Here is a 71,537-nt window from a genome sequence, read left to right on the forward strand (position 1 = left end):
GGGATTTCTGTCAGCTGCCTGGAGGCCATGGATCTACAGCTCCTGGGTGGTTTCTCAAGGCTTGTGTGGTTCATGCACCTTGAAGGAAGTTGTCAAAATGCAGAGGCCTGTGGCCTGGAGATCTGCGAGCCCGAGGGAGGAAGGTGGCCCGTGAGGCTTTCCCAGGGCAGCCCCCTGGGGCTTCCCAGGACCTAGGCCCTCAGCCTTGCTGGCGTGAGCAGCCGTCCGGCACCAGGCTCTCCCTTCCTGTTACTCTAGTTCAGAGGCCAGACGTTTCAGGAAGGCCTGTGGTTCCTGATGAAGTGACTCCTGCAGACCAAGGACAAGTGAAGAGCAGCCCAGGATGAGGCCCTGCAGAGGGGAGGGGCGGGAGGAGAGGGGGGATGGGAGGGAAGGAAGGGAGGGGGAGGGGAGGGCTGCAGGGAGGAGGTGCAGCAAGGCAGGGGGGAGCTGGGCTACACAGATAGAGGACAGCGTGTCCAGGGACAAGGCAGAGTGACGGACACTCCAGCTGTCCCGCTGCACTGGCGTGAAGAGGGACCGACAAGACAGGCCAAGGTCAGGGGCCAAGGTCAGCAAGTCAGCCCTCCTGGCACCTGGAGAGGAGAGAGCAGACAGGATGAGCGGCAGCACGGAGGGGCGCAGACCCAGGCGACCCCTCTCCTTCACCAGCCTCCTCCGGCCCTGTGATGCCTGGCTTCCTGCTGACTTTGTGCTCACCTGCCTGCCATTCCCTCTGGTCTCTCCCACTGTCTTCATCTGAGCGTAATCTGGGGACATCTTGCTGTCTCCCAGATACTGTATTTCCTGCTCTCAGTGAGAGGCTGGGGTCCCAGGGGTCCCACGTGGATCCGAGCCTGGGAAGGGAAACCCCAGCTCAAGCAGCGCTGGTCCGCAGCAGGACCTCAGAGTAAAGAGAAGCACAGAGGTGGCAAGCTAGGGTACGAGGGCTACCAGGGCAGTCAGGAAGGTCAGTGGAAGCCCAGGCAGGCTTGAGGCTGAATTGCTTAGGGTCAAGGTGACCCTGCACTCCTGACCCATGTGACCCTGCCAGGAAGCCTATGAAACACAGCCCAGCTTGATTTTGGCCTTCAGCCAGGAAGTCACAGCAGACAGGTGGGCCTGCCTGTGGTCACCTCCTCAGAGGTGTGGTCACCACCAGCCTGGGCCACGCAGGGGGCCTGGCTGACACACAGGGGGCCCCTCTCACCTTCACCCCTCGTCCTGTGAGCACACCCACAGACGCACCTCCATACAGCCTCAAGTAGACTGCACAGACCATCCATCGTTGTGCATGTAGGGGGAGATACACCCCTAAGTACCCACTGCTCAGGAGGGTCAGTGAGTAGCCAGTGTAAAGCACGGTTCCCGGGCCATGGACTCAGCGGAAAGCAGAGTCTATGCAGGATGAAGAGCCTGGGCTGCATTCCAAGCCCCTGACCCCGGAGTGTCAGCTCCAAATCCCTGGGCCACCTCTGTCCCCGCTGGTGGAACACACAGGGAGCCCAGAGCCTGGGTCTCCAGAGTCCACCTGAAACATCCCCACCATGCATCACAGGAGCTGGCCCCTGGGAGCCTTGACTGGCCAGCAGCCTGGCCCCCATCGCTGCCTTGTGGAAGCCACGCCCAGACGGCGCCCACCATTCCGCCTCCAGGGCCTGCCCTGCACACCGGCTCCCCCCGCAGTGGCTTGGTCTGCCTGGGCATCTGGCACCCATGACCGGTCCACCCCCCTGTGGCCATGGCCCAGGGTCCCAGCTCTGATTCTCACTAGTAACAGACCCAGAGCTCTTTCTTGGCTCCCACTCCTGTGCACTGCTCCCACTTCTGCAAGGGTGAGGAGGACGGGTTCTCCACTGCCCCCCGGGAGGGGATGGGCGAGGCCACAGCTGAGCTCTCACCTCCTCATTGCCACCGCTGCTGGCCGGCCCTGTGGGCCCCGTCGGCAGGATGGAGCGGGGCAGGCGCCAGTTTGGTGTGGGTGAAGATGGTGCCCTGGGATCCTCCCCTGCACGCCGTGGACTCGGGAAGCGTGGTTAGCAAGGCATTTCCTCTTTTCACTGAGTGGAAGCTGCACGAGGACTCTGCTTGTTGACTGTCTCCTCGCCGTTGCTCCCGGGAGCGGACAGTGTGGCTCGCACATGTCCCGGGTCCCCCAGGGTGTGGAGAGTCAGCCCCAGGCCCCTCTGCCTCCAGGGTGGCAGCTGGCGGTGACGATAAGAGGTGTGAGCAGAGCCAGTGCTTCAGAGTCACACGGCCCGGCTCATCCGAGGCCGGCGAGCGTCCAGTGCAAACACAGACTGCCGGCTATCGGAGAGTCCAGATGGGCTCTCGGGAAGCAAGCACGGGTCCTCCCGCTCCCCACCCCACCGCCCAGCCTCTGTGCATGCCATGCCGTCCTTCTTTGTAGCCCGACAGGAAAGCAAGCTTCTCATCCACCACGTTTGGTGATCAAAGGAGATTTTTTCTCCTGACAGCCTGGTGCATCCCACGGGCAAGGACTGACCAGGGGAAGCCCAGTCAGAGCCAAGGACCTGGTCAGGACACAGAGGGTGCCCAGCGGTGGTGAGATGGAATTCCTCCCCACAGACACACGTGCCAGGGGCAAGTACAGAAAAATGTGCTCTGGACGGAAGGAGGGCCGGGAGGGGGAGGAGGGGCAGCGCCTACCCTGTGAGCCCGGGCAGGAGAGGCAGGCGGGGCAGGCAAGTATCAGGGGTAGACGCCTCTGCCTCCTGCTCTGTAAACGACGTGAGGACAAAGTAAAGCAGTGGGCATGGAAACAGAACCAGTAGACAACGTCATGGCTCGCACACAGCAGCTACCTGGGGGAGAGACAGACAGACAGACAGACTGCGATCGTGTCTCCGTAATGCCGCCCTGCCCAGGCCACAGGGAGCCTCTCCAGATGTGCCCGGCCCGTCATGCCCTGCACTGCCTCCCCTCCCCAAAGCCACACTATAACCAGCAGCATTGCAGCCAAGGATACCTCGTCCTACGACGGCGCCCTACAGCTGAGATGAGACAGGCGACAGGACAGCGTCCATCAAAATGCCCATCTGGCTCATGTCTGGTGGATAGCAGGCCCTCTGTTCGCTGCTCAGCCTTCGGGAATCCGGTGGCCAGGGCCCTTTGTTGCCATTTTAACACATCTGGGTTCGCAGGCCCACTAACTGACCAGGAGATCCAGGGGCTCAGATGTTGGTGAAGCGGTCCCCGCCCTGAGTGTCCTTCCTGGCAGGGTGTGAGGCACTCGAGGACGACGTGCCACCTGCCTCCCTGTAGGGTTGCCTGTTCCGTCTGCACATGCTAGCGACTCTCACGGGGACGTGAGGAGGAATTTGGAGTGTAGACACTCCCGATGGAGGCCCCACCCCAGCTCCTGGACGGTTTGTAGAAGGGGCTGAGTGTCCCCATGTTTCTCACAGGAACAAAAGCTCAGGATCCCCTGTCAGTGAACAACTGCCTGCACCCACGCACCCAGCCAGAGTCTGCACATGGTCTGTCCTCCGCCTCTCCCGTGTCCAGTCTGTGGCAGAGCAGGATCTGCAGGGGTCAGACCAGAGGGAAGGGAAGACCACAGCTACGGGGATGTCCGAATGGCTGCGGGGCCCCAGGTGAATACAGCTGACCCCACTCCTGAGTCCCGGCCTTCATCAGCTGCGCTCCACCATGTGAAGCCTGACTTCTACCTGCACTGTTGTTTTATGTTGCTCTGGTTCCCTGTCCTTGTCCTCCTGGCTCTCCTCGACTCCCTGTGTTTGGCCCTGCCCTGGCTGCAGAGCTCAGGACTCAAGCCTTGAGAGGCAGAGAGAAAAGCAAGAGTTGTGGGGAGCTGGTGTGGCCGGCACGGGAGGCGAGCTGTGGGGATGGAGAGCCTTCCAGGCAGCGTCCACAGCGTGGAGGCAGGGCTATGACCCCGGAGCCTGCGGTGTCGATGGAGGCCCCAGGCCCTTGGGGAACGGCAGGCTTGGGTGGGGGGAGGCTCGAGGAGGAGCTGGAGGCAGAGCTCTGAGCCATCCGTCCTGCCCGAGGAGTGGCTGCAGCTTGAGCTCTTCCTCCTGACTTAAAAGAAGTCACTTTAAATAGGCTTAGAGATATTTTCCCCAGTCACACGGCTGCTCAGTCAAGGCCGCCTCTGAACTTGGAGTCCCGGATTCTGGTCCAGGCTCTGCTCGGTGCCAGGAAGGGCTCAGAAGAGCCATGGACGAGAGATGTGGGCAGGTGCTCAGCAGGTGCAGTTGTCAGGGGCCGGGGCTCAGCAGGGCGTGCAGGGCGTGGCACAGCAGAGACCCCAGGGCAAGAGCTCAACTCGAGATGGGGAAGGAGCCGCTGGGCCAGGCTGCATGAGCTTCAGTCACTGTGCCTCCAGAGAGGCCTGGCCTGGCTCCCTCCCAGGCATGGAGCTGGCTTCTCCGGCTGCGGAGTGGACCTGCGGGGGGCTTTCCAGACCTGCTCTCTCCTCTACCTCTGCCTGGGGCTGGAGGCAGCCTTAGCCTCCTGTCTGGATGATAATCTCTCATCTGAGGCTGCTGGGCTTCAGGCAGTGGGAAGCCACGGCTGTGGTGAGCAGAGCCTAGGGGAGAGGCATCCAAGCAGAGCAGAGGATTCTGCGGGGCTGCTGGTCTGGCCCAGTGGTCCGGGGATGAGGGCCACACTGGGCTCAGGCCTGGGGAGGAGAGAAGCGTTGGGTCATTCTCCATAGTGATGGATCTGCATCCACCAAGGATCGCTCTGGCGCCCGTGGACCACGGACTCAGAAGAGAGGCTTGGCGTGGGCCCAGGAGAGTCCCCCCGTCACTTCACCATGAGCAGGGTCAGCACAGCTTCAGACAGCACAGCCAGCCACAATCGCCGCCTCTACCTCGCGTCTTCGTGATGGTAACAGTAGAAGTAAACCAGAATGGGGACCCAGCTCAGTGTCCACCGCATCAGACGCCGCCCTCTCTGTCCCCCTTCTTCTGCAGTTCCCATCGCGCCAGCTCTGTGCGCTGCTGCCACAGCCGCCCTCGCTGGATCTTGAACGCCGTCTTGCACCATCTTCCCAGCGTGCGTCTGCAGCTTCTACGGAATACGTCTTCTAGAAGCCTCTGGACGCCGTCATTTTGAAACAGAAACTCCAGCATCTCGGCGGGTGGGTCAGGAGGCAGAGTGCTGGCATTCCAGCTGGCTCCAAAGAAGTCAGGGGAGCTTGCAGATTTCCTTCTGATGGGCGTAGAGGACTCACCCCCTCCGTCATGCCCACTCCATGCCCGGTTAGACCGGTTTCCTTTATCATTGACGAAAACAGCAGAATGAAGACAAGTGGGGATGGCGTCTCTCCTGAACCTCACAGCGGCAGCCCTTCTGCTTCACTCTGCCGGGCTCTGCAGCCCACGAGGATCACAGCCCGTGGCTCGGTTTTGTGGCTGAGTGAATTTCAGTGTGGGCTTCTTGGGAGCCATCAAGGTGAGAGAAATCCAAGAGTAAAGGCTCTGAGTTGGACACAGTGGAGGCCTGAGAGTGGATATATAAGCGGGGCACTGGGGTAAAGCGGCCCAGCAGGGGTTCACAGGTGGCTCCATCTGTAGGGGTGCCCTCCACGGACGCCCACCACCTCTGAGAGCCCCGCGCCGGCTCTCCTGCCCCACGAGCAGCCACGGGCGCCCACACAAGCAGGAGGCAGGCGCCTGTGCGCCAGCCACAGAGATGCTTCCCCGAGAAAGACCTCGTGCCAAGACGCTGGCTCACTGAGCTCTCCAGTTCCAGAGAAACAGACAACACGTTGTTTCCGATGCAGTAATGATGGTTTGTCTAACTAAACGGATTCTTACTGTCCTCTAATTCACTTCTTTTCGTGTTTTCTTCTCATGGTTGCTGTTTTTGCGTTCTGCACCTTTCGTCTTCTTTTGAGTTGATCTGTGTGTGGGCAGAGGGCACAGAAATGAGGGACCAAGGCTGAACGATGCAGCAGTGGTGCTCACGGCACAGTACGGGGAAAATGAACCGTACAACCTGTGGGTAGAAACGGGAGGGAAAACCTGGGAGAGAGGGAGGGAGGGAGGTGACAATGTGTGAGAAGGAATGTACTCCTTACCCCACTAATGTACCCATAACCCTCCATCGCCTTATTAATAAACAAATATATAATATACAATATAAATAACAAAGTATATGTAGTATATTTTATATGATAAATAGTAGAAATAAATAAAATGCCTCGTTAATAATTTTTCACATTAATTTCTGAAGTGCAAAACAAGACGAGTCATCCTGTTTCTTCTTTTATTCTCACCCCCATTCTCCAGGCTGGTTGGGGTTTCCAGCATTTTCCCAAGGTCTCCTGTGGGAAGAGTATTTATTAATACAGCTTCGGTTTTCAGACGGAGGCATTCCTCCAGGTCCACCTTCGGCCAGCGATCTCATCTGGTCCGTCTGTCTGTCGGTGGTCAGGACTGATGCTCTCTTATCTACAGACGACTGACGTGAGTCCCTGACCTCTTGCCTGAGGCGCCCGCTGCAGCCGTGCCCGGGGCACCATGGCGGTGTGCCTCTGACTCGGTTGAGAAACTCTCGGTGTATTTGGCCAGTGCGGTGGCACATTTGCACTTGGGTAGTTTGCTATGGGACCCGGGCTGGAGAAGCTTCCCGTGCTGGCGGGGGCTCGGGTTGGTTTCTCGGCCAGGTAAAGAATTAAGAGGCCGAGAAATAGTGATACATAAGAAAGCAGCGAGTTCACTGAGAGCCAAGGTGGATGACAGGCTCTCATGAGGAGGGGAAGCAGAGCCGGAGTCCCACGGAGGCCATGCAGGAGGGCGTCACTGCAGGAGGGCATCACTGCAGTTCTCGAAGCCGGGTAGTAGAGTGTCGTGCTCCCTATCTCCTCCCAGGCTCTGGGCTGCTGGCGGCCCAGGCTGTCTTGACGGCGGAGTGGGTGCCCAGGGCGTTGTGGGGAAAAGTGCCATGACGGGCCCACGTGACCTGTCACGTGTGATCTGTCACGCATTATCTGTCACGCGTGATCTGCCATGCCTTATCTGTCACGGGCTATGTCCTCCGTCTTCCATCCCTGTCTACTGACAGAGGAGGCCTGAGTCTTCCTCGAGTCCACGAGCCTCTCTCGTGGTGCTCAGTGCATGCTCTCTGGCTCTAAGGTGTGCACTTACCCACGTGTGTGCTTCTTAATCTGTGTGTGTGTTCACATGTTTGTCTGCACGGTGCAGTTACACGTGTGCTGTGCCACCATCGCTGCAGGGCCCTGCCCAGCGCCCCTCCCCAGCCAGGAGCTTTGCCTAACACTCATTTACCTGTGATTTTCCAAGTGTTGTTGGATATTTTATGATGTGCTGTATACATTTTCTTTTGTAAAGTCCTGCGTCTGTCTTTGTCAGTGTTGAACCGTCCTTACTTCCCTCGGTACGGCTTTGCTCTGTCTTTACTGTGTCTTGCACTCATATTGCTGTGACATACGTCCTGCATCTCAACAGCGGCCCTGCCCTGCCTTCCCCAGACTCTGCCCGCCTCCTGCTAGAGCTCCAGGCCCCGGGGACTTCCTGTCCCCCAGAGTTCAGTCTGGACTGGATTCTTGCTCCTGTGGGAGGGACACTACGGCTGCCTCCCGGGACCTGTGTGGCCCTGAGCGCTAGTGACATCCCTGGCTCACAGCACCCTCCTCTCTGCCACCTCTCGCACACCCTGCCCAGCTGGTGTCCGTGCATGGAGGACACACGGGTTCCCGGACACACGGGTTCCCAGGCTCCCGGTCTGTTTGCTCCGAGCTTGACACCGAGCACGCCTCAGACTCCATCAGCCTCACCTCTTACAACACAGGCGGGACGTCTGTGGGCAGAGGAGAGGAAGCCAGAAGCCATAGCTGGCCTCACCAGGCGGCCTCCCCGGGTGCCCCAGGGCGCCTCTTCTACTGGCTGCCTGCTCTTGCTGGAAGCCCGGGATGTCACCACCACAGCAGTGCCAGCCTTGTCGTGTTGTCATATCCACTGGGTGCCACCACTCTGTGGTGCCACGTCCAGGGGTGCCACGTCCACAGAGACGCCACCCCTGCTGTGGTGCCAGGGACTGTGGATCCTGGCCATGAGGGTCCATGCAACCCGGCTCCTCGAGTTGCAGAGAAGGAGCGGTTTAATCCAAGATGAAAAATCATCTGTGCTGCAGGTTGTCGCTGAGGTAGAATTTAATGAGTGTCATTCCGTGGGGAAGGAGCCAGGGTTCCCTGAGGAGGAGCTGAGGTCCCCGGCCCCGGGGGCTGTGCTTCCTGCCGAGGCCTTGCGCTCCTGGCAGGTGGAACCCCCCAGGGTGATCCAGACCCCCACACCACACACACAGCATGGTCCACAGGTCCAGCCCGCCTTCCTGCCTCTGCATCTCACAGGAACCTGACCAGTCTTTATCAGACTCACACAGCGGCCCCTGCATCCGCAATCTTGGCAGCACATCCAGGGCCATGGTCAGTTCTTCCAGCTGGCCCCGCAGGAGATGGGCGCTGGACCTCACGAGGCCCCGGCTGGCATTGATCAAGTGAGCAGGTCCCCACCCAGCCCGCCTCGGACACGGGCTGTGCTTCGGAAAGTCCCTGTGGAAACGCCCGGAATGCTCACAGCGCCACAACCATCACTCCACCACCCTTCCTGATGGCAGTGGGCCTGCCAGAGCACACGCCTGCCCCGCCCAGATGTCCCTTCCTCCAGGTCAGCAGGGGCCAAAGGCTCTGCACACAGAATCCAGAAGCTCCTCCTTCCCTGGCCTGGGTGCTGGGCGACCTGGCCCACACAGCTTCCCTTCGCCGGGACTCAATTTCCTCAGCCGCTCAAGGAAGGGCTTGGGCTGGGTGACCCGAAGGCTGGGCTGGCTCCGCGTCTTGCTGTCTGAATGGTGTGGTGCTGACCACGTGGAGGCTGGTCATGTCCACACTGCGGGCCCCGCCATGGCCTCAGATCGATCCACACAACACCGCGGACATCACTACCTCACTCCACGTGCACATGGAGCTCGAGGGCTCCAGACAGGCCGCGGGGCGTGGTGCAAAGAGATCTGAATTGTGCGGTCATATGTGGTGATGTCCTGACACCTTAGAAGACATGAAGAGGCTTCCAGCCCTGCCCAAAAGGGCCCCAAACCCCTGCTCACACACCACCTCTACGGCCCATCATGCACACAGCAGCCTCACCTCCACACAGAGGCCTCCACACAGCGGCCTCCACACAAAGGCCTCCACACAGCAGCCTCCACACAGAGATCTCCACAAGGCAGCCTCCACACAGAGGTCTCCACACAGAGACCTCCACACAGAGGCCTCCACACAGAGACCTCCACACAGAGACCTCCACAAGGCAGCCTCCACACAGGGACCTCCACACAGAGGCCTCCACACAGAGATCTCCACACAGAGACCTCCACACAGAGACCTCCACAAGGCAGCCTCCACACAGAGGCCCCCACACAGCGGCCTCCACACAGCAGCCTCCACAGTGGCCTCCTGAAGAAGAGCTGAGCAGTTCACTCAGGAGTGAGTCCTATGCTTCCAGGTTGTTTCCTTGAGATGTTGTTAAAGGGAACACAAGTCGGGCAAGCAGTTTGAGAGCATGAACATAGGAGAGCACAGGAATATGAAATCATGGGAGTATGGAAGTGTGGCAGTGTGAAAGAGTGGGAGTATGAGTGTGGAAGCATGGAAGTGTGGAAGTGTAGAAGTGTGGAAGTGTGGAAGTACAGAAGTGTGGAAGTGTGGAAGTGCAGAAGTGTGGAAGTGTGGAAGTGTGGAAGTGTAGAAGTGTGGAAGTGTAGAAGTGTGGAAGTGTAGAAGTGTAGAAGTGTAGAAGTGTAGAAGTGTGGAAGTGTGGAAATGTAGAAGTGTAGAAGTGTAGAAGTGTAGAAGTGTGGAAGTGTGGAAGTGTAGAAGGGTGGAAGTGTAGAAGTGTAGAAGTGTAGAAGTGTGGAAGTGTGGAAGTGTAGAAGTGCGGAAGTGTAGAAGTGTGGAAGTGTGGAAGTGTAGAAGTGTGGAAGTGTGGAAGTGTAGAAGTGTAGAAGTGTAGAAGTGTGGAAGTGTGGAAGTGTAGAAGTGTGGAAGTGTAGAAGTGTAGAAGTGTGGAAGTGTACAAGTGTAGAAGTGTGGAAGTGTAGAAGTGTAGAAGTGTAGAAGTGTAGACGTGTGGAAGTGTGGAAGTGTGGAAATGCAGCACTGTATTCAACCAAGCTTTGATGAGAAGACAGTGCTTAGCTCAGCCTCCCTGCAACATCCAGAATCGTGTGAACCACACTCGTGTCCCCGTGATTCTCCCCATGTGATCCACACCCGTGTCCCCGTGATTCTCCACATGTGAACCACACCCGTGTCCCCGTGATTCTCCCCATGTGAGCCACACCCGTGTCCCCGTGATTCTCCTCATGTGAACCACACCCGTGTCCCCGTGATTCTCCCCATGTGATCCACACCCGTGTCCCCGTGATTCTCCCCATGTGAACCACACCCGTGTCCCCGTGATTCTCCCCATGTGAGCCACACCCGTGTCCCCGTGATTCTCCTCATGTGAGCCACACCCGTGTCCCCGTGATTCTCCCCATGTGAACCACACCCGTGTCCCCGTGATTCTCCCCATGTGAACCACACTCGTGTCCCCGTGATTCTCCCCATGTGATCCACACCCGTGTCCCCGTGATTCTCCACATGTGAACCACACCCGTGTCCCCGTGATTCTCCCCATGTGAACCACACCCGTGTCCCCGTGATTCTCCCCATGTGAACCACACCCGTGTCCCCGTGATTCTCCCCATGTGAACCACACCCGTGTCCCCGTGATTCTCCACATGTGAACCACACTCGTGTCCCCGTGATTCTCCACATGTGAACCACACTCGTGTCCCCGTGATTCTCCCCATGTGAGCCACACCCGTGTCCCCGTGATTCTCCCCATGTGAGCCACACCCGTGTCCCCGTGATTCTCCCCATGTGAACCACACCCGTGTCCCCGTGATTCTCCCCATGTGAACCACACCCGTGTCCCCGTGATTCTCCCCATGTGATCCACACCCGTGTCCCCGTGATTCTCCACATGTGAACCACACCCGTGTCCCCGTGATTCTCCCCATGTGAACCACACCCGTGTCCCCGTGATTCTCCCCATGTGAACCACACCCGTGTCCCCGTGATTCTCCCCATGTGAACCACACCCGTGTCCCCGTGATTCTCCACATGTGAACCACACTCGTGTCCCCGTGATTCTCCACATGTGAACCACACTCGTGTCCCCGTGATTCTCCACATGTGAACCACACCCGTGTCCCCGTGATTCTCCCCATGTGAGCCACACCCGTGTCCCCGTGATTCTCCACATGTGAACCACACCCGTGTCCCCGTGATTCTCCACATGTGAACCACACTCGTGTCCCCGTGATTCTCCACATGTGAACCACACTCGTGTCCCCGTGATTCTCCACATGTGAACCACACCCGTGTCCCCGTGATTCTCCACATGTGAACCACAGTCGTGTACCCGTGATTCTCCACATGTGAGCCACAGTAGTGTCTCCGTGATTCTCCTCATGTGAACCACACCCGTGTCCCCGTGATTCTCCACATGTGAACCACACTCGTGTCCCCGTGATTCTCCACGTGATCCACACTCGTGTCCCCGTGATTCTCCTCATGTGAACCACACCCGTGTCCCCGTGATTCTCCCCATGTGAGCCACACCCGTGTCCCCGTGATTCTCCACATGTGAACCACACTCGTGTCCCCGTGATTCTCCCCATGTGAACCACACCCGTGTCCCCGTGATTCTCCACATGTGAACCACACTCGTGTCCCCGTGATTCTCCACATGTGAACCACACTCGTGTCCCTGTGATTCTCCACATGTGAACCACACCCGTGTCCCCGTGATTCTCCTCATGTGAACCACACCCGTGTCCCCGTGATTCTCCCCATGTGAACCACACCCGTGTCCCCGTGATTCTCCACATGTGAACCACACTCGTGTCCCCGTGATTCTCCACATGTGAACCACACTCGTGTCCCCGTGATTCTCCACATGTGAACCACACCCGTGTCCCCGTGATTCTCCCCATGTGAACCACACCCGTGTCCCCGTGATTCTCCACATGTGAGCCACACCCGTGTCCCCGTGATTCTCCACATGTGAACCACACTCGTGTCCCCGTGATTCTCCACATGTGAACCACACCCGTGTCCCCGTGATTCTCCACATGTGAACCACAGTCGTGTACCCGTGATTCTCCACATGTGAGCCACAGTAGTGTCTCCGTGATTCTCCTCATGTGAACCACACCCGTGTCCCCGTGATTCTCCACATGTGAACCACACTCGTGTCCCCGTGATTCTCCACATGTGAACCACACTCGTGTCCCTGTGATTCTCCACATGTGAACCACACCCGTGTCCCCGTGATTCTCCACACGTGATCCACACTCGTGTCCCCATGATTCTCCTCATCGTAACCCCTGAGCCTGAGTCGAGGCCACACTGATTGGAAAAAGGATCTGTGTAACTGTCATCAAGTTAACTACTTAGAAGTGAGTTCGCCTTTGACCACTGAGCGGGCTGGAAATCCTTGTGAGAGGACGGGGAGAGAGAGCTCTGAGACACAGGGAGTAGAGGCGTGGAGTTAGGCCAGGAGGGTGCGGCCGTAGTCAAGAGAGCCTGGAGCCCCGGGTGCTGGGGGAGCAGGAAGGACCCTCCCCAGGCAAAAGGGCCCAGCACGGAGAATGACCTTAGGCTCTGGCCTCCACTCTGTGTGTGTGCGTGCGTGTGTGTGTGTGTGTGTACATCACTTGAGTCATGGCTCCACTTCTAACCGTATGTGTGTCTATGTGCATAGCAGGGAGTGAGGAGTGGTTAATTGGACTTTCTTGCCTTCAAACATGATTCCCAGATCCCAGGGACAGGAGAGAGACCTCAGGAGGGACAGGCCTGCATCCCGCCTGACCTTGGTCTCCGAGGTGGGCACTGCATGCCTGTGGGATTAGTTTTGGAACCTGGGGACACCACAGCATCCGGGGGTGGCCGGGTTTTCCCGCATGACTGTGAGCCCCGCGGCCACGGGGCTTCTGCTGAGCTGAATCTGCTTCAACTTGTGATGTCAAATGTCGCCCATTTGTCACAGGACACCTCCAGCTTCAGTGAGGCTGGGCACCCTTGTGGTGGAAATGGGGGCAAACCCCGAGTCACACACACACCAGCCCTCAGGAGCACTGGCCTGCCTCTGCCTCCTCCTTCCCAACTCCTTCCTTGTGCCTCTTGGGATTGAGACCCTGCGCTCTGAGGACCCATCGTCCCTTCTCCCTCCCCCATCCTCGCTGCCATTCCTCCACACAGAGCTACCCAGGCAGCTCCCGGACTAGTTCTCCTCAAGGAAATGAGCACAGGCCACTGTCTTAAAGTTGAGCTGGAAGGGGCTTATTTCAACCCACAGCCACCTTCTCCACGTGTTGCCTCTGCTGAGTTGGTGGAGCGTCTCTGAGGGTCTGGTGCCTTCTGCGTCCTCCACCCGCCCATCCTCTCCCCAGAAAGAATTCATCACACGCCCTCGTGGGATTCCCGAGGGCAAGGCCTGGGCGCCAGCAGCTGTAAACAGTGGAAGGTGTTCCCAGAATCGCCGAGCACACTCGGTGACACGGGGACAGGGTCCTGCTGAGCCCGAGAAAAGCTCTGTCTGTCACGGAGCCGTGTGTGCCCCACTCCAGCAAGCATCTGCTCGTCATCCTCAGGCCACGCCAACTCAAGCTCTGTGGACCTGGCACACACACCTTTGAGGGACAGGCGCAGAGGGTGTGCCATGTAGTGGGAAGGTAGCTGCATGGCAGAACGCCCGCCAGGCACTGCCCACCCCAGACAGAGAGCCCGCCCAGGCTGCACCCCACCCGGGCTGCATTCCCGCTCACAGTCCAGGCAGGCCAGGTTTGCACCTCTGGAAGCTGTCAGGAAAGAACACCCCATCCCCAGAGCTGGGGTCCCCGCTGCTCCCAGGAGGTGGTGCTTCTAGTCAGTAACCCCATCAGCACCACCAAGAGCTGGTGCTGGGAAGAGAAGGGGCGAAACAGACGGTCCCGTGAGGAAGTGAAAGCAGACAGACCACCCTGGATCCCCAGCATCCCAGCCACTGATCTCAACCCCAGCCCGCGTGGCACGAGGCTCTCGAGGGGCCGCTGGCAGCCATGGACTCGAGGGCTTCCCACGCCAGCCAGCTTCTCCTGTGCAGAGTCTCGGGGGCCCTGCCTAACTCGCGGTCCCTGAGTCTCGTGCAAAGCTGCTCTTCGGAGTCCTCAGCATGCGGGGAGGAGGGAGCGCTGCCGAGCCGCTGATAAATTCATCCTGGCTGGTGTTGTGCTTGTGGATTATGAAAAATCAGTTGCCTGGTTACCAAAACAGTCTCTCAGCTCCCAAGCTCCACGGCTGCAGAGCCTGAGCGGGAGGGCTCTCCGGAGCCACCGCTGAGCTGTTAGGCAGGCCAGGAAGATGGAAGCTTGGGAGGCCAAGTGCTTCCGGCCTCCACCGAGGCTGGCGCTCCCAGCAGAAGCGCCAGGCCGAGCCTGGGGCTGCGGGTGTGCCATGGGCTCTGGGCAGGCCAGAATGGACCTCGCTGTGCATGGAGCCCAGAGGACAACGCTGCCCTCCAGCACCCTCACAGAGCCTCCGTCTGCCTCCATCCCACTGGGCCTCGTTCCCCAAACCCACGCCCTGGAAGCAGGCCCTTCCCCCAGCCATCCTCTAGGCCTGGTCCCTCCGAGGAGAGCATCATCCAGTCCCCGGGGCCCGTGTCACGGAGGGTGGTGGCTGACGTCTGGAACTGTGGTCAGGAGAAAGAGGTGAAGAGCCATGCTGACCCTGCTCCTGCTCCAGGTCTCCAGGATTAATAACCCAGCCCTGCCTTTCTGCCGTCCCTCTCACCTGAGCCCCTGGGCAGTCCCCAGGGCCCCGGGATTCCTCTTATCCCTCCTCCATGTCTCGTTCCCCACTGCGAAGATGCCATCAGCTGAGAGAGGCACCATGTGTGTCCCTTCAGACCCCCAGAACAGCGCAGGCAGGGCCTGATCCAACTCAGAAAGAACTCTTGTGAGCCAAATGTCATCAAAACTGCACCAGAACTTCATCGAGTGCTTGAACACTAGCACACGGGGCTCACACCTGCAATCCTCGCTACTCAAGAGGCTGAAGTCAGAGGAGAAGAGTTCCCAGGCAGGAAAGTCCATGACTTTTCTGATTAACCACCAAAAACCTAGACATGGAACTGTTGCTCAAACGGTAGAGGTAACCAGGAGAGTCATATGGCCTCAGCAAATTATGCTCAGGGACAACACCCAGGCCCCAGCTTCAAGCCCTCAGACCAGCACAGAAAGGTAACACACACATCTCAAACTTTTCCTCACTAGTTCCCAGTTATGTCATCCTTATACATTTTTGTAGCAAGCAACTCATATAAAGCCAAGTTTTATAAAATAAAGCCAGGTGAATAAATTAAAATGCCATGGAGGGATGTTTACCAAAATGAACCTCTGTGAAGTGGCAGATATCATTTGCCTCTGAGGTTTGTGGTAAGAGTTGATAAGGTAAAGATTGTGACCGGGACGGGAGCTCTTCTCTTCCCTGCACTGGCTCACCTGCAGCCTTTACACCAGAGCAGCACCGCACGGGCTGCAGCAGGGACCATCTGAGGTCTGGAGACGGTGTGACACAGACAGGTGAGGCGCTGGAGACGGTATGACACGGACACGTGAGGCACTGGAGACGGTGTGACATGGACACGTGAGGCTCTGGAGACTGTGTAACAGGGAAACATGAGGTGCTGGAAATGGTGTGACGCAGACACGTGAGGGGCTGGAGACTGTGTAACAGAGAAACATGAGATGCTGGAGACAGTGTGACACGGACACGTGAGGCGCTGGAGACAGTGTGACATGTTAATGTGAGGCACTGGAGACAGTGTGACACAGAAACATGAGGCGCTGGAGATGGTGTGACACAGGAACAAGACAGAGGAAGACATGTGTAGAAGAACATGTGTACATGGTTCTGGAGGGTAGAGCTTTGCTGGTCCATATTTCATGCATGCATCATCCACCCATCCATTCACCCCCCATCCACCTCTCCACTCACTCACCTTTCCATCCATCTGCCTATCCATCTCTCTCACCTGTCTGTCCACCTGTTTACTCAGTTATCTTTCCATCCATCCTTTCCATCCACCATCCGCCCACCCGCCCATTCATCCACTTACCATCTATCCATCCACCTCCCATCCACCCATCTGTTCATCCACCCATCTCTATGCAGCTGTCCAGCGAGCCAGCCATCCTCCATCTACCCACGTGGGCGATGGTGTCCGCATCCTTGGTGCTATATCCCCACCCTTCCAAGCCTCCTCTTGCCCCGCCGCCCTCCAGGCTGACAAGGAGCACATCCCACGGCTCCTCCCCTCCAGTCAATGCTGGGTTAGCGTAAGATTGTTACGATGATTGCACGGATGGATGGCTGCACACAAACCCCTGCAAATCCATGCTTGCGTCACTGAGGATGGTTTTGGTTCCGATCCTGGAAGGCAGGCTGAGCGGCTGGGCCCTCGGAGGCCCTGTGAAGTTTTCTCTCTGGGGTTCTGTGTTCTTCTCCACAGCGTTTTGCTCCCTTTGTGAGTCTATCGAGACTCGACGGTCCCCACACTGAGGTGTGTGTCCCAGCAGGCCGGGGGCCTGGCGCTCTGCACCGCCGCTCAGGACAGCAGCCCACTCAGGACAGCATACACTGGGAATCCTGGGTACATCGTCTCTCTACAAGACTCTACTCCTAAGACGGCGTTCTGGGGAGGCTTGGGTCCCCTGCTCTCCATTGTGCTTTACAATCTAGAAAATCGTCTTGCTTCTTCTTGGGCATAATTTTCTCTCCATTTTTAAAAAGCTTTCTTATAAACTTTGGAATGAAATAAATGCGTGTCTTGGAGGAAGCACCAGGGCAGAAAAGATGCCAGCACGGGCTATGTGATCTCATTAATAAATTACTAGAATATGGCAGCATCTTTCGTGTTCATCCACTCCCGACATTTGAAAACACCTGAGCCTGCCGACCACCCTCTCCTTGCCCACAGGGGCTCTCAACACCCCTCAACAAGGCATCCGGGCTCCCTACCTTGTGGAAAGATAATGTGCTGCCTTTTACTTGATCCCTTTATTCTAGTCAGTGATGTATTTTCAATTCATGTTTTCCTTCTTAGAATAAATAAGAAGGCAGAGAAATTCAAGGTATTTTTCTATGGGGCAATTAAAATTTGACATCTTCATGAAAAATAATAATATATGTTAATGTAATAGAGTGGTTTTCTGTGTGCTTTTGAGCTGAGATGACTTATCTTTATCCTTTGGGAAAAGTCCTCAAGATAAACCCAGGCACCTCGCCTCTGATGGGGTTTCTGTCACCATGAACCTTTGCTGCCAGAATGAAACTTTCTGCTCCCTCCGTCCAGGTGGCCCTGAGTGTGGGGCCTGCCCCATGGCAGATGGCATTGAATACGGAGCCAGAATAAAGTCAATTTGGACTCCACTGACATCAGCCAAGCTTAAGTTCTAGTTAAGTTGGGTTCCGGGGGAAATCATACCATGTCTCCACAGAAAAACAGAGACTTTGATATGACCATCGCATGCAGTGAAACCAGGGGAATGCCTGCGGTCTTGTGCTTTTCCCGGCTCCTCTCTGACCTCTGCACCCCTCACAGGGCTGCCACCCACACGTGCGTGTGTAGCAGAGCTGGCTCCGGTCCTGGATCCACACACCTGTGTGTAACAGGCCAAGGTCCAGTCACAGGAAGCCCCCATCGCGTCCTCTGGCTCTCATCTGTCCACAGCTGAGATGTCCACAGGGCCCCTTCCCAAGCTCAGCAGGATCACCCAGCCCTCCTTTCCACTTCCTGGTCATCTCATGGTCCCAGGTGTGGTCTCGGTCATCGGGACTGTCCATCAGGCCCTGAGCCCCCCGCGGGGGACCTCCTTCGGCCCCTTCCCCAGGGGATGTGGGAATCTGGGGCTTTCCAGTGGTAAAGCACATCCTTGACTTCTAGACGCCTGCAGTCCTTCAGAGCAGGCTCGGGAGAGGTATGGCAGCACAGCCACGAGCCCGGGCTCCTTCTGATGTCCACGTGGCACCAAGCAGGGAAGGCAGCTCCTCCGGGCAGCTGGGAGATCCAAAGGTGTCACCCCCTCTTGAGGTTGCGGGGGCAGCAGGCCTGAGTGTGTAGACCCTCACCCCTGCTCCATCCTCCCCGTCCTTCGCAGCCTGATTCTTCTATTTCTTCTTCCCTGGCTGCTGCCTGACTCTTTGATTCCCACACAGGAGCCTGGCACTCCGCTCCCGAGGAGAATGAGCAGCTCGCTTGGCTTTGAGCGAGGACTTGGCTGCCGCTGTTTTGTAGGCACTGGCTTCCCAGCCAGGCAGGGAAGCTTCCTGGCACTTAGTCTGTGACAGGAGCTGCAGCGATCTCCTGGCTTCCCAAGCCTCAGCGCTGCCCGGAAGCCTGCTAATTCCCACAGCAATGCTGTAGGCAGCAAGAACAGACCGGATTGAGCTTCTAGCCATCCAGAACCTTCTCTCCAATTCTTCCTTAATTTCAGGAGCCCTTGGGTTCTGGATTTGTTGGGCTTTTTTTAGGCTCTGTCTTCTTCTTCTCTGTTTTTTTCCCCCCATTCCCATCAGCAACGCTTGGCTTTATTTATTAATCATGAGAAGGGTGTAGGAAAATAATTCAGGGGTGTGCGGAAGAACAAATGAGGAGCCCCCAAATCTATTCCCAATCAAAACCAGTGGAGATTAAATTTCAAAGCAACCAAAGTCTTTGAAAGTTGTTCTCCAAGCATTAAGCAAGTGAAGATGCATTTATTCATAGCATCTGCTCTGTGTGGGGAGGAACAGTGAGATCCCGTGGCCCTGGGGAGATCTCAGCCCTGTCTCTCTTCCAAGATTGGCTTGACAGCAGCTCCACTTCTGGAATCTGTGGCCCACAAGTTGGATTTGGCCCCAACCCCCACACTCTAATGAAGCAGTGCAGGATGCCCACCTTTCTATGGTCTCCTGCCCACAACTTACAGTGGCTAAATTCTTGACACACATATAACCATGCCTATAATCCTAGCTACTCAGGAGGCTGAGATCTGAGGATCTCGATTCAAAGCCAGCCCAGGCACTAAAGACCCAGACACTCTTATCTCCAATTAACCACTAGAAAATGGGAAGTGGCGCTGTGGCTTCCAGGGTAGGATGGAAGCCTTGAGCTAAAGAGCTCAGGATCAGTGCCTAGGGCCAGAGTTCAAGCCCCATGACCCACCAAAAAACCTCCAGTGACACTTATGAAATCTCTCACAAATATCCCTAGCAAACAACCTTCACAGAAGCCTCACAGCCCGATTAGGCCCCCAGTGAACAGAATGTCACTTCAACACAAGACTGGATCTCCCCACAAGCTCAAGATCACTAATATAACACACGATACAGCATATGGGTAGGATTAATAATACATAAGGAAAAAGAAAAATCTGTGACACTGCCTCTTGATAAAGGAAAAGGTATCTCAAATATTATGTCAAACTAAGACTAAAGGAAACTTCTCCAGCCCAATAAACAGAAGCAAAAATAAACACAACTGAAATAACACTTAATGCTAAAGGATTATGTTTCCTCTAAGATCAGGAACAAGACAAGATTAAATTTTCTATTTTCCTACATTATGACCTTGTATGCAAACATTCCTCAAAAACCTCCAGCAACTATTCAGACTGACAAGAGAATTAAAAAAATATCCTGGAATTAAAGTCAATATAAAAGCGATTGTGTTTCTATGCAACTATATTGAAAAAAAATCCCACATTTATTTTTTTAAATTTTATACACAGTAGCATCAAAAAGAATAAAATACTTAGAATTAGACTTAACAAGTGAAATTCAAATTTTACTGTGAAAATTGTTAAATGCTGTTGAAAACTGAAAGTCAACCACAACAAATGTAAGTTATTCTCATGTTCATGTATCATCAAAGTTAATACTGTTAACATGAAAGTAACCCCTAATTCATATGAAGATTCCAGGTGATACTTAGTAACAACCCCACCTGGCTCTTTGTAGTAACACATGATCAAATCCTAGAATTCAAAGGGAAACCTAAGGGATCTAGAATGGTCAACCCAATGCTGAAAAAGAGGAACAAGAAAACTCATTCTGTTCACTTTAAACAACACACCTTAAGCATAGCAGGGTGGCAGCCGCCAGGTCTTGACTCTGTGGGGAGGCCTCGTGGTCCTGACTCCGTGGGAAGGCCGTGTGGTTCTGACTCTGTGGGGAGGCCTCGTGGTTCTGACTCCGTGGGGAGGCCTCGTGGTTCTGACTCTGTGGGGAGGCCTCGTGGACCTGACTCCGTGGGGAGGCCTCATGGTTCTGACTCTGTGGGGAGGCCTCGTGGTTCTGACTCAGTGGGAAGGCCGTGTGGTTCTGACTCTGTGGGGAGGCCTCGTGGACCTGACTCTGTGGGGAGGCCTCGTGGTCCTGACTCTGTGGGGAGGCCGTGTGGTTCTGACTCTGTAGGGAGGCCTCGTGGTTCTGACTCCGTGGGGAGGCCTCGTGGTCCTGACTCCGTGGGAAGGCCTCGTGGTCCTGACTCCGTGGGGAGGCTTCCTGGTCCTGACTCCGTGGGGAGGCCATGTGGTTCTGACTCCGTGGGAAGGCCTCGTGGTTCTGACTCCGTGGGGAGGCCTCGTGGTCCTGACTCCGTGGGAAGGCCTCGTGGTCCTGACTCCGTGGGGAGGCCTCGTGGTCCTGACTCCGTGGGAAGGCCTCGTGGTCCTGACTCCGTGGGGAGGCCTTGTGGTCCTGACTCCGTGGGGAGGCCGTGTGGTTCTGACTCTGTGGGGAGGCCGTGTGGTTCTGACTCCGTGGGAAGGCCTCGTGGTTCTGACTCCGTGGGGAGGCCTCGTGGTCCTGACTCCGTGGGAAGGCCTTGTGGTCCTGACTCCGTGGGGAGGCCTCGTGGTCCTGACTCCGTGGGGAGGCCGTGTGGTTCTGACTCCGTGGGAAGGCCGTGTGGTTCTGACTCCGTGGGAAGGCCTCGTGGTTCTGACTCCGTGGGGAGGCCTCGTGGTTCTGACTCCGTGGGGAGGCCTCGTGGTCCTGACTCCGTGGGGAGGCCTCGTGGTCCTGACTCCGTGGGGAGGCCTCGTGGTCCTGACTCCGTGGGGAGGCCTCATGGTTCTGACTCTGTGGGAAGGCCGTGTGGTTCTGACTCTGTGGGGAGGCCTCGTGGTTCTGACTCAGTGGGAAGGCCGTGTGGTTCTGACTGTGGGGAGGCCTCATGGTCCTGACTCTGTGAGGAGGCCTCAGCACCAGTGTGGTTTGCTCTGTGCAGGATCACCCCATGGCTCTGCCCACTGGGGCTCTGTGATCCCGGGACATGCTCCCTCCAGCTGTCACATGGAAGTTCATGGCACAGCTCCTCTGACCCACAGCTGACACAGGACCTACTCAAAGTGGAAAACACCAACAGAACAAGGCATCCATTTTCACAATGTGAGCTAGGTTGTTCTTCACTGTAGCACCAGTGCACAAATAATCGCAAGACACTGGAGCAGACCGAGTTGACATCTCCAGAATTAACACTCACACATCAGAAAATGCCGCCCAGAAAAGGCAATCTACAGAACACAGGGTTCAGAGTGGTGTTGAAAAAAATTACTTATCTAATAAGGGACTGATATTGTTAAAAGAACTCTAGAAAAAATATGTTAAGTGACATTAACTCAGGCTCAGGGAGACAAAGGGTTCATGGTTTCTCTCTTATGTGCAACTTAGATCTAAATTATAAACACACGTAAGGCCGCACACACGCGCGCGTGCACACACACACACACACACACACACACCAATGCTTTAAGTCCTTTGAACAGCTAACTTACAGTTTAGCAAACTGAATGCCAAAAAGCTGAAACATACTTTGTCTGAGGGGTTGGGCCAGGGAATGTGGTCGGGGCGGGGGATGAAGAGAGAAGGGACGGGGGGTGCATGCAGTCACAATATTTGATGGGCATGTGTGCAGGTGGAGCCAGGTGTTATTGTGGAGACGGGCCGGGTTGGAGAGATGGAAGGGTGCGGGAAGGGGTTGCATGAATCACCATGTGCTGTACTCATACACTGACAGGTTGAATTGAAACCCCTTTGCAAACGACTTAAAGATAATTTAAAAATGGAAAAAAAGAGCTTCTATACCTCCAGACTATGGCTGCCCAACTTAAAAATGCACAGTATGGGCAAATGTTTCTCTGTAGAAGAAATACAAGTGCCCAGAAAACATGAAGGTGTGAAGGGCAGGAATTGCTCACACCCTGAAGCATCCGGAAAGCAGCGCTGTGGCCTGTGGCCGCCTCGTAGCTCTGATGGCTGGGAAAGGAGACAGAGCAGAGCGATTGCTGGTGAAGAGGCCGAGATGCTGGGATCCTCGAGTGCTGCTGGCGAGGATGGGAAATGCTGCGGGACTCCGGAGAGCCCTCTGGCCGTTCCTCAGGTGGTGCAGCTGAGGGATGCAGTGTGGCTCCACCCTTTTGTCCCCGTGTCATCAGGAGAAATGGAAACTGTCCAGGAGTGCTCCTACCCGCTTTATTCCAGAAACAGCAAAAGAAGAAACGGCCCAAACGGGCGCAAATTGAAAAATGGATAAATAAAATATGCTTTCCTTATGCAATGGACTATTCTAACGTCGTCAGCTATCAATGAAACAACGCTCTGTAGAGGCGTGAAATGTGGCTCTACCTGCGAACATTACCCTTAGTGACACAAGCCAGTCGAGAGAGATTGTCAGTGCCATGAGCTCTGTTCACATGAAATGTCTGGACTTGACTGCATGAAGCGTTTTGGTATAAATTGGCAGTGGTAATGATTTCCTGCCTGTGCGACTGCACTGAACACCTCTGAACGTTATGGTTTCCGTGGTACACGGCATGGTCTGTGAGTCAATAAAGCTATTATTTAAAGGATTGTAAGATGAATATTTGTCTCCCCTTAGAACTATTCGTTTTCTAAGAGAGGCGGAGTAGGACGGGAGGTGTGTGTCAGCCTGCATTTCCAGGATGCAAGTTGCAAACTCAAGGAGTGCTGTTTGGGCCCAGGCCACCTTGGCACGGAAAGAAATGCATCATCACCTTTGAAACGTTCCCGGGCACAGGTGGACAGCTGGCTGGCTCCGGGGAAAGCTGGGTTTGTGCACTGCCCACCATTGCCTGTGGAGTCCACCCTTGTGGTGGCCTTAGAGCCCTGGCCCTGGGTCCTGACCCCATCTCCTGTCCAGTGTAATTAGGCAGATCCTCTTTGTCTGGATGTCTGAAAAGACAGTCTTCCTCTCCTCCCTGTCCTCTCCCCCTGCCTTCCCTCATCCTTTCCTTCTTTCTTTCATCCCGCCCATCTGTCTTCCTTCTGCCTTTATTCCCTCTTTCTCTCCCTCCTTTCCTCTCCCTCCCCCCTCCCTCCTTCCCTTTCCTTCCTTTTGTCTTTCACACAAAGCCATGCGTCATTCAAGTGCAGCCCGGTGAGTTTGGATCAGGCATCAATGCCTCCTAGCTCCCCTGAGACCAAAGTAGGAAAACGGCCCAGAGAGGCACCCTGAGACTGAGGAGCTGCCAGCTCCAGGAAGAGGAGCACCTGCCCAGCCATGGAGCAGGAGGAGCCCAGGCCGCAGGCCTCTGGATCCCACAGAGGCAGGCATGGCCTTGCGGAAACCGGGCTCTCGCCGTTGCTTACACAGCAGGCAGCCTGGAGGACCGGCCGGGGAAAGAGGGCTCTGGCCCTTCAGATCCCCACCCAGGCATCTGCACCTTGGCGAATCTGCACCAGAGAGGGAACTGCGGCACTGGGGTGGCACTGCAGCTGCAGGCTGAATGGCCAGGCCGGGAGGTGTGTGGGGAATTTCCCTGGAGCCCAGAGCCCGCCCAGGTCTCCTCAGAACCACAGCCCATAATGACCGAAGCCTGACTGACCAGCTCAGCCAGGAGAAGAGCCGTGTCCGGTGAGGATGAGGGGTGGCCAGAGCCGAGATTGCGGTCCCCACCCTGGGACAGCGTGGCAGGGTCGCGGGAGGGGCCACAGGCAGGAGGCAGAGGTGAGTTCAGCACTGGGCTGTGGACAGCTCCCTGCCGGCGGGGGGCTGAAAGCTGCCTCCCCAGGGAAGAGGGGCCGGGCCCAGTCACCCCTGTCCTGACCCCCAGCCAGGAAGGGCCTCTCCCCACACGCTCCCGCTCTGCCCTGCCCTGGACCTTTTTTAAATAGTGCTCATTTCCACCACCGTGGGCTAACTGGTTTCATTTGAAGCCCCGATTTCCATGCTAAAACGAAGCGTAATAAGTAGCAATAAAATCAGCTCATCCTGCATTTGTTTTTCCCCAGCAAGCAGCAATCAATTACCTGAGCGGTGCCTGCGTTGCTGCGGCTAAACGGTGACCCAGCAAGGTGCAATTGGCGAAGTGTCACTTTTATTCATGGCCTCCAGTCCGAGAATGGGCCTGTCTGCATTTTAATTATCGGAAAGCATTTACCGTCCTCCCTTTAATGAATTGTATAAAACTTAAACACGTGCAATTATACGTTTTATAAATAAAAAGCAGCGGGCATGGTTTGAGGAAGCAGTGCTCACCGGCAGAGCTGTGTATTTTGTCATACCTGTGTGTGTGTGTGCATGCACAAACTCGCACACACACACACACACACACACACACACACACACACACACACACACACACAGAGTCCCCCTGGAGTTCCTCCTGTTTTCCTGGCTTTGCTCCCCTCTCTCCTTTGCAGTGTCCACATTGAATGACCAGGGTTGTGGGGGTGGGGCTCAGGCCTTCCTCTGCCAGAGTCCTGAGCACTGTGGACTCTGGTTTGGGGACACAGTGTGGCTCACAGCCCAGCCCAGCCCATACTGCTGTGAGGGGCTGCCATGCCCAGCCAGGGTGGCTAGAGCCCCCCAGGACTCTCTTCACGTGTTGGGCTCCTTTGGGGGCGCCTGGGGGCAGGGGCCCCCACACAGTCCTGCTGCTCTGTGGGGCTGGGAGCCCCTGTGGCCCCAAGGCGTCACACCACATGGCTAGGCTGACAGATTACATGAATCTCCATGTTATCCACCAACACAGAATGGCGTTCCTGTCCAAATCTGAGGTTGCCTCAATCCTGCTTCCCATTCAAGCACAGGTCTGGCCTTCAAGTGGTCAGAGCAGGCTCCTCCACGGGTCAAGAGCAGAGCCAGCCCCCACTTAGAGGCTCGTGCTGGAGGGAACGTCCCTGGCCTGCCCCAGGGAGGCCCCTTCCTGTTGAAGAGGAAGCCAACAGCCCTGGGGCCCCTGCTCAGGGGCCCAGGCCCCTCAATCCCAGTGTCCAGTGGGGTTGCACGGGGCATGGGATGTGGGGGGCTGGGAGGGACAAAGACCTGAGCCCTGTAGAGCCAGTCCCTCCGTGATCTCTGTCCAGTCGCAGAGTCCTGGCCTCGATAGAAGGAGGTGAGGACAGAGCAGCAGGTCAGTGCCGCAGGGCCTCCCTCTGGAAATGGCCAGGGGCATTCAGTGTGTTGAGTCAATAGCCCCCAGCCATGCCCGATTCACCACAGTGGGCAGCTGGCCCCTGTGGCACTCCCAACTGTGGGCGAGTGGGCAATGGTCCACTCGAGAAGGCCCCCAGCTTCCAGTCCCCATCTGTGCAGGCCCCGCTCGTCCACTGCCACTGCCAGTGAAGGCCGGTCCTCAAGATCATGTTAAATAAAAGGTGAAACAATGCTTAAGTCAGAGCGGTTAATTGTCTCTGTCTAACAAGTGGCTCACCTCAGAGCTTGGCTGCTCTGGGAACTCATTACCTGCCTCAGTTTTGACAGCACCGCTGGGGACAGCACTGCCCTGTGAAAGGCCATCTGGACCCAAAGCCTGACAAGCAGGGCCCAGCCCCTTCTCCTCTCTAGAGGCTGGGGAGAGGGAGGGAGGGAGGGAGGGAGGGAGGAAGAGAAGGAGGGAGGAGGGCTTGCAGCCAGGGAAGCAGGAGGCATGAAGGAGACTTGGGGGAGAAGGGACAGTGGCGTGGCATGGGGTGGGTGCCCGGGCCCTGCTCTTGATGAAAGCCAGTGACAGCTGCCAGCTGTCACTCTCTCCTAGGCAAGCAGAGCCAATAAGGAGTCTGCCGGCTTCTGCCAGGAAGGGTGTCTACAGTAGGGCTGGGGTCCCTTTCCGGGAGCAGCACTCTCAGACTGCGCCCCGGGGAACCCCTGCTGAGCTCCTGGTGGGGCCCTGAGCACTGGGGCTTTGCCCCTGGCCAGCCTGGCACCCCACTGACTGGCATCCCCGACAGTGAGCAGTGAGGGCTGGGAAGGGAATGGGGCAGAGGATCCTGGAGCTGCTGCTGGGGCTCACCACACCAGGAATAGACGGTCCTGTCCACATGGGGTCGATTCTGCCAGGACCCCAAGACCAGGCTGCGGAGCCTCTGGAGTGCAAAAGCCAGGCCCCAGGGGCCCGGCCAGTGGGGCCCTGGACCCTCCCGCTCACCCCTGCTGGGGAATTCGCTGATGAGCGATGGGCTGGACTTAGGAGAGGGCTGCACTAAGCAAAGTGGACTCCAGCAACCCCAGCTGCAGGAGGTGACCATGGAGCCCACAGGGAGAGGAGCCAGAGGGGCCCAGTGCCAGGGGCGTGCCCAGGGCTGGGGGCTGGCATGTCCCTCTGTGGTGGTCTAACGGGAGTCCGTGGCATCCCGTCTCTCCACAGCGCCAGCCAGGTACCCAGCGAAGCCATTTGGCATCAAGCTTCGATGTCCAATGTTGGCTTTGTTTTTCCTGTTTTGTGGCAATACTAATGGCACACTTGGAGAACGACCCCATCGCCTCCACTAGCCCTGAAGTCGAGACTGCGTGCCTGGCTCCTCCCAGGTGAAGATGCGCTGTGATGGGAGGTGCAGAGAACTGGAGCTGTCGGTGAGGAGAGGCAGGGGCAAGGCCAGGGTGCCAGGCCCAGGTGTCCTCCCCCCAGCCCCTCCCCCCTCCCCCTGAGACACAGCTGGAAAGCCTGCCAGGGCCAAAGGCCCCAAGACCCAGAGGGCGAGGAGCTGCCCACACCATCCCTCCTCAATCCTCCCCACAAACGACAGCCCCGGGGGAGAGGAGGGCCCCCTCTCCTGCCATCCAATTTGCTAAATGCAACATCAGCTCCTTGCTGCGCCCTACGGTGTGGCGGCCAAGATGCGCTGTAGTCACCTCACGTTGGACCATTAGAGGCCCCTTCTCCTCGTACGCAAGGGTGGCTCATCAGTTATTAATATGAAGCCAAGCGGAATAAAGTGATATTACAGCAAGGTCCGAGCTTTCTGCACTCCACTGGTAGGCCCTCGGTGACCAGCCTCTCTCATTAAGCATTGCGAGGCCTGGGTACCACAGTGGCACCTTTTATGCCAAGGCTTCACGCTTTCCTGTGGCCCACGAGCCGCCTGCATCTCCTGGCCTGGGGTCTATTAAATCCTTAGCAAACACTTACTCTTTGGAACTCCCTGGGCCATCTAGTGGGGAGGACAGACATCTTCAAAGCTGGGCCAGGTGGGGAGAGCAGGGCACTCAGATGGGGCCAGCCTGGGCTCGGGAGCCAGGCAATGGCCTCTGCCATCTGAAAACACAAGGCAGGGCCTGCGTTGGGTGTCAAATGTGCCAGGAGGGAGATAGGAAAGGAGATGGCTAAGGGGGAGAATGGCAAGAGCAGAGTGACCTGGAAGACGCAGCACCCACAAGAGACGTGGACTCCCGAGCTGAGCACGTCACAGCACCCGCAGGAGACGTGGGCTCCCGAGCTGACCACCGTCACAAAACCCACAGGAGACGTGGACTCCCGAGCTGACCACCGTCACAAAACCCACAGGAGACGTGGGCTCCCGAGCTGACCACGTCACAGCACCCGCAGGAGACGTGGGCTCCCAAGCTGACCACCGTCACAAAACCCACAGGAGACGTGGGCTCCCGAGCTGACCACCATCACAGCATCCACAGGAGACGTGGACTCCCGAGCTGACCACCATCACAAAACCCACAGGAGACGTGGGCTCCGAGCTGACCACCATCACAGAACCCACAGGAGACGTGGACTCCCGAGCTGACCACGTCACAGCACCCGCAGGAGACGTGGGCTCCCGAGCTGACCACCGTCACAGAACCCGCAGGAGACATGGGCTCCCGAGCTGACCACCGTCACAGCATCCACAGGAGACGTGGACTCCCGAGCTGAGCACGTCACAGCACCCACAGGAGACGTGGACTCCCGAGCTGAGCACGTCACAGCACCCGCAGGAGACGTGGGCTCCCGAGCTGACCACCATCACAGCACCCGCAGGAGACGTGGACTCCCGAGCTGACCACCATCACAGCACAATGCCTGAGGCGTGTCACTCACGCCGAGGAGGAGATTTTGCTTCCAGTTCCTGTGACTCCAGTCCGTGGCCGTCTGGCCCTATAGGAACACCATGGCAGAAGCAAAGAAAACCCCCTGCACCTTCAGCCCGGGAGCAGCAGCGCAAGGAGGCGGCCGTAGCCCCACAGCCCCCTTCCAGGGCCACTTGAAGAGAACCAGAACTCTCCACCAGAATCCGGCACTCGGATTCCAAGCCCTGCCTCCCGGCCTGGCCCTCCAGGCTGCCCTCCCAGCTGCTCCCGGCCCCCACCCCACCTCCCCCGGGGTGGGGGGCGAGGTAGGAAGGAAGGCCCTGGCCTGCTCAGCCTCCACTGCCTGTCCCTCCAGTGAACACCTTCCCTTCGAGCATCTCCCAGGGCCAGGCTCCTGGTGTGGAGAAGTCCCGGGCCATTTCACAAGCTGCGCAAATGCCCGATCTGTACACAACCGGAAATGAAAGGCTCTCCACCTTTAGTGTGCGTGTGACGGCTTGGGAGGGAGCTGGGAGGACGCCTTCCTCGCAGCTCCTGACCTTGTGCTTTCCACATCCGGTTCCCAGTGTGACGCAGCCTGCTGTGCTGGACCTCTGCGTTCTACTCTTTCCCAGAGAACCACTGCGCAGCACAGACTCTGGGCCTGACCAGGAGGCAAAGCCACGGTGCTCTGTGGGGCACAGAGTGGGCCTCACAGCCTGTGTTCAGAAGGTTGGAGATGGTCAAGGCATTGTGAGTTCTGACTGGTTGATTGGGATAAAAGTGATGGGGGGCAGCCACGGAGGGGCTGTGAGGAGGGCACACCTGCGGCCAGGGCTGCCAGATGCCCATCAAGAGTGGCAAGTTGAAGAGACACCTAGGGGATGCAGGACAGGCTCCATGGAAGCCCAGCTCGTGGGTGATGGCGCCCTGTGTGTGCTCCTAGCCTGGGCAGCTATGGGCAAACCATCCTTGCACATGCAATAAACATCACTACATGTTGTACACCAAAGGCCCATGGTCTACACACCCAGTGAGAGGCCCAAGCACTTCAGTGAGCAAAACCCGTCCTCAAATCTTCTGTTCCTGCGCAGGGTCCGGTGGCGTTGCCTGCCGTTAACCTGGGAGAGCCACACATCAGCGAGTCGTCTGACTGTTCCCTGGCATTTCCCAGGGCTTCAGTATTCCCTGCAGGGTGCGATTCTTCGTAAACACTTCCATTTACTGCATCAGCAGGCGTGAGTGTGTGCAACCTGAAACCAGAAATGGGTCCAACACCGGACACGCCAAGAGCCACGCCAGTTCCAGCAGCAGCAAGGCGCAGAGTGCTCGGAAGAAAGGGCCTGTGGACTGAGAGGGATGTGAGCCTCACGGGTGGGGACGGTGTCAGCTGCCCCTCCCTCCCCACAGCCTGCCTAGTGGTTACCTGCCCCTCCAGAGGATCCAGGAGCCCTCAGCCCTCCTCTCACCTCCTCACCCCAGCTGAGCGCTCATTCCATGAGAACTGTGGTCCAGGCCTGGAGATGATGGCCTCACCTCACCCTGGTGGTCTTGGAGCCCACGGCTGTGGCCCAAGCCCCACCCTGATGTCCACTCCTGCTGGGCCAGAGGCCACAATCCTATCTAGTCTCCAGGAGGCTGTGTTGTACCCTCTCTGGTCCCTGGACACTGCTGCCTGCCCTTATGGCAGCTCCCCCCCCCCATGCAGTGTCTCCCAGGCAGCCACACAGAGCAGCAAGCCTGCACCTGCAGAGAGGCTGGACCCACCCGAGTCACACACAAGGACAGACAGGCCAGGTGGGTGTGTGAAGAAGTGAGGACACAGGACAGCAGCCCCCTCCCTCTGACTGCGCACCCCATCCAGCTGGCCCCACTCCCTCCGCCCAGCTGGCTCCCCCCTCCTCACCCAGTCCAGCTGCCTCCCTCCCCATCCTGAAGACCCCAGCTCCCACAAGGGGCAATGCAGTTGCACTTTAACTTCCCTAGGGAGAGGAAAGCGTGGACCAGCGTGCACCCTGCCAGCTTCCAAGGCTAATTATCAGAGGCTCAGGGGCTGAAACACAAAACGTGCTCAGGGTCTGGCAGGTGCCCCCAGGTGGGCTCTCAGGTCTCTCTGGAGGGCTGTCCTGTGCTGGCTGCTCCTCCACTCACTGCTCCTCCCACTCACTGCTCCTGAAGGTGGTGGGGGTCTTGTCACATGACCCTCCTCTCCCCAGGTGAGGGGAGCACACCTTCACCGGTGACCTCCTCTTCTGACTCTGGGAAAGCCCTCCACTGTGGAAGGACTCTTGCTTGTCAAGGGATTGCAGGGGCCTTTTAGGACTCCATAGAATGCAAGTCAGAGAGGAAAGGGCACAGGAGACCTCTGAAGCCTTTCCAGACCCTGAGGTCATGTCCACTTGACTGGGCTAGGAGGTGCCCAGATGCAGGGTCAGTATCAGCCTGTGCCCCCTTTCTAGAGAGAAGGTTGAGTCTCTGGGCTGAGTGATGCTGCCGTCCCCATGCACCCTCAATTCCAGGCTAGAAACGTCCATTTTCTTCCCGGGAAAAGCCCTGAGACACCGCAGCATCTCACAGCTGCAGTCCCGGGTTTATGGACTCCTATTTCATAACTGTAAGGGCCACTGGGTACAGGCCAGGCGGAGAGTGCTGAAGGCAGGCCATTTCTTAGAAATTAATTAAGTTCTCTGGGTGTTTTTCAGGCCCTCGACGTTGTGATTCAGTCTCTGTAATTGGCACCATTCAGTATTTTATAATGGAGAACTCTGAGGGTTTTACTGCGCACGAGATTAGTTCAGCCAGGAGAAATTCCAGCAGGAATTCCAAGACATATTCAGATACTTCCAGACAAAAGAACTTCCTCTTTTTTCCTTGGGCTGAAACTTTACAGGTTAATTAAAGGGCCGTGCTTTAAATGCGGGCATCTTCACGTGAATGGAGGAGCCCACACGTCTCGTCTCTGTGTGAGGTACTGAGCTGGTTTGTACAAGAAGTTTCCTCCTGCTTACCCCCCCATGCCTGACCCAGACCCAGGCTGTGACAGCCAACAATCTGTCTCTCTCCGGTGGTCACCAGGTTCTGACTGTCAGCGGAAGGGTCTCCATGCCTTCCCTGGGCTCCCAGACCCCCGGAGAGCTGGTCTACCAGCCGGCTGCAGGTAGATAGACAGCCCGAGGAAAGGCAGACGCCTCGCCAGGCCGGGTGTGGCCGTGCTGTCCTGGCCAGCCTGCAGCGGCCCCAGACCACATCCCCAAATGAGCCAATTTTTTACAAAGATGATAATGGACATGGAGGGTGTGGGACACATTGAGGCCTCCGCTTCGGTCACTTCTGCGTTGGTCCCAAAATAGCTGCCCACTGGTCACTGCTTCTGCATTAACGTTCCCATCTCGATTCAATTACATCGCAGCGTATTTCTGGGCTGCTGGTTTAGCATGGGAGACGATCATTTTAAAATGATCCACACCTCACATTCCATATTTAGGACAGAAATCAAGTAAGAAGTAATGAATGCCACCCATTTCTCCATAACCACTGCGTGCAAGGCATTTGGTCTTTTAAATTCTTTATTGAGGACAGACAGATAAGGCCGAGGGGAGAGGGGGTGCTGGCAAATTACCAGGCAAACCCAGCCCCTTGTGCTGGCGCTGTGCAGAATGGCGCTCCTGCCTCTGCCGAGGCACCAGCACTTTAAATGCATCTGCAGCTTCAGATGTCTTTTAAAGCACCTCACACATTTGTAGACAACTGTAAATCAGCGCATTAAATTAATCACGTAATGAAGATGGTGTAGCTCATTTTTGTGAGGTGGGTGAGTTTATTTCCCTTTATTTGTGTGTGGCAAGCAGAACCTGTGCTTTTGAAATGAATAAGAAGTCTGTATTTGAAACACAGAGGCTCCAAACCAGATGGCAACAACCTGTCTCGCATAACTCATGTCTGCACACCCTCCAGCGCTTGGTGGGGACCGCAGCCACGAGGCGTCCTCTGGACTGATCTCGGAAAGCAAATCCTGGGAGGCGGGGCCAGTGGCCAGCGCCAGGGCCGAGGTCACAGAGGTGTCCAAGGCCAGCAGGGGGACACAGCAGGTAACTGGACCGGGCCTCCGAGGGCCCTGGTGGTAACGGGACCAGGGCCTCCCAGGGCCTGGTGGGCAGCAGGCTGGACCAGTGCACAAGGCTGGACCCAAGTCACATGTGAATGTCCTTACTCTCCCAGGCTAGGAGCTTCTTGGAAATCCCAGGAAAGCGTCACACTCCATCCATGTCCACACTCCCCAGCCTTTCCTTTCCACGTCCTCCCAGCTCCCAGCCGCCGTGGGAACAGGCTGTGGGCCAGCCCAGCCCGCATAGCCAACAGCCCAGCAAAGCACCCTCCTGGTGTCCCAGCCCCTCTCCTGGGCCTGAGAGTCCTGGTGACAATCTAGGCGTTCTTGGGGCTGGGAGCCCAGCCAGGCCTGACCAGGGGCCCTGGCTCTGTTCAAGGCTTCTCACTCTCAGCACATCAAGGAGTGGTTGACCATGAACTCAAGTCTTCAGGGAATTTGGTCTTCAAACAAGATAGGAGGAAGAGAAGGAGGAGCTGCTCTTGCCAGCGGGGCTCCCTATCTTAGGGCCCGTGCCCTGAGCACATGCCATGGACCAAGGCACTAAGTCCCCTCTCAGACACTAAGAGACTCAGCAGATGGCAGCCAGCCAAGGCCAAAGGGGACCGAGGAGACTGAGGCTGAAGGGACTGAGGCTGAGGAGACTGAGGCTGAGGGGACCAAGGGGACCGAGGGGACTGCTCAGGGTCCTGCCTCTGCAGGTGCCTATCAACACTGCAGGGGACCCACCACCAAGCCCTCTCATGGAGCTGAGTTTTGCATGCTTCCTGGACAGCCAGCTCTGGACTAGGGTCAAGGTGGTGCCTGGGAGAACCTCCATCCCTACCACCGTGGACTCAGGAGCCCCCCTAGGGTGGCAGTACCTGGGACAGGTGGGCCCTACCCCAGGGTGGCAAGGAGCTCCACCACCAGCTGCCTCCCCTCCAGGACCTCCCACCCAGGGACAACCTCCTCTGGTCCTGGCATCCCTGGCCTGGCCACATTTTCCAGTCATGATCTGCAGCCAGGACTAGATGCATGGGTGGGGTGGATGGATGGATAGATGGATGATATGAAGGAAGGAAGGATAGCAGGAAGGAAGGAAGGAAGGAAGGAAGGAAGGAAGGAAGGAAGGAAGGAAGGAAGGAAGGAGAGAAGGGAGGGTGGGTGATGGATATGAGTTCCTTATAAGTAGCTGGATGGATATGAGTTATTATGATCTAATAGATGGATAGAGAGATAGGAGTTACTATGAATGGGAGGATGGATGAACAAGTAGAAAGCCATCCATATTAGGCCAGCAAAGTGTCTTCACGCTGTCCCCATCGTTCTTCCTCCTGTGGAATCCATCTCATTCAGGCAGGAATCCTGGTGGAATTGACAGTGTGTTCAGTGACAATAAAACCACAATATGGACTAAATAATATGTCTTCAACCAGATGTACGTGGAGTGGGGTCACACACGGATCTCATCGTATTTCAGCATTCTCTGACTCTGGCTCACAACAATTTGGGGACAGCATCACTGTGAACAATGATAATTGACCGTGCTTCAAGCTGTAATCTTTTCCTCAGCTCTTAGTGTCTGTGTGAGCCCAAAAGAGGACACAGTGCTCTGTCCCAGAGCCTCATGCCGGTGCCCAGACCTGCGCACCTCCAAGCTGGGCCTCAGAGAGCAGAAGGCTGGTGGACGAAGGCCACAGCCCAGGGCCCTCCCTGACCCATCTGTGACTCCGTCAGTGAGTAAACCAGACGGTCCTTCCCGCCATCTTCCCTGCACCCCAGCCATGGTGGGGGGGGGAGGGTTTGCAAATCTGAGGGAAGTGGAGGGGGACCCCGCCCTGGAGTGCTGAACTGCTCTGAGGGGGTCTCACAGCAGCTGTCTTCAGGGCTCCCTGACCTGCCCTCACCGGGGCCACACCGTGCCCTCCACCACTACGAGAGCTGCGGGGACAAGTCCTGTCCACATCCACGGGGAAGAGCTCCTCAAGAGGTAACAGCGCTGGAGGCATCATTCATTATGTATTTTTCTTTAATGGATATTCATTATTTGATTCATCTCCTCATCCTGAAGCTATGTAAATAAATGCACTGTGACGCTCATCCTACAGCAGAATGAATTATGAACTACTTTCCCTGGGAATGAGCGTGGCATCCTGAGATGGCCCGGACGGGGGCTCCCATGCTCGGGGGCAGACCTGAGGCTGGTGGGGCCCGTGGCAGCCTCGGGCCTGAGAAGCAGCTCAGAGCCAGAAGCAGGCCCTCCTCTCCTTACAGACCAGAGCCGGCAGGGGACATGGAGGGGCCTGCTCCGGGGAGCATCTGCTCTGACAGGCGAGTCTCCGGGCCCAGGACAAGAGGGGCCTTGCTGCCATGCACAGGCTGCCTCAAGCCAAGACCACACCACTGTCACCACCCCAGGAGCCGGACTGCAGGCGGGAGGCCTGCCAGGCCACTCGTCACGTCCACAGAGGCCCCCTTGTCACAAACAGCCACATGAACTCAGGGAAAACAAGCATTGAGTCCAGAGGACTCACTCAGGGTCTCCAAAGCCCAAACCTATGGTTAAGATGGGGAGGACAGAGGCGGGAGAGGCCAGCCACGGGACCAGGTGTGAAGGTTCAGCAGGGCTTTTGAACAAAGACATGATCTGGGGCTGTGGGCCTGAGGTCAGAGGGTCCGTTCAGAAGGGGCTGTGGCGCTGAGGGCAGGACCATGGGGTCCAGTCGGCTGGGGCTGTGGGGTACAGTTGGAAAGGGCTGTGGGGCTGAGGACAGGACAGCGGGGCCCAGTCAGCTGGACATCAGACATGATCCTCAGCCAGGCGTGACCTGCCGGACACAGCAGGACCAGGCTGTCCAGGCTGGCAGGGAGAGACTCCAGCCCATCCACTCCGCACACTTCCTTGACGGCCACCCGACCTCAGCAGCCCTGGCATGGGTCACAAAGCAACTCCCCAGTGGCTCTGACAGTGGAGTCACACAGCACATGAGCTGAACAGCCCCCAGTGCCTGGGGTCGGCTATAATTTTATGGATAATAGATCATATCACACATGAGAAGAATTCATAATATGGAGATGAAGAAAAACAATTTATTAATGTTAATAAATCCTCCAATAAAACTTCCAGGAGGACCTATAGTGATAAATTGAATAATTATGAGCATAATTATGACTAACTAGAAGTATAATTTCATGCTAATGCAATAATAATGACACAAAAGCGTAGATCATGAATTTTAACTGCTTCGTTATTTCACATTTCCACAAGTATGGACCAAAAAAAGGCCTCTCAGAAATCTGATCAAATTACGGTTGACTGAGACGAGAAAGTGCTCTTGGATTAAGGAGACATCGCTTTGATTATCTTTACTGGACTGCAAAATGGTCTTATGCTAATTAGGAGCCTGAAGACCCTGAATTTGAGACATAGATGTTCAATAGTGCAGCATTTTTCTGAGTCAAAAGGCCTTGATTAGCTCAGCTCTCCCTCACCCTGGAAGGGCAGGCCGCCGGTGAAAGAGGACAAAGGGGAGCCGCCTGTGGTGAATGTCTCAGGGGGGGCTTGGCTGAGCGCACAGGCAGGCGCCCGGCTCCTCAGAGCACAGGGGTGGGCACCTAACGACAGGCCAGGTCCCTTGCGAATTTGATCAGGAGAGGAGGTGCGGGGAGAAGGGGCGAGGGCGGAAGGGGCCGGCTGTCTCAGGGTTAGACTTGGGCTGGAACCTGCAAAGCCCCGAGTCCTGGAGGTCCTGGTGTATCTGATGCCACAGGCGCTGCAACTGTCCACAGGCCATGAGAGACCCACACCGCCACAGGCCAGGCCCCTCCTGAAATTCTCAGGCTGAACCCGGAGCGGACCCGAGGTGTGATGAAGGCCTGTTAAGGACAGCCACTGCCCCCTGCCGCGGGCCCCCAGCAGTGTTTGTGCCTTCTGTCAAGTGCACTGTGTTCAGCCTTGCTCCACAGAGGGGAAAAATCCTCTCCTCATACGAAAGGAATAAATCCAGGTGGAGATGAAAGGTGGCATCATCCTCCCCAGGTGTGCCCTGGCCCCCTCCTCCTCTTTCTCCCTGCCCATGCCAGGCCCTCTGCAGACCCTCAGCCTTCTGTCCCAGCCGCCAGCCCCTGACCGGGGGCTGCGGCTGTCTGAAGGCGGGCGGGCTCGCAGCTCTTCCGGGGCCGGTGGTGTGGAGCTACCTGGCTCTCTGTATGTCTTCTTTGGGTTGTAATATGGTTGTGATTTTTTTTAATGAGATGCTATTTTCTTACTGAGAAACTCCTGTGAGAGCTTTTTCGCATACAACTCCTCCACTAAATGTACGCCTTGTCTTTTTATTAATAATCTTTTGAAAATCCAAAGGTTTTAATTTTAATGAAGTCCAATTTATCAATGTTTTTCTTCAGTGGACTTCACTTTGGGGGACCAAATCTATGATCTATTTGCCTAAACCAAGACTGTGACTTTTTCCTATGGAAAGATATAGAACCTTTAGGGTCCACAGTTTATATCTTAGTCAGTGGCCCATTTTAAATTAGGTATGGATTCAGGCTCTTCATTTTCTGCACGTGTACATCCATCCAAACATCCCCAGTATCTCTGGGGAGACACTCTTCCTTCACTGAACTGCTTCTGTGATTTTGTCACAAATCATCAGTTCGTGCATGTGTGGGTTTATTTCTGTGCCTTCGGTTCTGTTCTAAGCTCGGCTCTGGATCTGCTTCTAAACCAGCCCACTACCTGATTCCCACCACCACACACGCCTTGAAATCAGGCCACGAGAGTCTGCCAGCCGCGTCTCCCAGCAGAGAAACTGTGTTTTGCTGCTCCAAGCCATTTGGGATCTCCTAGGTCTTATGCACGCTTGTGTGGACTTCAGAATTGGCTGGTCGATGGCTAGGAGACTGCTGGGTACAATCCTGACTGGAAATGCACAGAATCTATGGGTCCCTTGGGGGAGGGCATTGACGTCACAGCCATCCTGCATTCTGATCCACAGACTCCAGGTCTCTATCTACCTCCTTAGTTCTCCAAGGGATGCTGATAGTTTTCAGTGCAGAGCTCTTACAAATCTGATGTCAAACTTGTGCATGCATACTTTACAGTTGCCATGCCACTGTAAATTGTATTATAGTTTCTGTTCTTCTCTTATACATATTTGATGTATTTTAATAGCGTAAAAGTCATTTAGGATTTCTAGTAGCTTTCATGTAGAATCCACTAGATTTTCTTAAATAGACTTTCCATCCCTGGAGATGGCTTTGCCTCTGAATAGTATGTGTGCAGGTGTGTGTGTGTGTGTGTGTGTGTGTGTGTTCATTAGATATCTTCCTTATTCTCATGATTTGTCAGTCTTGCCCTATCGTAGACATCTATGTTTACTTTTAAGTTTCACATAGTCATCTCTTTATCAGCTTAAGCAATCTCCTTCCTTGTTCTACTCTGTTGAGAACTTTCATTGTGTAAAAATTTTCAATTTTGTCAGTGACTTTTTTCTGGGCATCAATTGAGATGACTGTATGCTTTTATTTTGTTTGCATGCTAATGTAGTCAATTGCAGTAAGTATTTTCGGACATGAAGCAAACCTTACGTCCCTGGATTCAATCCCACATGGTAACGGCTTACCCCCTCGTTTTGCAGAGGAGTGGTTGTGGGTAGGAAAGACAGCCTGCTTGTCATGTCTGTAACGCTGGTCCGGAGGTGAAGTGAGAATCAGGCGTCTGCCCTCCAGTCAGGCAGAAGGCGCTTCAAAGTGGCCACCTTCCCTGCTTCTCAGGGTGCCGGTGGGGCTCCGGGAAACTCCCTGGCTTTCTCTTGGTGGACTGAGAGCATTACTTCTACAAAGCCTGCCTCAGAGTCAGACACGAGTGCTGTTGCTGTTCCTCGTCTTTTGCTTCTTCTCTCGTTCTCTGCTCTTAGCCGGCGATGTGTTTTCTTCTGGTTGGTTAGGCAGACTTGGTCTTCCTGTGGTTTCTAGAGCTCATTCACTGAAGGTCTTTCTTCTTCTTCCTGCAGGTCCTCTTTGAGATCTGTCTTGGCACAGTCAGGCAGGCCGGGATCTGTGGGCCTTCTGTCTTATTTCCCTTCACCAGTGTGGTGGCCTCTTTATGTATTTCCAGTTTCTCGTCTGCCTGGCTTCTTTCTTATTGGCATCTATTAGTCACACAAAGAGGTTTCACTGCAGCATTTTCAGCCATGTGAATATTGTGCTTTGTTCAAAGGAAAGCCCATCTACTGCTGACACGCAGTGGTTTGGAAATGTGTTATTTCATTTCGAAATATTTGGAGTTTTTTTTTTTTCAGGAATCTCACTGCTTTCTAGTTTAAGTCTATCATGCTCAGAAACAGCATTTGTATGATGTAAACCCTTTTAAATTCGCCGTGACTCATTCAAGATCCATAATGCAGTGTGTCTTTTTTCATGTTACATGTACATGGAAAAGAATGAGAGCGTGCTTGTTAGGGGAAGCATCGTCCAGGTGTCAGGGAGTCAAGGTTAGATTGTGTGATCATGGCTGCCTTTCTGTCCACTTACTCCAGGACTCTATGGAGGAGAGCTCTGAAATTTCAGGCTGTACTGTAGGCTTTTCTTTTTAAAAAAAATCCTTCTTGTTTTCAGTGTTTGCCTGTCCTTTTGCAGCTTTCTGCTTAGGTGTGACTCCGTCAGGATTATTAGGTGAACTTGGAGGAGGCAACTGATTGTCAGGATACAGTATGGCCCCATGAGTCTTTGCCTCCTGTGTTCCTGGCATACGAGCCTGGGCACTGCCCCAGCATTGGTGGTAGCCTGGAATTTGTATGGGCATCTCCAGGACTGAGCCATAGGCTAGTTTAAAGAGTGAGATGATACAGGAAATTTACTTCAGGTGTAGCACCAGCCATGAGCAAGAATAGTGAACCAGAAAGCCAATGGAGCACAAGGTCCTGAGTTGAAACCTGAGGACCGTCAAAACCAAGTGGAAGTCAGGAGTTTGGCCTAGTGGTAAAGTACTTGCCTAGCATGCACGAAGACCTGGGTTCGATTCCTCAGTACCACATATGTAGAAAAAGCCAGAAGTGGTGCTGTGGCTCAAGTGGTATAGCTCTAGCCTTGAGGAAACCCAAGGACAGTGCTCAGGCCCAGAACTGACAAAAAAAATAATGAAACCACAGCCTCCAGAACAAATCTTTAATGCAGTGAGCTTTAATAAAATTGCATGTTTTCCTTCTGTGTGTGTCTTCTAGAAGATGTTCCTTGCAATGAAGGACAAACAGCAGGAGTGACCAGCCCTTGGAGAGACTCAGGACCTGGGGTCACCACTGCCTGCAGAAGGAGCCTCCCCTCCACCTGGAGACCTGAAGTAGTGGGCCTGCTGGCTCCCGTTTCCTGGCTGTGGGTGGCGTCTTTCCCCGAGTCCTCACAGGTATTTTGATGGGACATTTGGCTGCGAGCCTGATACTCTTCTAAGGGAAAAGCCCCTGAGCTCCCCACTCCCTCCTGGCAGCACGCCCCTTCCTTCTTGGGGTGTCAGACACACAGCCCTCCCTCCGGGGAAATCAACTCACCTGCCGCATATAGAAACGTGAGGAAATCAGGTTGTCAGTATGTGGTTGAGGTCAGAGCAGTGATACTTGGACAAGCGTGTGTGTCTGGTCCGACTGTAAGTCAGGCGCACGGCCCATGGTGAATGAAACTCCAGCGAGGCTGCTGGAGCTCCCGACGGATGCAGGGCTGCAGAGCGCAGGGTGGCAGGCTGTGCCCATCACCGTGGAGCAGGGGCCCTGCGAGGATTTCTTAGCCAGGATTCATGCTTTCCAGGATTTCCCACAGGTTTGGAGGAAAGAGCTGCCTCTCCTGGGTAGCCATCTCTGTGTGGCATCTCCTCTGCAGCCCGGGCTGGCCCCTGGGCTCAAGCCCCATGGCACTGAAGGACGAAGGACAGCAGAGGAAGGATCCGCTCCTGAGCCATGGGTGAACAGCTGGCAAGGGTCTAGTCAGCCCACACAATCACCCACGACCCTGTCTTCTCTCCTGGTTCTGTGAAGAAGACTTATCTGCTTCATTTTAATGATTCTCCAGAGATGACCCATTTTCCATGAAAATGTGTGTAGGGTTTATTTCATTCTAGAAAGTCATTACTTTGTCATGAGTAATTCTTAGTATCCCAGCACACAGTGGAATTAGCTTAGTCTTTAATCACAGAGGAAAGCCTCATTTCACCTACTTGAACAGTCAGCTACAGAGTTCTCTAAGTGGGAGGTCCCAGAGTGCTGGTCCCTTTTGAGGAACTTGGCCCACAGTCAGGCGGCCTTGGACAGGCCTCAGCTTCCAGACAGCTCCAGGAAAGAGGCTGTGTGGAGGTGGGCTTAGAGGCTGGGTGAGCGGGCAACCAGGCCTGAGAACAGCTTCCCACGTGAGGCCAGGCCACGGGACTGGGCTGGAGAGCTAATTCTAGGCCCGGTCCTGCCGTTCGATCTGTCCTCACAGCAGTTTTGTTTCATGAGGTCGTCTCTGTTCCTTACGTCCTTGTTTCATGAGAGGCTCATGGTCCCTGCTTCCTGCATTCAGGGAGTGTTTACTGAGCCTTTGCCAGAGCAGAGGGCAACAGGCTGCCTGGGCTGGGACCAGCTGCCCTGCTGGGGCCAACACCTTGGTGGCCTCTGTGGCTATCCCACACTGACCCACCAGCTAGCCGGTGTGCCCTCTGGGGCTTCTGCTGCTCTGTCCAGGCGAGCGCTGCCTCCTGGCCAGGGCCACAGGTCTCCCCCTGCCTGCGGTGCTGTAGCAGCTGCAGGCGCTTCTCCTGAACTCTCCCTTGGGAGGCCAAGAAGACTCCCTGTGTAAACAGCTTCACCTCTATTAACGACTCACTCTATAAAGACAATGTCAGACTCCATCAGGAGACGGCGGCCAGGGATGTTAAGTCAGATGGAGAGGACCCTCTCAATTCCCAGGCGCTGCTCAGGGAAAAACAACACTGGGTTGAGGAGAAAGCTAATCCACAAGAAAAGCCCAGGCACAAAGTGACATTTACAAGAATTGATGCCAGAACTCTACGAAGCCTCCATTCAATCGCCTGCTGCTGGCTCAAAGGCTGGACTGGGACTGTCCCAGGGCACCTTCTCTGCGCCTGCCGGGGCAGGGGCTGCCATCCAGAAAGGTGACTGTGAGTGCTGCGGCCCTCAAGCGGGGATCGCTCAGGCCACGGGGTGCCAGGCGTCCTCAGAGGCATTGTCCTCCTGTGAATGAAACCTTTCACCGCATGCGCCCATGCACCCAGCTGATGATTGGTAGACTGGCACGCTTCCTGCATCCACGGTGCTGCAGAAGGAAACTCCCCTGGGCACCCGGGCCTGCCCACCTGTCCTGGCCCACACCGTGACCTTGGCCCTGACATACAGGCTTAGCTTGAGGACTGTGAGCATGCGGCCAGCACCCAGGACGTGGTTCTCCTTCGTGTTAGCCTCAGGCTTGGGTGGCCTCACCTCCCAAGGTGGCTGACCTTCACGCTTGCCTTAGAACGAGAGGCACAGCAGGAACGCCTCAGTCCTGGGGCACGGGGCAGTCAGGGTGTCCGCTGGTGTCCACCTGTATCCACCACGCGGAGAACAAACAACACTTGCGGAAGCTCAGGATTAGGACAAGGTAGAAGATGGAACGGCAGGTGGGTCCTTCACACCTGCAGGGAAATACACACCATGCCAAGAACCAGGCCCCGCCAGACAGCTCAGCCCAGAGGCTGCCAGCCGACCCAGGCTGCCTGCTGCCCGGGCCCTGCACCACCATCGTGCCCAGGGCACTGCACTTGACCCAGACCTCACCCTCCAACCCCACTGCCCTTCCCGTCCACCTCCCCTGTCCCTGCACTTCAACCTCCACTACCCCTCTACCACAACCTCCACTGCCCCTCCCTATCCACCTCCACTGCCCTCCTCATCCACCACCCATCCTCATCTACTCCCCCTCCTCATCCACCACCCCTCCTCATCCACCACCCCTCCACATCCACCATCCCTCCTCATCCACTACCCCTCCTCATCCACTACCCCTCCTCATCCACCACCCCTCCTCATCCACCACCCCTCCTCATCTACTCCCCCTCCTCATCCACCACCCATCCTCATCCACTACCCCTCCAATCCACTACCCCTCCTCATCCACCACCCATCCTCATCTACTCCCCCTCCTCATCCACCACCCCTCCTCATCCACCACCCCTCCTCATCCACTCCCCCTCCTCATCCACTACCCCTCCAATCCACTACCCCTCCTCATCCACCACCGCTCCATACCCACCACCCCTCCTCATCCACCACCCCTCCAATCCACTCCCCCTCCTCATCCACCACCCCTCCTCATCCACCACCCCTCCTCATCCACTACCCCTCCTCATCCACTACCCCTCCTCATCCACTACCCCTCCAATCCACTACCCCTCCTCATCCACCACCCCTCCTCATCCACTACCCCTCCTCATCCACTCCCCTCCTCATCCACTCCCCCTCCTCATCTACCACCCCTCCTCATCCACCACCCCTCCTCATCCACAACCCCTCCTCATCCACTACCCCTCCTCCACCGCTCCCCCTCCTCATCCACCACCCCTCCTCATCCTACAGAGGGGAAGGCCTGAGAACAGGCTGCCCCCTGCATGGCACCCTTGGATCCGGCTGCTGAGGAGGCAGAGGTACGGCCTAGAATTGGAGGTCAGCGAGACTGGTCAGGGAGAGCACAGGTCCTTCTCCACCTGGCCCCGACTGGGCTGGAAGGACAAACCTTAGGAAGCTGGACTTCGCTGGCTGTCACCTGGGAGGCCAGATTTCTGTTCTCATGTATGGTCTGATCCTATCCACTCAAATCCCACCCCCAGACACCAGCATCCACTTTCATTCCTGGAACATGGGAAAATATCACTGCAATTTCAAATAAGCAGTTAGCATTCTCATTAGCTCTACCTATTATATATCATTGTATAAATTGGTCTCCGTCTTTGTAAGTGTTTGCATGCTTCCTGCTTTATGAGACATTCTTCTTTGGCATCACTTTTTTTACGGGCACAATATTCCTTTTTATGAGTGGGGTGTTTATGAGTGAGTATAGCATAATACTTAGGTTGTTTCTAATTTCCATTATTATAAACAACACTGCAGTGAACATTCTTAGAGATGTATCTTTGCATAATCCACCACCGGATCTGCCAATATTTCCTCAGATTAAAGTTCCTTGAGAATAATATAAGAGGAACAGGAAATGACAGGAGTCTTTCCCAGGCCCTCATTGCGTCTTCAAATCTTCTGAAAAAAAAAAGTGTAAATCTATGCAGCATTATAAGAGGTGCTGCCATCTGGGCTTAAAACAAAACGCAAAAAAATAAAATGTGGGCATTGCCATGTGCTTCTCCCCGGGTACAGACACTGAGTCCCCTCCAGTGACCCCCGGGCCTCCCCCTCCCAGGTACAGACACCGAGTCCCCTCCAGTGACCCCCGGGCCTCCCCCTCCCCGGGTACAGACACCGAGTCCCCTCCAGTGACCCCCGGGCCTCCCCCTCCCCGGGTACAGACACCGAGTCCCCTCCAGTGACCCCCGGGCCTCCCTCTCCCCAGATACAGACACCGAGTCCCCTCCAGTGGGGCCCAGGCCTCCCTCTCCCCGGGTACAGACACCGAGTCCCCTCCAGTGGGGCCCAGGTACAGACACCGAGTCCCCTCCAATGGGGCCCAGGCCTCCCTCTCCCCGGGTACAGACTCTGAGTCCCCTCCAGTGACCCCCGGGCCTCCCCCTCCCTGGATACAGACTCCGAGTCCCCTCCAGTGACCCCGGGCCCCCCTCTGGTCACTGCACCCACATGACTTCTCTAAGCCTCTCATTCCAACTGCAGCAAGTCTGTTTGTTCCTGACGTGTCCTAGGTCATGGAGGACCCCTGCCACTCTGGCCTCAGCTCCTTGGAGGGTCAGGCAGCAGGGTCGCCCATCCTCTACAGCAACTTTACCCATGGCCTCTGCCTGTCCATCTCCTTTCATTCCTTTTTCTTACACATCCAGTCTATATTCTGTTGCTCCATAACAACAGGTCACTGGTCATTCTTTATACCTGTGGAGCCGCTTTCCTCTTAAGGCACAAATCCCTCGACCTCTCAGAGCATGGCAGGTGGCTGATTTCGGAGTCTGCGTCCACAGGAGGACGTGTGTCCCTCCAGACGGGGGACCCAGAACCTCAATGGGCCAGGGACCCCATGACCACCGCACTTCACGCGGGGCTTCCCGTGTCACTTCTGGAGTGACCGGAGCTGGCAGCTCCTGCTCTCTGGACCCCGAGTGTGAGACTCCTCCCCTTTCAGTCTTGTCTCAATGGCAGCCTTCTGCTGCTTCTCATCCGAGTGCAGCCATGAGGGTCTGTCTCCATGGAAAGTTCTCGGCTTCCGTCCACGGACACCGCAAGAAGGTCATAGAGGGCCAAGATGGTTCCCACACTGCCCACAGCTTCCGGATGTCCAGAAGAGAGTGCTCTTCAAGCTCATGATGGCCTGGGGAGCCCTGAGTCAGGGAATGATGGGGGGCCTGGGGCTCAGAGGTGGCCACCGGGACAAAGCCCAGAGTCCTCGCCCACCCACTGAGTCTGCACCCTCACCTCCAGAGTCCTCACCCACCCCACTGAGTCTGCACCCTCACCTCCAGAGTCCTCACCCACCCCACTGAGTCCATGCCCTCACTTCAACCTGGCCAGTAGCCCCAAGTCTAGCTTTGGAGTCTGTGAGTGATGACCTCAGATGTTCCAACACTGCTCCCTGCAAGCGTCTCTCCCCCTGCCACACCTCCTCCTTTGCCAAGGTGACAGTAAAAATCCCAAACAAGAGAACACAGGGTGTCTTTTGGATATCTGTCTTGAAATCAATGAGCAGATTCTTTGTATTTGAAATAATATGTGTATTTATGCCCAATCCACTATCATCTGCCTTCTGCCATTCGTTAACTGAACATTCCAGGGGAAATCACACACACCTCACCTGGAGGGAAACCAGAAGGAAGGAGAGCCCGAGCTGAGGTGTGTCCCATGCTCTTGGAGTGAGCTCTGCCAGGACACGCTGCCAGCTGAGCCTGGCTGCAGGGCCTTGATGGGCCTGGAGTTGGCCTTTATGGTCACCAAACTGTGAAAGCCTTTCTCCATGAAAGCTGGGAGCCCTAGGTTTCTGTGAAAATGGAGTCCAGTGGTCCACTCCTACAATCCTAGCTACTCAGGAGGCTGAGATCTGAGCATCAAGGTTCAAAGCCAGCCTGGCCCAAGAGACTTTTATCTCGAATTAACCACCAGAAAATCAGAAGTAGTGCTGTGGCTCAAGTGGTAGAGTGCTAGCCTTGAGCTGAAGAGCTTAGGGATAGTGCTCAAGCCAAGAGTTCAAGCCCCACCACCAAAACCAAAACCAAAACAAACCAACAAAGAAAAACCAGTAGAGTCCTCTGGGATAGAGGTGCCCGGGTGCCTCAGAGGAGACCTGGCCTTAGACATGCCTCCCCAGGGGCCTGGGTCCCAGGACTCTCAGGCAGCTCTGAGCCTCCATGCAGACAGGAGCCCCCAGGTTAAAGCTTTGGCTGGTCTCTTCCTCTCGCCCCAGGGAGAGTCTGGACCTGTACCTGGCCACCGGGGGACAGCAGTACTTGTTGGAGGCCATGACTGCTCCTGGATCTCAGAGAAGCCAGGATTACGTGCAGGCCTCCGCTCCAGCTGGAGCCCAGGGTGCACCCAGCAGGGCCCCCCGCTCTGGCGCCTCCACAGAGCCAGGCAGCTCGCAGGGCTGCTCGTGGCAGATGGGATCTCCTCTCTGCGGTGCTTCCCAGCGTCCAGCATGTCACAGGAGTGAGACATCACGCTTATGGGCTGTTTCCTGCTGTGGGAAGTTTCTTGCTGAGTGACACCTGTGAGGCCGTGTGCGAAGGAAAGCTGTGAAGTCTGCACATGGCGCCATCTCCCCGGCGGAGCCTGAGTCATCCGTCTGTCACCAGCTCCAGAAACTGGGCCTTCTCGGCACTCAGAGAGGGTCTGAGGGACGCCCTGGGCAGAGGCCACCCATCTCCCGCAGGGCCAGCTTGTGACCTTGGCGCCGACCTTGCTGTGTTGCACATGGCAACAACAAGGCTCACTCCAGGCTCAGAGAAGTCCTCAGATCTGAAAACAAATCAGGCTCCATGTACCAGCTTAGAAAAGCCTTTAGAAAAACTAAAGAACCCTACTGTGTGTAGAGATTCACATCCATAATCCCCGCTGCCCCGAGAACCTACTGTGCACGATGGGGTACCCGGAGCACTTTCCCTGCTAGCTTGGCTCGCAGAGGACACAGATTTCAGAACACCTATCAACAGTCCTGTGAACAGTCCCCGAGGGAGGCATGGATCCCAGGTGGGGCTCGGCCTGCTCCCATGGAAGGAAGCCATGGGTCCACCTCTTGCCTGGACCATCACATCACGCCACGAGTCGCCACGTCCCAGCTCTGGTTCTTCACCAGTATGTAGAGTTGTTCAGAACAATATCTCCCCGCTACATGGTCACTCGCCAGGGAGACAGAGGACTCTGTCACTGCCAGTGTGAGCAGAGGAGATCGCTCCCCCACCGTGCATAATAATTTCGAGATTATTACTAATAATCACTTGAAGTCATGGTGATGTCCCCATGACTTTTCAGATTTGTAAATTGCCTTGAAAATCACAGGGTAGTTGAACCCTGGATAGGAGTTCAATTAACATTGCCAGGGAAACCAGCTAAGAGGTGTGGAGGCATGCTAGCCCAAACACATTGCACAAGTACCTTCCTCCTGAGTTTCAGCCCCTGCGGAAAACACAGAGCCCTTGGGGGGCTCGTTACCATATCACTGGAAAATGGCTCTGCAGTGTGCAAATGGGGAGACAGTAATTAAAGAGAAGCCGGTGCCAAGCCAGTGCCGACAGCCGGTTCTGTGGTCGCTAACGAGGGCCAGCCCAGAAATCAGCTGCTTTCCTGTCTAATTGCTGTCAGAAATGAAGGTGTGAGTTCAGTTTCTGTAAAACAAAAACAGATAGTTTGGGTACAAATCCTGGAGTATTTAATTGGAGTATCTCTGGCAAGTCTACACAGAAGGTCAACTCAATTAGTTAACAGGGACACCTGCCCCCGCCGGCGCCCTGGCTCCCACGCCACCTGTCGGCACCAAGGCTGGTCCTGTAGCTCGCACCCAGACTTCCATTTTCTCTCCAAGTCATCTCATGTTGCTATGTGAGAAAGCACGATGTGTAGAAGGAGAGCTTTTTTTTTTATCAGTGAGAAATTCATTGTACTTCTGAGGACGCTGTCATTCCTTGCAACATATTAAGAAATAAATTTAGCAAACTGTTCATATAAAAATCAGTGGTCGCAGAGCCCCCAAACCTTCATGCCCTCATCAATGACCCCAACATCACCCCAACACCTGCTCCTCAAAGAGGCAGCTTGAGGGAGCTGGCCTCAGGCAGGCGCCCTGCAACCTCAGGAATGGGGCCCCCTCCAGGCTGTAGCCCAAGGGTGGGAGCCGGCCAGGACACAGCAAGTGCACATGCAGAAACCCCGGTGGCAGTTGTGGGCGTCCGCACCAGGGGCTGGTCCCTCCAGCTCCTAAAATCGTGCTGCCCTGCCATGCGCCCAGATGATAGCACCACGATCAAGGAGAGCCATACATCTGGTGTCAGGCAGAGAGGAGGGGCGGAGAAGGGCCTGCCTGGAAGGGCTGGAGGGGAGGTGCGGGCATCTGGAAGGGCACTTCTGCTTCTCGGAAGCATTTGTGCAGCACTTGACATTCCAGGTAGCTCCTGTCCCTGACTCCCTGCACTTCCATATGACTCTGAAGTTGCCATGAGCTGGGCCCTGGCTTGAAGGGGACCAGAGGCCCAGAGGTGGACCAGGGCTGCCCTCTGCGGCTCTCGTGTCAGTAAGGCTTGAAACGGCATCTCAGTCGCCTTCTGTGTGAAGTATTTGCCAGGAGAACAAAGCACAGAAGATAATTTATGCTGGTAGGAGATTATTTTCCCCTAGAATCTCTGCAGCCAAACAGCCCCTAATAAGTGTGGACATCGCACCAGTCTCACGAGAGAACTGGGAGGTTTTTCCTTACCCTCGGCGAAGCCCGGAATCTGGAAGATGTAATGGTTGGCTAACCAGCTAGCCTCCTCAGTTGCGGTCTATGCTGGAAGCCGGCAGGCCTGGGCGGTTTCCAGTCGCATCTCCTCCCATCACTGGGGCCTCTGGGCTGCCGGGAGGGTGGAAAGCAGGCAGCGACCATCCATCACTGCTGATGAGTCCGCATGAGGGGCTGCTGGGCTGCGGGCTGGCTGGAGACTTGCTTGCGGGGGAGGGGCGTTCTCACACCGCCCCAGCGCCCTTCTTGGGAGCACATGCAAATAGAGTGGCCAGCGCTTAATTGCCGCTGTCAGGCTGAGAAACTCAGATTTATCATCCATGCCTTCTGAAGCCTTCATTAAGAGTGCTGGAAGAAGTCTCTGCTCGCCATCTCCGACCAAGATGAATGAGTCAAGCCGCAGACAGGTTTCAGCTAGGAGTAGGCACTATAATTCCACATTTAAAGGTGTGTACCAAGAAGAGTGGCTACCATGCAGGTCTACAGAGGTGAGGGGGCCACGGGCACATGAGTGCACACGTGTGCACACACACACAGGCGCGTGCACACACAGTCAGGAGCCTGTGCAGGCTGAAGGATCAGCATGAAGGACAGGTCTGCAGGCCACTTGCAGGGGGGCTCAGAGCCCCATGAGGGGTTTCTGTATTTGTGGGCCCAGTGTTGGTTTCCCCACTAAGTGAACCAGGACATTCAGAGAGGCCAAAACGACCAATGAAGTTCAGTGTTCACATGCACAGACACACGGTTGCTTAAGTGACCTCACCTCAAAAAATGTCAGCTCATGGGGGCAGGGATGTGGCCTAGTGGTAGAGTGCTTGCCTAGCATGCACGAAGATCCGGGTTCGATTCCTCGGTACCACATACATAGATAAAAGCCGGAAGTGGTGCTGAGGCTCAAGTGGTAGAGCTCTAGCCTTGAGAAAGTCCAAGGACAGTGCTCAGGCCCTGAGCTCAAGCCCAGGACTGGCCAAAAAAAAAATGTCGGCTCGTGCTTCGCTCCCATCAGTCTCACCACCACCCGAGCCGCGTGTCGGTCGTCTGGAGGCTTGATGGCTGTGACTTTGCAGGAAGTTTAGGACTGGAGAAGTTCGAGTCTTTCCTGTCAACATTAATTTGCCTGCTGTGGATCACTTGAATTTTCACAGGAGTTTTATAATCAGCTCGTCCATTTATTCAAAGGAGATTTGGCAGGAATTACATTGAATCGACATCAATTTGGGGAGATTCCATTTCAAGCATTTTCTCCCTTGTTTTTCCTATTCTCTAGTTCATGAAGTTTCCTCTAATCTCATTATAACCTCCCGTCTGTCTAACTGGGGTATGGTCCAATCTTAAAGGGGAAGAATGGGCTTCTTTTTACCACAAGCTTTATAGCTGTATGCTTCCCTCTGTGTACGGCATGAGCTGTCAAATCTCACCTGGCTTCTTTATAAACTGGACACAGTACATTCTCTGTGTTTCAGTAGACTAAGTCTTCACTTCCTTCTTATTATTATTGTTATTGCTACCTTGAAGTAACTGGACAAAGGAGTTGCCACTTAACAAAGCAGTTTATGAATACAATATATCTTGATCACTATTACCTCGTTCAGCATTCTCACTCATCCCTCCCCTGCCCACCTCAACCCTCACTCTTCTTAATTTTATAAGATACACATCAGGTTTTTATAGCAAGTCCCCCTTCTTCTCTGCTTTATTCTTCTACTCCCTTTGTGGACCTGCTTCCTGATGTTTTATTTTTCTGAACTTTGATTTTGACCTTTTAAGGAATTTCAGAATTTGAGATCTTCAAGGAAGATCAGTGTTTCAGTTGATACATTTGTATACCCTTACATACCACCCACCATGCTTATGAGTTTGAAAGCCTGACTTACTTCCTTTAACTTATTTTTTCCAAGTCTTTCCGTGTCCTTACAAATGGCACACTCTGCTTTTTTTTTCCTGATGGGTGAGTAAACGTCCACTGTGTACACATCTCTCACTTTCTTCACTCGCTGGTCCCCTGAGGCACATCTGGGCTGGTTGCGTGCTCTGGTTGTGATGCCTGGTGCTGTGGTGGGGGGTGGGGGGGCAGCGGGGGGGGGGGGAGTGGAGCTGTGCTGCTGGCTTTACTGTATCCTGTGAGTCTTCAGGTCCGTTCATCACTGGACCATTCTAGACGTGATGTTTCATTTCCACACCTGTGTGAAGTCCACAGGTTTCTCATTCTGTATCCCGGTGGTTGGAGAGCAGACACGGTGTGATTTCCACCTCTCACCAAGGCCTGTTTGGTGGCCCAGCCCGGGCTCCTCCCATGTTGGGAAAGCATGGCACCCAGGACTTGAGAAGGTCCCCAGCGTGCACCCGGGCCCTGGGCATCACATGCGTCGGCCGGCTGCTGCCACAGAGCCCCGAGGCGCCCATTCGTCCATCTGGGATTCAGGGATCCGGGCTCTGGCCCCTGCAGTTCTCCTCTCACTTGTCCTGCCTTTTGTTGGGAGTCAGGTGGGAAGGTTTCCCACTGGTTGATGCATCCATTTCTCCCTTCCGTTTTTCCACATTGTCCTCCCTATTCTGGACTCTTCGCAGAGGCCGGTGTGCGGACACAGCTGCATCTCCCTGGCGGATTCACCCTTCCGTCTTAGAAGAGCACCCAGACATCCCTACCATCCCCTTAGCTGGACACAGCTGATTCTGAACCACTGCAGCTGTAGATACAGGGCCTCTGCTTTCTCAAGGCCAGGGCTCTCTCCCTTGAGCCACAGCACCACTTCTGGCTTTTCTTGTATGTGGTACCAAGGAACGGAACCCAGGGCTTCATGCACGCAAGGCAAGCACTCTACCACCAGGTCACGCTCCAAGCCCTTTCTTTTTGTTTTCTGTCAGTGTCAGGGCTTGAGCTCTGGATCTGAGCACCATCCCTAAGCTCTTCAGCTCCCGGCTAGTGCTCTACCATGTTGAGCCACAGTGCTACTTCCCCGCAGGTGTCTTTTGTACCCAGCCTGCAGTGCGGTTTGCCATTTGTTTTGTAAATGTAGGCTGTCACTTCTGTTGTGTTTCTCAGTATACTATCACATGTTTTGTGTTAAATAGATATTCTCCAGAATCTTTCTGTAATTTCCCTGTCACTCCTCTGATAGGTTATTTTGAGTTATTTTCCTAGTTGTTTTGCCCTGGGGATCACAATTAACAAGTTAAATTGTGCCAATCTGATTGGGAATAATACTAATTTAATTTCAGCAGAATTAGAGAGACTTTGATCCCGTAGGCCACAAACCCCTCCCCCCCCACACAATAGACTGTGCCGCTACTTTCAAGCAAATCACACTTTATTACACTGATTGTCAAAGAACAGATTTGTAATTATTGTCCCACACCATCCTCCTTAACATCAGGGAGGAGAGTGTGGCAAAGCAAAGGACAATCGCTCTGCCCCTGCTCTGCTCCCGTGGACCGGGGATGCTCCCGGCCTCCTCTGAGTCCAGCATGGAGGGAGGACTCCCTGGGGGAGCTCTGCTAATGGGGAGCTCCTTCCCTCAGAATTCCTCCTCCAGTCTTGAAGGGCAGCGCCTTCTACAAGAGAGTCCCCTTCCTGCACACCTGCACTCCCTCTGCTGTGGCAGCATTTGGTGGCTCCTGGGGAAGAAGCAGCAGGAGGCCCGGTGAGGGTCAGGAGGCCTGGTGAGGGTCTGGGCAGGAGGATGAAAGGGAGTGGCCTGGTGAGGGTGGGAGAGGCCTGGTGAGGGTGGGAGAGGCCTGGTGAGGGTGGGAGAGGCCTGGTGAGGGTGGGAGAGGCCTGGTGAGGGTGGGAGAGGACTGGTGAGGGTGGGAGAGAACCAGTGAGGGTGGGAGAGGCCCTGTGAGGAGCAGGAGACCCCGTGAGGGTGGGAGAGGCCTGGTGAGAGTGGGAGAGGCCTGGTGAGGGTGGGAGAGGCCTGGTGAGGGTGGGAGAGGCCTGGTGAGGGTGGGAGAGGCCTGGTGAGGGTGGGAGAGGCCCCATGTGGAGCAGGAGACCCCGTGAGGGTGGCCATGAGCTCTCTGGGCCTTGATTCTCCAGGTTGGTCTTTTTCATTCCCCCACCCAACTGGAGAAAGGTTCACCCATCATGTGTGAACTTGGTTCCCCTGCCTGTTTCTCGCCTCCCTTTGTTCCTCTGTTCCTGCAACAAGGCATCTCAGAGCCTCCATTGGTTTTTCTTCCCTCTTGTCTCCTTCACAGGCCCGGAAGCTCCTGCTGAGCCATCTTCTAGCCCTTCCACAGCAGGTACAGAATCTTCAACCTTAGAATTTCCCTGAAGGCTGCCTGCACCTTTATTGATGCCTTTGTGGATACTCGTACTTGGGTTCCTTCTGCATCGTGCAGTCTCTTACTGTCCTGGAATTTACTTCACACCTGTGATTTGCCAACTTTTGTCTGTGCTGCGTCTGATTTCTGGGCTCTCTTTGGTGAAGAGCTCTACTGATTGCTTTAGTTCTGTAAGTATATGGACTAGAATCTTCCTATATATGGAACATAATTTCTTTTACTTTTCTGCCCCACACATACTTGAGGAACACTGAGTGTTTTAAATAATACGGCTAACTACAAGTTGGACTCTGCCACATCCCAGGGTTTTGTTTCACTGGAGTCACTGTTGCTGGCTACATCACGTGTATTGTAAGTCTGCATCTTGCTGTGCTTCTCTGTCCCCCATGCCTACCCCAGCCTCTAGCCTCACAGTCACACAGAAACCTTAGCAGTAAATGTGGTGATGTCACTTGGCCCGCCAGATTTTCCTACTCCTGGTGCACATCCCGTGTCTTAAGGGTCACGGGCCAACAGCTGCAGGAAAATCCAGGGCACCTCAGCCCTCTGCAGAGCTCCGCTCTGGCGTGAACTGCGTATGGAAACTGAGAGCTCGCTTACACGCTGGTCTCTTTGACTGGACTCAGGGCTTGCATGATATAAAAAGCCTATTCTCTGAGCTGTTTGCAGAGGAGTTTGCAAGGAGGTCTGGGGAAGATGCCCACTGAGGCTCAGAAAATCTCTGGCACCCTCTGGCACGCAGAGCTGTCTGTGCACATGTGGACCTGTGGGCACACAATGGCAGGGAGAGTGCGCAGGAAAGACCCAGGACATCCCTCCATATCCACCGCCCTGCCTGCAGCCTCTGCTCTCCAGGAAGCAAAGGCGAAGGTATAGCTCAGCTTACAAGAGTGTCTACTGCAAGGCCAAGAGGCCCAGACCCCAGGCATGGAAGAAACGTCTCTCCGCCCTGCACTGACTTGAGCTAACTGGATAGACTCCAAGCCGGTAGAGTTGAAGGTCAAGTCCTAGAGGTTTGCTCATGGCCAGGGTGAGGGGTCTGAGGCTTGAACCCAGCCCGTGAAGGAGGGAGCGACCCCCTGAAAGGAGGAGGAGGTTTCGGGTGCAAATGTGCAGGTCCAGTGGGGGTGGACGTCCAGGGCAGGTGGGGCAGGAGGCTACAGCATGAGTACTGAGGTGGGTGGCCATGCCCATGACCACGCAGGGAGAGATGGGGAGGCGGCAGGGAGGGGGAGGTGGCCACCAATGGAAATGGGCCACCAGCTGGTAGGTGGCATGGAAAAGCCACCGGGGGGATGGGACAGCTGATAGAAAGACCAGGCTGGAGAGAGGGGAGGAGTCATGCCTCCATTTTGCTTCCAGGCCTTGAACACGCACACCATTTCCACATCTGGGTGCTTGGGAACTTATGTGGTTTTGTGGCTGCTGAGCTCTGGAGCACTTCCACCACATTGCCCCGTTCTGTGCCCCTCAGGACAGTCGGCCTCTGCCTTCTCTGCTCATGGTGAGGCCACAGGCGGCCGTTTCCGGGCTCAGCACAACCTGCATGGCTGGTACTCCATTCATCTGCATTCTTCCTCGTCTCCTCGCCCATGGAGACCGGAGACCAGGGCTCGGCCAAAGCCACCACCCAGTCTGATAGGAAGGCTGTCCCCAGCGCTAAGGCTGCTGCTGTCCCCTACCAGCTTGACCTGTAGCCCACAGGCTCCCGCTGAAATGCAACTGGACGCTGAGGACCAGAGGTTAAGGACAGGGCCTCCGCAGGAGCAGCAATTCAATTGAGGAAGAAAAACACGTTTTCTTTCTGTCTTGACCCATTTGGAAAGTGGAGAAAGTTGATTTCAAGGGGGCCTTGGGGAAATAAAGAAGAAATAGGCTTTGGAATGGCAGTGGGGAGGAGGTGGAGGAGAAATCAGGGTGCGTGGCAAAAGCGTTTCTCAGGAAGAAGGCTCAGGAGCCCCTGGCAGTGGCTGAGAACCGTCTGGCAGTATGGGGCCACGGACAAAGGTGGACAGAGGTGGGGGAGGCCGCAGCTCTGCATTCCTTCAGTCAGCAGGAAGCTCAGCTACCCGGGCCACCATCCTCACTCAGAATCACAGCTAACTGGGACACAGGAGGCGGAAGGAGATGGCATGAGTCACTGTTGGGTGTAAGTCACATGCGTGTGCATGCCCAAGCCCATGTCCATGTGTGAGCACATGTGTGTAACATGTAATGTGCAAGGCTGTGTTCATAAGTGCAGGTGTGTGTGTGTGTGTGTGTGTGTGTGTGTGTGTGTGTGTGTGTGTGTGTGACAGAGAGAGACAGAGAGACAGAGAGAGAGAGCTGTCCCAGAATTTCCAGTGCAGAACTCTGCTTGTGTGGAGGCCGGCCAGCCTGTACCTCGGACGTCACACCAGCCACCCTGCTGAAAGATACTCAGTGTTGTCAGGAAGTGGACGCCGGCAGACCTGAGCGACCTGAGAAACACCAGGCCGGACAACGTGGGTTCCCCGTGCTCAGCCCCACTCAGGCAGTCAGCCCACCACAGTCCACGGGCTGTCAGAGACGCCCACCCTCTCCTCCTCTCCTGCTCCAGCCTCACCCCACTGACTCCGCCTAGAAGCCCCTTTGTCAGAAGTCCAGCGATTAGGAGTGGTGTCCCGCTGGGCCTACTCACTGACGACACCTGTGTCTCCTGACGCTTCAGTGCGCCAGCATGTGGGGGCAGCATGTGGTCTGAATGGCCTTGGAGGAGGCTCCCCCCACTCCACACCCCTCTAGGCTCCCTGGGACACATCCTCACCCTCCACCCCTCCATCTCACCCCCCATGCCCCATGTGTCCCCAGGACATGTCCTCACTTTCTATCTGTGCTGTCTGATGACCACGTTGCCATCTCAGAGTTGCAACAAAACTGTTTCATCCCAGTTTTCCCTCTTTGAATATTTCTTCTGAACTCCCCAAATGAATCACCCATTCATCTTGCCATCGTTTAGCTTTTATTTGTTTCAGAACGTGCACTGGTCAGGTCGTGACAGGAGCGGGTGTGATGTTCTGAAGCACCACCCCGTGTTCGGGTCCCAGCAAATCCGTACGCTCTGTGGTGTGTGCGAGGCTGGGCTTCTCGCTGCTGGCATGGGGTGTCAGAGCCCAGCATCACAGGGAGGCAGAACGGCTGGTGAGAGAGGCCGCCAGTGGGGACCCGGTGTGTGCAGGTCCCCAAGCTCTGCCTCCCCCAAATCCTAAACAACCCCTCAGAGTCGTCGCAGGACCTTCAAGCTCTCGACTCCATCGCAATTCCTGCGCTCCGCTCTGGGGCTGGGCTAGGAAGGACAGAGGTAGATCTGGGAATGCCAAGTCAGGAATTCTCAAAAGCGATTGCATGGCACGGGCAAAGGAATCACTGGAAGTTCTTCAATGACCAACGCGATTTTCCTGGGAGGGAGAAGTCTGACCGGCACCATGAGAGCCACGTGGTCCCAGTGAATGTAAACACCAGGCCAGCAGAAGGGCAGCGCGGGCCTGCGTGAGATGAGGAGGAGGACTTTGCCCTGTGGCTTTCCTCTCATACCATGAACCCCTGCTCACAGGCGCAGCGTGGCTGCAGACCCGTCTACACAACACCTGGCCAGCCCTGCTCACAACTCTCCAGGTCATCAGAAACAAGGAAAAACCAAGACATTCTCAGGACCAGGAACATAGGACAACACAGTGTCCTGCAAAGCCATGTCGGGCTTCTGGGAGAGAAACATGCTGCTGGGAAGGGGAGTGAACTGTGGCCACTAGATAAGGACAAACACTCCAGCTCCGTCTACTAGCTGGGACAGGTTCCCCAGCACACTGACTGCGGGGTTGAGTGGACGGAATGGGAGGTGGGGGAGGGGCAGCTCTCTTGGCTTTCTCCATAGCCCCCATTCACCTAGAATTGCTGCAAGATGACAGTGCACTGGGAGAACACTGCAGAAGGCCACGAGGCCCAAATCACACAGCAGTGAGACTTCTCCCAAGCGGCCCTCTGCCCTGGCTTCCTGCCACGGGAAGGCCGAGTGGCGTGGGGAGGCTGCAGGGCCCCAGGCGCGGGGTGACTCTCCTCGATGACCGCACTCCCGCCGGCGTGGCAACACTCAAGCAAATTATTTTTCCTCAAGTCAAATTAATTTCTCTGATCAAACTATTGCAGGCTGCAATGGCCCAAAGGGCCCCGTTAAATGACCTCTTTCTCAAACAAAGCCGAGCCTATGGCTTTCCTCCCCTCGGGAAAGCAGAACACCAGCTGACATATCCAAAAGGGGGTCTCAAAGGTGGGAGTGTGTGTGCACACGTGTGTGTGCTGTGTGGGTGTGCGTGTGTGTGTGTGCGCGCGCGTGTGTGTGCCGTGTGTGTGTGCATGTGTGTGTGTGTGCGTGTGTGTACAAATGGATGAATGGCAACAGGCAGTTTGAGAAATGACAATTTAGGGTTGGTGGAGCCTGTGAGGTCATCTTGGAAAGGAGACGGGCAGAATGAGCAGGACTGGCCCACGGTCCTGCTGAGTGGCCCTACCCACGGTTCTGACAGTGGCTGTCTGCCCCGGCGAGCGCTAGCTGGAACGTCCTCTGCTGGCACGTGTGCATCTTTGGGGAGCCCAGTACCCCAGTCTCTGTCTCCCAAAGCTCCTATGGACTCTTTGGGCTTTAGGCCCTGTGCTAGAGGCCCCAGGCTCCTTCCATGCCTCCTCCTGATCTCTGGTCCTTTGTTTCCCTGCCATGGTTCTGTCTCCTTCCCCCACTCACCGAGGCATCACTGTGTATGCCAGGCCTGTTCCACTGTCCATAAGTCTCTGAGGCAAAGGTTTGGGGATGGTGAAACAAAGATGCAGGAAACTAACACTGGAAGGTGGTCCCTGGCCAGAGCCGAGCTTCTCTGATCAGAGCCCTGGCTGCTCCTTGGTGTAGTATACCAGGCACCTGGTTTTGTGTGCTGTGCAGAGTCTAGAAGTGCCCGGGGGCAGGTGGTTTGCCTGGAGCCAGGGTCCAGGAGGGGTCAGCAGCAGAAGGGATGCTGGCTCTCTCTCAGCTCGGCCTTTCTTCATCCTGACCCTGGAGCAGCCAGAGGAGTCTCGGGTCAGTGGGGAATTATGAGGAAGCGTTCTGAAGGTCATACTCAACATTCTCACTGCATACCAGGAGCTGTCCTGGCCAGAGAGGCGTGAACGGGATGTGGCCCCACTGTCTTCCTGGAGAGTCGAGTTGGGCAGTGTGCTCAGGGGCCCGCTGATGGCCGCTTTCTCATTTCCACTGCCTCTTCCTCCACATTCCCTCTGCCTTGCCTAAACACACAAGACCCCACCCGCCGCACACCCCAAAACAGATGCAGAACAGTAGTGGTCCCTGGTGTGCCCTCTCTGGAGAGGTCCTGCGGGAAATGGATGGACAACTGACAGGTCCAAAAAACTGGTTCTGAAGCTGTAGGCTGACAAGATGAGCTATGCCGTGAACAGAGCGCTGAGAGAGGCATGCCATCCCAGTGCTGAATTCCCCTCTGCAGAGGGCAGCAGAGCCTGGGGTCCCAGCAGCCCCGGTGGATACAGCCGTGGTCTCTTCTCAGTGCTCACCACAGTCTGTGCTGACGTGGCACCCTGGAGTGGACGCTTCCCCGTGCCGCCCGTCTGGTGCCCTCACTCCCCATCCCTCCAAAGCATGATGGGAAGCCAAGGGTGGTGAGGAAGGAGGGAAAGACAAGTTCACACAGGGTGGGCCTGGTGGGCCTATGAGGGTCTGGCGAGGGCAGTCGCCCACCTCGGGCAGCCGGAAACCGACAGCCAGGCAGGAAGGGCCTGGAACAGACCTGCATCTCAGACACAGCCCCAGAGATCTGCCGACATCCCTCAGCCAGGCCCCACCACACATCAGGCCCACTCTGAGTGAACACGTCAGGGGTTGGCCCATCTACAAAGTCCTCCTGATCCAGAAGGCTGATGCCACACTCACAGCAGCCCTGCCTCCCCGCTGTGCCCTCTGCTGCCACCACACTGCTCCATTTACACCTAGATACCGGATCTGAGCTCCAGTGTCAGCCGCCAGCCACTCTGCAGGCAGGCACACAGCTTCCAGGGCACAGTGGGAGGGAGCCGGTGTCCTGGGGACCGTTGATCAGTGGAGCTGTCGTCAGGTTTCCTCCGAGGGTTCTAGAGACGATAAATACAGATGTGGATAGCACACCGTTAGGCCTGGCAGAGAGGCAGGGAAGAAGCAGCCCAGGCACCTGGTCATGTGCCCAAAGCAGGGAAGACAACAAGTAGAAGAACCAGCTGAAGAAGAGATGAGATGGCCGGCCACAGAGGACCATGGAGGAAGCCTCCCTCCAGCCCAGTGCACATCCGCAGAGACAAGACCAGAGACACAGATGCACGGGCCTGAAGGAGCTTAGCCACCTCTCAGAGAGATCTACATGGTGCCTACCAGGGCCCAGGAGCTTTTCAAACAACACAGTGGACCATGAGGGCCTAAGCCCAGCATCCGTGGTTATGCCTGCCAGCTCTGCCCAGGAGCTTTTCCACACATTGCTACCTGCCCTGAATTGCCCACAGCAAACAGTGTCCACATGTAAGTAAAATACGCTGAGGCCCAATCCTGCTCAGATAATCTGCCCTTAGAGAGCTGGAAGCTGACCACAGCGCTGCAGTGGTGCCCAGGGGTGTGAGCACTCCCTCCCCCCACCTCTCTTCTTCCCTCCCTCCCTCCCTCCCTCCCTCCCTCTCTCCCATCAATCGTTCTTTTGGGTTGACACAGTGCCAGGCTCAGGATCTACAGGAAGGGAGCCTAGCAAGAGCTCTGTGGCCACAAGCTCTCACCTCAGAGGGATGGACTTGGAGTGACAGATCCCAAAGCCCTGCACTCTCTGGGGAGTACAGGCAACTTTGGGACTGCAAAGGCTGTTGCTCCCTAAATTCTTCAACACATAAATAACTGAGTCGTGATCAAGTACACACTTGCATTCCCCCAGAGTCCGGTGGGCACCACGGTGAACGTGGGTCAGTAGCTCCTGCCACCAGGAGCGCCCCAGGAGGGGACAGAGGGACACACACAGTGTCTATGTCCAGCAGAGTTCTGTCAAGAAGACCATGAACAGCAGGATAGAAGCACAGGCCGGGAGGCTTTGGGGCAGGCCTGGTGTGGTCTCGCCCTCTGGGCATGGTGGTCCCCAGCTGTCTCGGCCATTGCCCTGTCCTTTCCTCCCACTGCTGACACTGTCGGGAGCCCAAGCTTATTAAATTTTTAGGACTTCTGGTCTACTTAGGGTGGTGTCATTTCTATTTTTAATGCCTTCAGCCTATCAAACCTGCATGAGGCAATGCACTCCCAGCCAAAGGTCTCTGTCTTCCAGAAATTTGTAATTTTTCCTGTTAATTTCAGAGCAATAGATGGAGAGTGGGCAAAAATGGGTTGAAATAAATGAACTTTCAAATCACAAGTCTCTGGTGTTGGGAGAAGCGATGGGCTCAGGGGAGACTGGGCCACGGGAGCTCAACAACATACTTTCTGCAAGGTGTTAAAGATACAGAGTGAGACTCTTCAGAAAGAGGGCTTTAATCCATGCTCTGGAGTCCAGAAGGCTTCCTCTGCCCAGACCCTCCCTGGCATTGGCCCAGGCAAGGAATTAATGAGAAATGCATTCTTCTCACCAGTGCATAGCCCAACTGTGGAGCTGCAGAAGACCAGAAAGATAGATCCTACTGGGGACATTTGACCTCTGGTGGAGGACACCACCCCTCAAGGTCACTCTGGAGGCTCCCCAAAGGCTCCGGGGATAAGGGCATGGTTGTGAGCTGTCTCCTCCACAGCTGCTGAGTCTGTCTGTGTGCCAAGTTCTCAGAGCCTCCCAGGTTCCTCCCTGGCAAGACAGCCAAGCCTCTGGGGAGACAGGGGATGGACGGTAATGAATCCAGTGATGGAAGATGGGAGTTGCCCGAATATCCTCTGTTGCGTAACTTATAGCTTTAGATATAAGTGGTTAGAGGTCTGAGTCCCAGGGGTGAGAGTCCCTGTCCTTCCAGGACTGTCTCCAGGTCCCAGCTGAGGACCTGGATTCTAGTGACTGATGGCCCAAAGGGGCAGTGTGCAGCCCTGTCCTGTGGTCATGGCCTCAGGAGGAGCCCACTCCTTTCTTTCCTCTGCCCCTTCCAAGTCTCTCTGGGACACCAGCCAGCCAGGTTCTGCCACCACCACAGGGCAGTCTGTCCTCAATCCTTCCTTCCTATCGAATCAAACCAAAGCCCAGCAGTCCAGAGAAGCCATTACCTCACACTGTGCAGGCTGCATAGGTGACCTGCAGCTGTGACAAGAAGAGGAAGGTCCCACGAGGCCTGGCTCCCCCCAACTTCATTCCCAGCTGACCCATAAGGCCTGGCCCCACCTTGCTCCCAATTGACCCATGGTGCCTGGTTCCCCCCACTTGTTCCCAGCTGACCCGTGAGGCCTTCCCCCCGCCCCCCATTGCCCTCAGGATCACATCTGACACTGGGCAGCCAGAACCTCAGCTCCAAGACAAATTAGCTGTCTGAGGAGAGCTGCCAGGAGGGCGTGCCATCCGTGCCCGGAGGCCTGGCGCATGCCCCAAGTGAGGCCACGTCAGCCTGAAAAGGAACGTGCTCGGCCTTGATTCTCCTTCAGCCCACCGCTGTGGGACCACTTAGCATGGCATTGAAGAACCCCACAGGAGCCATAGGTCGACGAAGCTCAGGACGTGAATTGTCACTTCTCTCTAAACCAACCACAGGATGCTGGGCACCAGGAGAGAAGGCAGCCATACCCCGGAGCTGACACTTTCAAGCCCAGAGAACGCTGAGTGCAGGGGTAAGAGATGGCTTGGAGGGAGGAGGGAGAGGAAGAGGAGGAGGCGGGAGGGGAAAAACGAAAGGAGCAGGGAGAGGAGGAGCTTCCCGTTGTCCACTGCTTGGGGAAGGCTTTGAAACTGGAAAGGAGAGCTGGCTGGGGGCCTTCCCAGGTCTGCTGTTCCCAGACGGGCCAGCTCTCAGGGAGGGTCCTCCGCTGTTCTCAGGCAGCCCTGGTCTATTAGTCATCTGAGCTCCCAGTCTGGATTTCATGCAGTGACCAGAGCAGGCACCTGCAGGACATGTCAGACTCATGTGCCACATGGCACACGTGAGCCACACAAACCTGAGTCGGCACATAGGGAGCACCCGTGAACTGTGCCTCCTATGTGGGGGTCAGGGCACTCATAAGTCAGGAGATAGGTGAGTCATGTGACGAACATGGTCCACACACAGGGTGTAGGCACCAGCCATGCACACAGTCGGACCTCAGCCCGGGCCACGGCAGTCGGGGCACTAGATCAGGCAGGTCTCCAACTCTGACCAGCATTTCTCTATGCGTTTTCTTTACCCCTTCCTCAGGGACAGTGAGCGTGTCCTCTGCCCCCTATGAGAGGGGACAGAGAAGCTGCGGACCTGAGTGTGGGGCAATGACCCTTCATGTCCTCTCTTGGTCCTCGGGCTTGCTTGGTCTTGATTTGGAGTTGGCCTTGGATTGAGCAACTCGGCATGAGCTGGGCAGGGAAGGTTACCCCGGAAGCCCCTGGGGAACCATCTGCAGGGAGAGGGAGATGAACCGCCCAGCAGGAGAGGCTGCCCCACAGTGCTGCCCAGCAGGGGCCTGGCCTACCCTAGCCATCAAGTTGAAGCCACTGTCCTCTCACTCTTGGGTGCCTAGACAATGAACTCAGCAGGATGAGTTCAAGGGTGGGGGACAGCTGGGCTCCTGCAGCTGAGGGTGTCACGGGGTTACACATGACAGCATGCACGTGTGGGGTGGACACAGGAGTGCACATGGGGATACATGTGTGGGTGCACACAGGAGTTCATATGAGGATACACGTGTGGAGGCACACAGGAGTTCATATGGGGACACATGTGTGGGTGCACACAGGAGTTCATGTGAGGATACACGTGTGGGTGCACACAGGAGTTCATATGGGGACACACGTGTGGGGTGCACACAGGAATTCATAGGAGGATACACGTGTGGGTGCACACAGGAGTTCATGTGAGGATACACGTGTGGGTGCACACAGGAGTTCATATGAGGATACACGTGTGGGTGCACACAGGAGTTCATGTGAGGATACACGTGTGGGTGCACACAGGAGTCCATGTGAGGATACACGTGTGGGTGCACACAGGAGTTCATATGAGGATACACGTGTGGGTGCACACAGGAGTTCATATGGGGACACACGTGTGGGGTGCACACAGGAGTTCATGTGAGGGTACACGTGTGGGTGCACACAGGAGTTCATATGGGGACACACGTGTGGGGTGCACACAAGAGTTCATGTGAGGATACACGTGTGGGTGCACACAGGAGTTCATGTGAGGATACACGTGTGGGTGCACACAGGAGTTCATGTGAGGATACACGTGTGGGTGCACACAGGAGTTCATAGGAGGATAGACGTGTGGGTGCACACAGGAGTTCATGTGAGGATACACGTGTGGGTGCACACAGGAGTTCATGTGAGGATACACGTGTGGGTGCACACAGGAGTTCATATGAGGATACACGTGTGGGTGCACACAGGAGTTCATGTGAGGGTACACGTGTGGGTGCACACAGGAGTTCATATGGGGACACACGTGTGGGGTGCACACAGGAATTCATAGGAGGATACACGTGTGGGTGCACACAGGAGTTCATATGAGGATACACGTGTGGGTGTACACAGGAGTTCATGTGAGGATACACGTGTGGGTGCACACAGGAGTTCATGTGAGGATACACGTGTGGGTGCACACAGGAGTTCATATGAGGATACACGTGTGGGTGCACACAGGAGTTCATAGGAGGATACACGTGTGGGTGTACACAGGAGTTCATGTGAGGACACACGTGTGGGTGCACACAGGAGTCCATGTGAGGATACACGTGTGGGTGCACACAGGAGTTCATATGAGGATACACGTGTGGGTGCACACAGGAGTTCATGTGAGGATACACGTGTGGGTGCACACAGGACTTCATGTGAGGATACACGTGTGGGTGCACACAGGAGTTCATGTGAGGATACACGTGTGGGTGCACACAGGAGTTCATGTGAGGGTACACGTGTGGGTGCACACAGGAGTTCATGTGAGGATACACGTGTGGGTGCACACAGGAGTTCATATGAGGATACACGTGTGGGTGCACACAGGAGTTCATAGGAGGATACATACACGTGTGGGTGTACACAGGAGTTCATGTGAGGACACACGTGTGGGTGCACACAGGAGTCCATGTGAGGATACACGTGTGGGTGCACACAGGAGTTCATATGAGGATACACGTGTGGGTGTACACAGGAGTTCATGTGAGGATACACGTGTGGGTGCACACAGGAGTTCATGTGAGGATACACGTGTGGGTGCACACAGGAGTTCATGTGAGGGTACACGTGTGGGTGCACACAGGAGTTCATAGGAGGATACACGTGTGGGTGCACACAGGAGTTCATATGGGGATACACCTGTGGGTGCACACAGGAGTTCATGTGAGGATACATGTGTGGGTGCACACAGGAGTTCATGTGAGGATACACCTGTGGGTGCACACAGGAGTTCATATGGGGATACACGTGTGGGTGCACACAGGAGTTCATGTGAGGATACACGTGTGGGTGCACACAGGAGTTCATGTGAGGATACACGTGTGGGTGTACACAGGAGTTCATGTGAGGATACACGTGTGGGTGCACACAGGAGTTCATGTGAGGGTACACGTGTGGGTGCACACTGGAGTTCATGTGAGGATACACGTGTGGGTGCACACAGGAGTTCATATGGGGATACATGAAGGGGTGCACGTGCAGGGGTGCACATGGGGATACGTGTGTGGGGTTGCATGTGCAGGGGTGTACATGGACCTTGGCAGGGGCCAGGAGTGCGCTCAGGTTCACTAAGAGTTCAGGAATAGAGACTTGGGGAGCAGTCAGGTCTGAGAGACACCTGCCTGCACATTGGCCTGCTCACCTGGACAGAGGAGATGGGCAGAAGCCAGGGAGCCATCCCTCGATTTCCCCGAGGGTAGCCGTCCACACAGAGCAGAAGATTCCCTGGAGCAGGGCTTGGCCCCCAGTCCCTGCCCCACAGCTTCTCCCTCTCCTGGCACTTGCTTGGCAAGCCGTGGCTGCGTTTTTGTACAAGTCAAGCGTAGCCCATAAACAGCGCCCTATAGACACAGGCCGTGCACAGCTGGGAGCCTCAGCAGAGCTCGTGAGCAGCCCCAGGTGGAGACTAACATGGTACCCGTCCTCCAGAGGCCCCAGCTTCTGGCACTGTCACCCTGAGGCCAGGGTGACCACTGGGGGTACACATGAGCCTGCAGAGGTGAGGGGAGCAGGAAGTGAGGAGGATCTCGGAGGTGAGGGGAGCCCCACTCGTGAGAGCCCCGCTTGCTTGGAGTGGTGACTGCTCTGGTCAGCACAGGAATGAGGACGGATGGACAGAGGGGTCCTGCACACTGAAACAGCCCGAAAGGGTCTGCAACGTCAGGAGCTGTCGGTACCCAAAGGGCCTGCACAGAGCTGGCCCCACCACGGGCAGCTCCCAGAGGCCCCACGGACCCCAAGAAGCCCGTCACTCCCGCAGACAATTAGCAATGAGTCAAGCCAAGTGAAACAGGGAACTAATTACCACCGCCGCCCAGGGAAGTGTGTCTCGGGGTAAACAAGAAAGATGTCACAACCTCACTGGGAGAGGCCCCAGAGCAAGGAGCGCAGCGATGGAGTGGACAGGTGACTGGATGTGGGAGGGGCGGCAGTCAGCATGAGAACCTGGCCAGGCATAGAGCCCCCCCGGGGGATACTGAGGCAGGGAGGACATTTAGGAAGGGAGAGCCTGGTTCTCAGGGAGCCAGCAGTTTACAGCTACGTGGTGGGCACCAAGGTTTGAGCTCTGCCTGAGAACGGAGCGGGAGCCAAGGTAATCCCATGAGTGTAACACAGACCGTGAAATGGACTGCGGGGTGGGGGGGCAATACTCCCAGCAAAGCGAGGGTGCACGCTCGCACATATTTACACACACAAACAAGGAGCACATCCTTGCACAGACACGAATGCACATGCAGGTGCATTCACATATGCACCCCAGAAGAACATGACAGAAGACAGCAGCGGTGGGGGAAGGGTGACACTCACTCTCAGAAGCCTGCGGAGCGTGAAGGCTCAGGTTTCGGGGGGCGGTGGGAGTGGGTAGGCATCCTGGGAAGGCCACATCCAAGGCTGCTCCACCAGCCCTCCAAGCTCTCCGGAGACCCGGATGTGAAGCCTGCACCCGAGCCCGTTACCACACCCATGGGCCACATGGAGGAGTGGGCCGGTGGAGGGCGGCAGGCCTCCGCTGCGTTCTGAACCCCAGGTAAGGGGGACGATTGCCATGCAAGCGGCTCCTGACTGGCAAGAAGGCAGCACCTCTTGGGATGGGAAGAGCAGCTGGGTTAGCCCAGGGGTCGAGTGTGTGGCAGGAGGACGGGGGGGAGGGGGCAGCCAGGACCCTGGAGACCCAGGGAGATCAAGGCTGTCCGTGCAAGCCCTCGAAGCTATCGGCAGTGCGCGCTAGAGGGGAGGTCAAGGCAGAGGGTGGTGGGCACAGTGGCCAGCCCAGGCCTGGATTCTGTGTGACTGGGGAACAGACGGCCCCAGGCCTCAGATGCCCACATGTGCAGCGGCTGCCCCAGGGCTCATGGTGGACCTGTCCGTGGTCAGCCGTGGTCCTGGGTGGGAAGAAGGCGGTGCTTTCGGGAGAGGCACCCTGGAAGGGTCACATGGCAAGAGGAGGAGGAGGTTTAGGGGTTCAGAGAGGAGGTCACCCCACTCCAGTAAGGCTCAGGACTCCTCCTGAGCAGAAGTCTATGCAAGTGAGGCACAGGGGCAGATGGGGAGACAGCAGATGGCTGGAGCAGACCGGGGAGGGTGGGGGCCCTTCTCACCAGGGCCTGAGGTGGGGTTCCTGGTGGCTCGGGTGGGGGGGCCCACTCAGCTGCAGGGGTGTGTGAAGGCTGCTTCACCTCCAATAGCTCCTCCCAGAGCCCAGGCAGGGGCTAAGGAAGCCGAGTGTGGCCAGGCCTGGGGACCCCACAACCAACCAGCCCCTGGAAGGAGACTGCAGCCCGGAGAGGCTGAGCCGTGTTTCTGGAAGCCTCTCCCTGCCGGCCCGAGTTGGGGGCCTCCACAAGCTTCCAGCAAAGGAATCTGAGAGAATCAGAGATCCGCCGGCTCCCAGCTCCAGCCCTCAGTGGCCTGCTTGGCTGCTGCCCAGCTCGCCGGCGAGGACTGGCCAACAGTGCCCCCTGGTGGCCAATGCCACCTGAGACATCACAACCACAGCCCAAAGAGGACACTGGACAGTCAGGGACAGGCTCCATTCTGCTCAGACCCACAGGACCAGGAGCTTAACGTGGCTTTCGGCCACGTTGGGGTGGCAGGCAGGCAGCAGCCTGTGTGGGGGCACCGCTGGTCCACCTAGGCTATGCCCGCACTTTATACTCCTGTCAAGGACGGAGCTGAAGCCTCCAGTCTGGCTGGCTTGGGAAAGGTGGCACCCAGCTGAGGGCACCAACACTGTGCATATGGGCTGCCGTGGGGGAGGCTGGCCCTGGAGACGTGGGACACAGCGTGAGGCAGGGGCGAGGTCAGACACGGGGACACGCAGCTCTGAGAAGCGATCCCGTCATTATCAGCTGACCTTGGGAGCTCGTGACCGCTGGGCACTCCATTTCCTATGGCACAGGGTGCGGGCCGTGACAGAGCCTCCTACTGGTTCTGTGGAGAGCGTGATCCTGGCCCTGCCTGGTGCACACTGAGAACACAGCACACACGGGACACGGCACACATAAGACACGGCACACCCAGGACATGGCACACCCAGAACAAAACACACCCAGGACAAGACACACCCAGGACACTGCACACCCAGGACACTGCACACCCAGGACACTACACATCCAGGACACTGCACACCCAGGACACTGCACAGCCAGAACACTGCACACCCAGGACAAGACACACCCAGGACACTGCACACCCAGGACACTGCATACCCAGAACACTGCACACCCAGGACACCGCACACCCAGGACACCACACACCCAGGACACTGCACACCCAGGACAAGAAACACCCAGGACAAGAAACACCCAGGACACTGCACACCCAGGACACTGCACAGCCAGAACACTGCACACCCAGGACACTGCACACCCAAGACACTGCACACCCAGGACACTGCACATCCAGGACACTGCATACCCAATACATTGCACACCCAGGACACCGCACACTCAGGACACCACACACCCAGGACACTGCACACCCAAGACACTGCACACCCAGGACAAGACACACATAGGACACTGCACACCCAGGACACTGCACACCCAAGACAAGACACACCCAGGACACTGCACACCCGGGACCCTGAACACCCTGGACACTGAACACCCAGAATACTGCACACCCAGGACACTGCACAGCCGGAACACTGCACAGCCAGGACACTGCACAGCCAGGACACTGCACACCCAGGACACTGCACAGCCGGAACACTGCACGGCCAGGACACTGCACACCCTGGACACTGCACACCCAGGACACTGCACACCCAGGACACTGCACACCCAGGACACTGCACAGCCGGAACACTGCACGGCCAGGACACTGCACACCCTGGACACTGCACACCCAGGACACTGCACACCCAGGACACTGCACAGCCGGAACACTGCACGGCCAGGACACTGCACACCCTGGACACTGCACACCCAGGACAAGACACACCCAGGACACTGTACACCCAGGACACTGCACACAGGACACTGCACACTCAGGACATTGCACACTCAGGACACTGCACACCCAGGGAACTGCATATTCAGGACTTAGCACATTCATGACACTGTTCACTCTGGATTCTTCAGGCTTCTGGATTGTCTCTGCAAATACAAACGGGCCCTAAATAAAATGCTTATTTAACAAAATCTCCCTCTACCAGCTTGGGGGCTTTCTCTCCACCTAGGCTAGGTAGGCCTGAGCTCCCACAGCACTGCCCACAACCCTGGGGCATTGGGGCTTTCTCTCCCTCTATAGCCTCTGGCTGTGTCTCTATCCAGGATGCCGTGTTGCCCTGCCCGCCCTGGACCTAGACTCCCCCAGCCCCCATCAGGATGCTGTGCTGCCCTGCCTGCCCTGGACTTAGACTCCCCCAGCCCCCATCAGGATGCCGTGCTGCCCTGCCTGCCTTAGACTTAGACTCCTCCAGCCCCCATTGGGACTGGGCTCCAGCTCCAGCAGGCAGCCTGTGGTCCAAGCCTATCTTGTGGACTCCTCAGACTTTACAGAAAGGACGTGGCGATTTGGCCACCGGGACCCGGCCCCTGCTCACTCCTCAGGGCCACCCGCCTGGCTTTAGCAGAGCATTTAATAAATGTTTAATAGCAACAATAAAAGAGCAACTTGGCAAGGCTGAAGATTTTTGCTCTGGGACTTGGGGCCACACTCTGGGTCAGTAATAAAAGACATCTTAGCAGAGCAGAGCAGAGGCCAGGGGCCAGTGGAGACCCCAGGGGAGGTGACAAGGAAGCTGCATGCCCAGGCCATGAGTCCCTCCCAGAGGGGCCTTTCCTGCCTCCTCCCCTGGACTTAACCAGCAGCCATGTGTCCCCATCCCTGTCTGTGGAAGAGGTTTGACTGTGCAGCTACCTTGTACAAGTGACGAGGTATGGAGAGAAGGTACTGGGAGAGCAGCAGGCAGCAGCCACTGCCCCCGTCCCTCCCAGCCCCTGTCCCTCCCAGCTCCTGTCCCTCCCAGATCCTGTCCCTCCCAGATCCTGCCCCTCCCAGCTCCTGTCCCTCCCAGATCCTGTCCCTCCCAGACACCCCCCGTCCCTCCCTGCTCCTGTCCCTCCCAGATCCTGTCCCTCCCAGATCCTGTCCCTCCCAGACACCCCCCCCCGTCCCTCCCAGCTCCTGTCCCTCCCAGCTCCCGTCCCTCCCAGCTCCCATCACCTGGAGGAAACACTCAGGAAGGGGACGAGAACAAGGGTCCCTCTAGGAACAGAGGCAGAGGTCAACACAGTTCCTCTCCACGGAGGTGCAAACTCTGGTTCTCACATGCTCACCAACGCAAACACGCACAGATTTAGAGCTGTGTGTTCTCCTTTTTCACAAACAAAAGGATAATGTGCTGTCATAAAAAATGCATTGTGTTTTAATAATGTAATGCTATATGGTATAACCTATATGTGCCCATCTGTGCCTTGCTGGATAAAGTTCAACTGAAAGGTATTTCTACACCCCCACCACCTATTAAAAAATCTCCAGTCACAGTCCCGTCATCAGCCGTGCAGGTCTAGCTGCATGGCTGACATAATCTGTGGCTTCAGTTGCCTGTCCAAGGCCTTTGGGTGAATTCTGGTCATGAGCTTTCCTCACCATGTGCAGGCAGCCTGCCTGTCTCTGAATGTGTCCATAGGTAAGCCTATCTGTAAGCAAAAGAAACACGCATGCAACAGCTCACCAACGCAGAAGTCCAAATAATGGCCTAGATAGAGGAGATTTTAAACTATCTCAGCAACACGAATGCTGAGGAGGAAGAGAGGAAAGTGTGAAAATGTCTTCAAAGCCCCTTGGTGGGAGAAGTAGAGGAGGGAATGCCAGTGATAAATGTCCCCACACTGGGACATGTCCTCGGGGATAGAAGTTAGCCTCAGGTCTTCCAATTAACAATAAATAATGGTGATAATAACCATATGCAAGGGGAAAACACAGGTTCTGGAAAATATTGGGAAAAGCACAGTGGACAGTTTGATCAAACTTTCTAATATAAGTAAACACAATAAGCAAAACCAACAGTGAAGCAAACAGCACAATGGGTGGCTGTCACCACCCCGGGGGAGGGACGGAATCCCCCAGGGAGAGCTGGACTGTCTGTGCGGATTGAAAACAAACCAGGGAATTTGGAGTTACAGGGCTCCTGGGTCAAAGAGAAGGGGACCAAACGTGAAGGATAACTAGCCATGCACCCCAGAGGGGCTCTCGGCTGGGGGGTCGCCAGCCACCCTGCTGGGCTGTGGTGGTCCAGGTCAGACTATCAGGAAGGTGAGGCACTGATGGGGCCCCACCACAACCATCCTGCCTGGCCCCACCATCTCCATCCAGCCTGGCTCCACCACCTCACTCCCACCTGGCCCCACCACTTCCATCCTGCATCACTCCACCACCTCCATCCCGCCTGGCTCCACCACCTCCATCCCGCCTGGCTCCACCACCTCCATCCTGCCTCCCTCCACCACCTCCATCCTGCCTAACTCCACCATCTCCAGCCTGCCTCCTTCCACCACCTCCATCCCGCCTGGCTCCACCACCTCCATCCTGCCTGGCTCCACCACCTCCATCCTGCCTCCTTCCACCACCTCCATCCCGCCTGGCTCCACCACCTCCATCCTGCCTCCTTCCACCACCTCCATCCCGCCTGGCTCCACCACCTCCATCCCTCCTGGCCCCACCACCTCCATCCCGCCTGGCTCCACCACCTCAATCCTGCCTCCCTCCACCACCTCCATCCCGCCTGGCTCCACCACCTCCATCCTGCCTCCCTCCACCACCTCCATCCTGCCTCCTTCCACCACCTCCATCCCGCCTGGCTCC

The sequence above is a fragment of the Megascapheus bottae genome, chromosome 2 (assembly GCF_031878675.1).
Source record: "Megascapheus bottae isolate mThoBot1 chromosome 2, mThoBot2.hap1, whole genome shotgun sequence".
Classification (NCBI taxonomy): Eukaryota; Metazoa; Chordata; class Mammalia; order Rodentia; family Geomyidae; genus Megascapheus; species Megascapheus bottae.